Below are 71,102 nucleotides of genomic sequence, written 5' to 3' on the forward strand. Positions count from 1 at the left end.
TTGATAGCCAGTGGGCTTGCAAAGTGCCTTCGTCTTAGAGAAATCAATTTGGTGTGAGCCCACCGCATTAAAACAATGATCAGCCACGGCCGAGGCATTGATCCTACCGTGTTCTGCCTTGTGTTCACGAACACGGTCCGAGACATGTCGCTTAGTTTCCCCAATGTAACTACTGCCGCAGACACAGCTTAGTTTGTAGACGCCGGGGTACTGCATGTCAGGGATCACATCCTTCACAGATGTGATCAGATCACGAATTTTATGTACTGTATTAAATCAAACCTGGATCTTGTGCAGACGGTGCGTGTGAACCAGGCGTTCCTGCACACCGTGTCGGCAATCCGGCGCACGCAGGGCCTCACGGTTCTGCATTCGGGGGTCGGGGGGCCTCTGGCGAGGAAACCCAAACCCCGGACGGACCCCATGAAGCTCATTCAGGCACGACGGGGCGCACACACACGGTTCCCCTCACGTCGCCAGCTTTACATCGTGGTCACCGTCATCGTCAGCAGCCGTGATCGAACAACGGATAATCCCAGCTCTAGATATTATTACTGTAATATAAATCATTGATCAAGGGCTCATCAATTTGAGAGATGAAGCAAAAGGAGATGGAAGTTCACCTGCTGATGCTTATCATTTAAGTGTTAAAATATCGCAACCCTTAATCTATTGCTGGATGAAGTCCTCCCTTAAGTTGTTACCGTCTCACGCGGTATTGTGATTCAACGGCCCATCTGTCTTCTGCGTACGAACTGATTTCATCGCTGTATCTCCTCTCAAGTGCTTTACCTGCCTTGGCTGCTGCTCTGCTCGTCGTCTTTACCACCGATCATCATTCCTTCGATTTGCATGGCTTTCCCCAAGCTCCACTTAAATGAATACGATGTCTCTGATCCATATGTTCTCAGTTCCATGTGCTCCTATTCCGTTCTCTCAGTGTAATTTCAAGCACGCACCTCTCCTTGCTTTGTTGCGCACTTTTCATCTTCTGTTCCATTAGATTTACAGCAGCATTGCAGGCTGCAATGACAGTTACATTGTGGTTGCGATTCGTTACTTAATTGGGAAAGACCACAACGTAATATCGCCGCCTACCAGCAGACTAATACCCACGTGCAGCCTGGTGCTGCATACACCTTTTGCCACACAGAGACAGCTGCCACTGGGGGGTCCCCCTTGGCTTGACTGCAGCAGGGTATTGGAATGGTTGAAATAAGATGCGACGTTAAGGCGCTTTGGGTACGCCATCTAAATCCTGATAATTGGTTCTTAACCCTTCTATCTGGCAACAAAACTGACACCTTTTTTTTTGTGTCAGTTTTGTTGCCAGATAGAAGGGTAAAGAACCAATTATCATATTTTTACTGGCAAATGAGGTTCCCATAGTGTACATCTAAATCCTGTTCCGTAATTACAAATTGGGACGATTACTGCTGTAACAGACCCCACGCCCCCCAGGTCTATCCCAAACTCGCAGAGTGAAGTCCGTCCCCTTGCCGCAATGACTTGCAGGATTACCTGGTGGAGCACAAACTGCGGCTCTGGGATTTCTTTCGCTCCGCCGACAAGGAGGGCACCATGAAGATTTCCAGCGACGACTTCCGCAGAGCCGTGCAGGTGTGCGTGAGCGTGCGTGAGCGTGCCCTGCCACCACCTTGGAGAGACGATGCCGAATACCAGAATTTAAGTACAGTATATACAATACAAAGTCGCATATCTGTCACATATAATATATTCAGCGATATAATATATATACTGGACCATATATATAGTCACGTAGAAGGGAAGTAATAAAATAATAAAACATAATAAAATAATTCTTACGTTTCGGCCACAACGCAAGCAGCCGTCCTCAGGTGAAAACCAGGTCTGTCGAGGCAACAGCGTCTGAATGAAACAGCACCATGCTTGGAGAATTATATTATTATGTTTTATTTTTATTATTTTATTATTTCCCTTCGACGTGACTTTACCGAAAGAACCAAGAAGATGAATCCCTGCAGTCACGAAAGCTTTAAATCGAAACATATATATAGTGTATAGTACATTCGTTAAAACGAATTGCCTTTCTGGCCATACTTTGGCAGCTCCTGCCACACAGTGCACACCCTAACCCTATTCTGGCCATGTCACTGCCCACACCCACATTAGTGTTTGTGCGTGGTCTATTATATATATGTATATATTATAAATGTTCACAAAGCTGTCTGTTTTGTGTGCAGCAATGTACAGGTATTCCACCGTGCATAAAACAGGTGTTGTAGTTTTCATAACAAAATACTTGGATGAAACAACCATAAACATCTTTTGTTTAAAAAAAAAAAGGTGACCACGGGGTTGACCTCTGACCTTGCAGCACCTGAGCATCCCCCTGGACAAGCACCATCTGGACGAGCTCATGCTGAAGCTGGAGAGGGACAAGGATGGCCGCATCGACTACAGGTGAGACCCGCGGCTTCCACCAAACGCGTGGAGAGACACGCGCGTGCCGCTGCAAATGCCCCGACGAAGAATTAACCACCAGTGGTTTTTTGGAGGCCGAATGTGAAATGCCAGATTAAGTCTCCCCCTTCCCCGCCCCCCACCTTTGTCCTTTCAGAGGCCCGGCGCAGACATGCCCCACCTGCACAACCTCCCCTCCCACTTTACGACCTCAAAAATTGGCATCTTCTCCAACGGCTATTTTTATTGCCATGGTTCCACCGTTTCCTGGGCGAGTTCCAAGCAAAGATTTCTCAATCTCATGGCAAGACTCCATCAAGGGCAGTTGATATACAATGAACATAATAACCCTGTCCTGACTTTTGGGCCACCCCATATATAGCTGTTAAGAAAAGCACAAACATTTTTCAGCATTTATAATGTAAAAATAAATGTTCTATTGCATCCAGCAGTTTAAGCTTAAGTCAACTGGCAGGTTACATGTGGTGGGGTAAAGTGTGGGGGGCTCCCACCTCTTCCATGACGTCGGTGCAGTGAGGAAGAGTAGGCCAAAATATATAATAACGGGATTCTCTAGAGATCCTATGAGTAGATGCCCTTCCGCCAACAATGGCATGAGCAAGCACTTGCAGGAGCCGCACATTTTCCCGTGAACTTTAAAAATTTGAAAAATCTTTTTAGTTGCAATCTGTATACACGTTCATCCACTGTCGTGACACCCATGCCCACCCCCCTCCACCACCGGTCCCTTCAGAAGCCTCGTGGACACTCGTAAGAAGCTGGTGCACGACACGCGCACACTCATCCGGAAGGAGGAGCGGCAGCAACGCAGCGAGCGCCAGCGCACCGACCGCGTGCTGCACACATTCCGCACCACCGTGGGCGTCCTTACTCCCGTCGGCTCGGCCTTCATGGGCTCCGACTCGTCCCAGTCGCAGCACGGCCACGCTGACACAGTCTCCCGCCGCTCAACGCCGGACGGAAAATTCTCCCGAGCCACGTCCGGCGTTTCTGCAAAATCGGTCTCCGCCGGGCGGTCGGCCGGGGCGACGAGCAGTGCCATCGTCAACCGCAAGGGAGCTCCAGTAGTGGTGACTGTCAAAGAAAAGGTGCCCTCTACCGAGAAACCAAGCCACCGCGCGATGCTACCGGCACAGCCGGCTGCGGCGGCGCTTAAAACCACCGAAGACAGAGACTGTTCAATCCCACGCTCGGCCCACTTGTCGGTCGGCAGCCAGAAAACCTCGGCTGGGACCGACACGGGCACAGCCGGAACGGCGACGCCGCGGTCGTCGAGGAAGAGCGGCTCGACGTCGGCGCGCTCGGTCACGTTCAGCGACGCGACGGCCGCGAGCGAGCAGCCCGGGTCGCGCTGCTCTCCCTCCTGGCCGCTGCTCGGGCCCACACCGCCGGCCTCCGCCAAAGCGGCAGCTTCTCAGCTGCCAAGGGCCCCCACGCGGTCCCAGACGCCAGGGCGGAACCCACCGTGATGACTGCGGTCGTGGCCGAAGCTTGAGCAGACAACTGCGCGTCATTACGGCGTAGGCGCATTAATCATTCTCGTCCCTCGTGCGTTGCTTTTCTTTGAAAGCTGCCGTGTTGAAAATGGGTGTGCGGCGTGCATTGACAAAAGCTCAAATGTACGTGTATGTATGTTACACTTCTTTCGCGCCGCACGTAGCCAAGCGTGCTAATCAGAGGTGCGGGAATGAAATGGAGTTTGTGAAACCACCTTACTTGACGACGTTTATTTATAAGTTATGAGCCCGTTGCAGTGGCCAGTAAATGGGCTTACAATGAAATTTTTACTATTTGAAGATTGGAGCGTGTTAACCATCATGTGCGTGTTTTCCCACGTGATAGCAAACTATCATTGATTGAATTGGACAAAGTTTCCAATGCAAGATCCTCCTGAAAAATTATTGAGTCTCAACGAGGCACCAGGCAAGTAAACCATTCGCCTCACTTGATTGGATGAAATTCGCCAAGTTGGGGTCATGACGTTCAAGAACTCTCATTTTCCTCCGTTACAGTGAGTGTAAAAATATTGGGTGCTGGTTTTACGTGAAACAATTGCGTACAATATATAAAATCAACAGTATAGCCTTAATGCATGGATCAACACGTTACAAAACTGTTTAATTGTATTTTGTGATTTTGCCGTGAAAAAAAGAGCCCATACATAAGCAAACCTTATTACGTCTTTTATTTAAGCAGCGCAAAACAAAATTAGTTATTTCAAAAAATGTAGGTAAAGCAAAACATTTTCAGCAATTTCACTATTCGGTAATCCAGCTTACAAACACTGAAAATCCTAAATTAATTTACTAGGGTTTGGTGGTTTGTGCAATTAACACATATTTACCGTATATAAACAAACAAAAAGCCTATGACCAAATCACCAGGACTCCAACCAAACTCGTCAGATCTCAAACTAAGCAGGGTTGATCCTGGATAATGCAGAGTGGAGTGCAGCAGAATTAATTGCGGTTTTGTATTTGTACTCTCCCACACCCACGCTGCCCGTCTTCTCCAACCCGCACCGACCAACGCGGTGAAATTTTAGTCAAATAGCCTCCACGGAGTGCGCAGGATCTCATCCAGTAGTGCGATTGAAAACAAAAAGGGATGTACGTATACACATACAAAATCGGGCAAAAAGTGCACTTTTCAGTTCGTGTTCAACGTCCCGATTCCACACCGCATCCATGACCACAGCGCAGAGCGACTGCTTGTGACCTCGCCTCCAGGTGACGCCTTTCCCGGGGAGCTCGGTTCACTGGACTCGCACTTGGCCCCGCCACCATACCACACGTCCACCATGCCAGCGTCGATGCCGATCTCTCCGCGAGCGCCGCCTGCGGCTACTCCTTAGTAAAGATGCGGCTTGAGATGTCATCGAGAATCCAGTCAATCCCCATGAGGAGGTTCTCTCCCGTTACCGCACTGCAGCCCAGGATGCACCAGTGGTGGGTCTTTATGGCCTCCAAATCCAGCGCCTAGCAGACAGATAACACTGGTCAACACACTTTTTCTGGCATAAGGTATTCCAACGGTTTTAATGTAATTTTGGGGTGCCGATTCCAAATCTGGCATCAGTTTTTGTCTATCACATGAGGTTTTTGAGATATCAAATATTGCATTTTCAATCAAAACTGCAGAAGAAGAATATTAAATAAATGTGGATATCTACATAAAATTATATTATAAACACACTATCCTAAAAATACAGCACCATATTTTAACACTAAAGCAGTCACTGACTCGCAACAACTTGCAATCATAAGTGACAGTTAATTTCGGGTAAAATCAATGAAAATGGGGTATGCCGATACAATAAAATGAGATGTGATAGAGCAAATCTGAGATCAGATTTGGAATCAGCACCCTGAAATTAGTCTAAAACGGCTGCAAAAGTCCAGGCCAGAAAAAAAATGTATTTTTTTTGTTGACCAGTGTAATCATTGGGATGCGTTAAATTTGTAAACCGCTGCGAATGAGAAAAAACACATTTGTAGAGGCGGTAGAAGTAGGTGGGTGGTTCAGGCGATCGGAGCATTGAGCCACTACTCCTGAGCTCCTCTGTAAGAATTTGGGTTATCACCTGTGGTTCAACTGGATTCGTACGTGTTCTGAGTTGGTGTGCTTATCCCCGTCACCAATTTTATTTTACATAAGAAAACCATGATAGCACAACTGGTATAAAGATGAGAAAAGGACCAAAAAAGCCTTAAACCCGAGAAAAATTTTTGTAGAAATAAATTAACAGTATAGTCATAAAATACATATGTTAAGATAACTTAATTCTTGGTTCTTTTGGTCAAGTCACGTAGAAGGGAAATAATACAATAATAAAAATAAAACATAATAAAATAAAATTCTCACAACGTTTCGGCCACAACGCAAGCAGCCGTCCGTCCTCAGGTGAAGAAACAGAGCTGTTGGAAAGACAGCGTCCTGACAGCTGTTACTTCACCTGAGGATGCCTGCTTGCGTTGTGGCTGAAACGTCGTGAGAATTTAATTTTATGTTTATTATGTAATTATTTCCCTTTTACATGACTTTACCGAAAGAACCAAGAATATTAATCCTTGAAGTCACGAAAGCTTTAAATCGAAAGATAACTTAACTTAACGTTAAGCACGTTAAGATAACTGAACGTGCTTTAGACACCTTGGAATAATACACAGCAATTTTGCAGAGTCCAAACCAAAGTCAAGATTAATTATCAAGAGACTTAGATTTGGCCTTGGAACTTTATTTCACCTCTTTGATATTGTCCGCCGTAAGGGCACCAGCAAGGTCTTGCTTGTTGGCAAACACGAGCAGCGTCGCCCCCGTCAGTCGCTGCCAACAAAAGTCAAAACCACACAACTGTTAGATGCCTCCCCTGCACACGAGTGTAATCAAGAGGGCGGTAAGTGAGACGGAAATAATTAGGTGTCGAGCGAGCATGTGGGCAAGTGTGTGGAAGTGTGTTCACAAGTGTGTTCACAAGTGTGTTCACGAGTGTGTGGACACGAGTGTGTGGATGAGCTTGTGGGGGAGCTTGTGGGTGAGCTTGTGGGTGAGCTTGTGGGTGAGCTTGTGGGTGAGCTTGTGGGTGAGTGTGGGGTCCAGTGTGTGGACGAGTGTGTGGGTGAGTGTGTGGACGAGCGTGTGGTTGAGTGCGTGGGTGAGTGGATGAACTTGTGGGTGAGCTTGTGTGTGAGTGTGTGGACGAGCGTGTGGGTGAGTGTGTGGACGAGCATGTGAGTGAGCATGCAGATCGACCACCTCCTCCTGCAGCAGCGAGGCGAGCTCCTTCCCACAGTCCTCGAGGCGGCGCCGGTCAGCGCTGTCCACCACCCACACGAGGCCATCCGTGCTCTCAAAGTAGTTCCTCCAGTAGGAGCGTAGTGACTTCTGCCCGCCCACATCCCAGATGTTCAACTTGAACCTGCGAACCCGAGATGTGGGTTTGAGTGAAAGCATCGCTAATTATGATTTTTGGCAGGTATCACAACTTACACAAATATGTCAGTCCACTGCTGGATGACGACATCCCCATGGTTGTGAGGATGAGTTACATATGACCATGCTTTACCATGCTGGTTACTGCGTATTGGTGAAGACAAGAAGCATAGACGTGGTGCAATACAGCAATAGATTGTTTTGCATTGCCCTCCTTCTGACAAAGTATACCCGCAGATGCTCAAAAACCTGTTTTATGCATGGTGGGCGCATAGCCATGCACCATCCAAGCTCAAATCTGCTTAGTTTCCATATGGTCGTTTCGGCGATGAGCTACATCTATTTATAAAACAAATTATGAGCAGACTATCTGCTTCATATACCTGTCTCTACACATATACAGTAAAGTTAATGTTTACACAACCCATTGGCCCAGCATTTTTCTGGAAAGTATATAATTTCAACAGCATTGATTCAGTACAAGCAAACTCTGAACTGCTTTGACATTGTCTGATCAGCAGTTAGGGTTGCTTGAAACAATGCTGGTGAACTGCCAGATGTTATAGACAAGGACTCAGTTTTTATAGACAATGAGACGAATCGTCTGCTTATCTATATTGCTATTAATATCCTGAACGATGCTAATGAAGATTCCATTACAATGCTGGGTTAATTATGTAGGTGGTGAGCTGTATTGATGATGGGTGATCGCTTTGCAGACGAGTAGGTCGTACCCTCGGTGCTCCAGTGTTTTGATGTTGAAGCCCAGAGTCGGGGAGATGGTGTCAATGTCCTCGCCGTTGAACTTTTTCAGAATTGTGGTCTTACCCGCATTGTCCAGACCCCTGCACTGATGTCAAGGATTGTGTCTGTGACAGTGAAAACTCTCAAAGTTGCAAATCAAGTCAGCCATCAAAATCGATGTTTACCCTTGAATCGGGTCAGATTATAAATACAGTCATACCTCGGTATACGACCGCTTTGGAGTACGTCGAATTTGGTAAACGTCGTGTTTTTACGAGCAAAAATGTCTTGGGATACGACGTCTTGCTTGGGATACGACACGCTTGCTATAACTTGTATGGGTCGGGATGAGTCACCACGTACCCGCGTATACCCCGTTCACGACTGAAACAAAGTGCCGCTCCTCAGTATGCCTGTGCAGTAGATCTTGTTCAGTGCACAACCCTTGCTATAACTGTCTGTGAATTTTCACGTGTTTTTTCGTCATTTTAACTCCTCTCAGCAAGGTAAAGTGATGTTAAATTTTATTCTAATTTATTTATGCATTTATTTTAATTTATGTATGCATTTTAGTAATTAGTGTCTAAATTATTTGATACAACCCCATTAATGTATAATATGCCATATAAAATATCATTTCTTATACTCTGGAACGGATTATTTCCTTTCCCTTTATTTCTTATGGGCAAAAATTCGTTTGGTATACGTCATTTTCGGTATAAGTCCTACCTTCTGGAACGAATTAACGACGTATACCGAGGTACCACTGTACTGTCGTACAAATAACACAGAAAAACAAGGCAGCAGTAGAATATTCACAATCACTGACAAGGGAGCGATTACACGCCGAACACGTGTTACAGCCCTCTTGTTAACTCACTGCCGGATGAGAGCTTCCCCACGCTGTGTCGTTCATGGGGGTTGTTGGCCCATAGTTCACGCTGGCCAGTGCAGGTGAAAACGGTGAGAGCAGCATAATCATTGGAAGAGCACCGCTGTACGAGAGATTTTGCTATACCGCACCTCAGTTGCCCTCTGCCGTTCACCGCCTAGCCCCGGGGAGTCACTTGCCGTGTCATTTTCGAACGTGGCAAATTTCCTCCGACGCAGTCACGCACGCACACCGGCTGGCCTACTCCTTGCTTATGAGGTAATGAGATATTTAGACGGCGTGTAGTGTTACCGTGCTTATTAGATGCAGCAGTGTTATTTATCAGGGCGGCCGCGGGATTGCGACTGTTGAACCTCCGAAAACTAAGAGGCGAACGAGCTACCGCTAGGCCACGTCAACGCCCTACTTCACCACCTACCACCCCCCATCAATCAGCATGAGCTATGCGGTCAATCGATCGACACGACGTGGGTGAGAGGCCTTCGTCCTGCGGTGTGATTGACAAAGGGCGGCACGTTACATGCACCTGAATATCGTTCCAGATGAACGCTGGCGAACAGAGTGAAGAAGCAAAGCCTCCCCCGCCCCATTCGAGACCCCAAACATCGCATCCGCCTCCTGGCTTTGACGGTCGTCCCCCCACCAAGACACCGGTGGGACATCAAACCGCATGAGAGAATATCAAGGGGCCGATGAGCGCGACCTCCTTCCTGAATGGGGACATTACACGCGGCCACAGCGCAGTGCAGTGCGATTGTGGCCCATGCAGCCCAAAAAACTACAATGAGGAAATGTAAAGTCATATTCTTGGTTCTTTCGGTAAAGTCACGTAGAAGGAAAATAATAAAATAATAAAAAATCTAACATAATTAAATAAAATTCTCACGATGTTTCAGCCACAACGCAAGCAGCCGTCCTCAGGTGAAGAAACAGAGTTGTCGGAGACAGCATCTTAAAGAACCAAGAATATGAATCCCTGCAGTCACGAAAGCTTTAAATCAAAATGTAAACTCATAGAAACCCAGAGAGACACAAATATAGACAGACACACCGGGATGCGTATACAGACTGATCGAGACACATCGTGACACCCCCCTTGCCAGTAGCAAAATATAATAGGTTTCACCCTTTCTCTTCTTGGTTCTTTCGGTAAAGTCACGTAGAAGGGAAATAATAAAATAATAAAAAATAAAAGAACCAAGAAGATGAATCCCTGCAGTCACGAAAGCTTTAAATCGAAAAATTAACCCTTTCTATCAATAAAACAGGTGTTAAAACACCAAATTGAAGCCTTTTGCAAGGGATCATGTCTGCATTGACTAGCATCTAAAGAAAGCTGTGGACCAATCAGTTTAAAAAAACAATGCACGTACAGTACTACCAGAGCATGTGTCTTTTTATCTGCACGTTAACCACAAGTACCGGTATATGTGGGTAATGCAGACATTATTCCTTGCAAAATGTTTCTGTTTTATTGACAAACAGTAAAACCTATTCTTATACGACCCGACACACAGTTACTGTTAAATGATGCGACAATCCGACTGCAATCTACGCTCTTGCAACGGGGGAGGGATAACAAAAATTACGATTTAAAGCTTTCGTGACTGCAGGGATTCATATTCTTGGTTCTTTCGGTAAAGTCACGTAGAAGGGAAACAATAAAAGAATAAAAATAAAACATAATAAAATAAAATTCTCACGTTTCATTAGGACGCTGTCTTTCCGACAGCCCTGTTCTTCACCTGACGGCTGCTTGCGTTGTGGCCGAAATGTCGTGATAATTTTATCTTGTTTCATTTTTATTATTATTTCCCTTCTATTCTAGATTTGAAGCTTTCGTGACTGCAATGATTCATACTCTTAGGGTTTTGTCGATAGTCACGTTGGTAAAAAAATTATTAAAATAACTAAATTAAATCACGACGTTTCGGAAGCAACACAAGCCTCCGTCATCAGGTGTAACTGCTCCAGTGAAACTACTGTAGCGTGAAGAAAGCTATGCAAGACACGTGTTTATTATCATTCTACGTGGACTTTACCGAAAGAACCAAGAATAGAAAACTACGCCGTCTCCCGAAGCCCTCACCGTGGCTAGCAAACCTCGATATCGCAACCGAGCGTTGCCGCCGTCATAGCAAGTGTAAGAATACACAAAAATAACAATAATAACCATCAACAAACATCGTTTATCATCCTTATCAATTCCACATCTTCACTGACGCAGAGAGGATACAGCATGAGCAGGCGGACCTCCCTCTCCTTTTGTTTCATCTTCTTCAGGATCGTCATCAAGCCCATCTTTAACGGGGAAGTTATGCTAACGTGTTAATGTATATGTGTGTGTGTATAAATTGTATTATGATCGCGAAAACTCGAAGTCAAATGGAAACGACAGAAACCGCCGGGATTGGAACTCCACTCTGCGCTATGAATCTTTTACCGTAAAGCCGATTGACGCGTGGGTTCGGGCCACGTGACTGTCGTAAAACTAACGGAAGGGTCGCGAAGCTAGCGTCGATTCCTACCGAATGCGATTCGAGGCACGCCAAGTTATGATTCCGAATCGCCTTTAAAATGGAGGTTAAACTCCAAACCCAACGCAGAATTTAAATGCACTCCTCACTACGAACGACGTAACCCGCGCGTAAATCGGAAACCGGGTCTGATTTTACGTGCGAGATTTGTATTCGCTGCAGACGAGTGTAGAAATCGATTGCGAATATCGATAACCAACTTTTATACAGTTCAGAATCGATCCAGGCCCCGCGCGCTTGGGCGGGAGAGCGCGATGATCGTAAAGGAGTTCCTGAGACGTCGTAAAACTTTGCGCGCGTTCGCTTCCGCGAATGAATCATTTAATCTTAAAGCTTTCGTGACCGCACGAATTCATATTCTTTGGGTCCTTCGGTAAAGTCACGTAGATAGTATAAAATAAATATTTTAGTTAGTATAAGTTAAAATTATTTTATAACTACGTGGCTTTACCGAAAGAAACAAAGAGTATGGATCACTGCAGTCACGAAAACTTCAAATCGAGATTCACGTAGATAGGTTGAAAGAAAATAACAAAAAACGACGACGTTTCGATCACAACGCAAATCGATCGTCATCAGAAGGATAAAAGAGGGGGGGAAAGCTGCTGAAGCAGACTGTTATTAAAGGTTGACCCTTGGACTTACACCCAATTTAAACCTGTGTTGTGATCGAAACATAATTTTTTGTTATTTTTTATTTTCTTTGAACCTAACATTGGTTAAGGTGGCGGCGATATTGATGATTATGCTGAGGGGAAGAATCTTTTATTTAGACTGGAGGGAGAAATCCGATGAGCTGTAAAGCTCTTTTGTGTGTGCCACAGATGCCCTCAATATTGGGCGGGTTAAGCGAGTTACTACAGCAAACCGATAGGAGTGTAAAATAGAGAAAATGGTAGTAAGCAAGTCACTATAGATTTGTAATACGTGAAATCTATACATGGCTTATTAACACATTCCTGCGGAGGGAGCTGGTAGGAACGTTGGGTTGCTCGGTCAATGGCCAGGGTCAACGGCGGCGTGGTGTATTCCGCACATATGCCCGACTGTGAGGGCGGGCACAAGCCGGCGTGAGTAGGTTAAACGTTGAGTTTTATAAGGGCACCACGGGGTGACCAGCCCCTCCCCACCCAGCCCCACCCCCCACCCAGCCCCACCCTCCCCACCCAACCCCTCCCCACCCTCCCACCCCCCACCCAGCCCCTCCCCACCCTCCCCACTCAATTTGTTTAGGCTGAGTAGACCTCGGGGAGGCCTAGGACCGGTTCAGATGAATCGTCACCGGTGTTGGTGGCCCGTGAGCGGGAATCTAACTCGAATCGCCGGGTTCAGAGCGCAGCGCGTCGACCCCCCCGCCCCTCCCCTCCACCCCCCACTCCCCCGCCCCGCCCTACCACTCCCCCCGCCCCTCCACCACCCCCCTTCTCACCACCACCCGGTCTTAGAGGTTTCTCCTCCACATTCTGGCATGGACCCCCACTCCCCTCCCTCGACCCTCCCCCTTCACCACCACCTCCACCCCCCCGGGCTTAGAGGTTTCTCCTCCACATTCTGGCATCGACCCCCACTCCTCTCCTACCCCCCCCCCCTTCTCACCACCCCCCGCCCCTTCACCACCACCCCCCGCCCCTCCACCCGGGCTAGAGGTTTCTCCTCCACATTCTGGCATGGACCCCCACTCCCCTCCCTCGACCCTCCCCCTTCACCACCACCTCCACCCCCCCGGGCTTAGAGGTTTCTCCTCCACATTCTGGCATCGACCCCCACCACGTTGTCGGCGGCGTGATGGGGATGGCGGGCGACTGGGGCAGCCTGGAGCTCGCCCGCTTCTACACCGTCTCCGACAAGGGCCGCTCGCTCTTCGCCGTCACCGCTCACGTATTTACCCACGACAGCTAACCACCACCACCCTCATCCCTACACCGCGCGCATCTTTTACACGTAATTGTTGGTTAGGTTTGTTTTTAGTTCGCCTTTTTGTAATCACAACAGGCGACAACAACAACAACGGCAACAACAGCAACAACAAATCCCCGCGTCCCCTGTGATGTTGTTGGTGGTGGTGGCCCCACGAACCCGGCCACCCGAGTTCCATTCCCGCTCACTGCCACCAATACCGGTCCTGGGCCTCCCCTAGGTCGACTCGGCCTCAAATCAGTTGCCTGCTGCGGTGTGCGGCGTGTGTGTAAATATCGATAGAGATACAAAGGCGGCCGGGCGTGGTGCTGGCCCACCACCCCCTCGTGTGCCGTGCCGGTGCTACTCGCGAACGGCACTTGCCCCTAACAGTCGGACCAGGCTGTACGGGGGACCTTTGTTGTTGTTATGAAGTGCGCTCGTGGCCCGGCTTGGCCACGTAGCACCACGCGTTGTTGTTGTTATTGTCGCTGTGTACAATACAGACATTACGAGTTGTTATTTACTTCTCTACCCCACTGAGTGCTGTGTTAGTTGTTGTGCCCGTCGACTAGAAACCCCGCGTCTTTGTTTTGTATTCGCCTCGACGTCGTCGTGCCGCTCGATTCGCGTGACGTCACGCGCGGCCATCTTGGTGGTCAGATCCCTTGGAGGAGATCACCAAGGTGGCCACCACTTGGTGTTAGTTTAAAAGGAGGGAAATAAAAGACAAACGAAGCAGCTATTGAGTTGGAAATGCCCCACAACCTACTTGCACTACTTGCAGTGTTTCAGTTTAGGCATTTAAAGTTCATGTGACAAAACGCGCGGCCATCTTGGTGGTCAGTTACTCGTAGTCGTAGGATAGATCACCAAGATGGCCGCCACTTGGTGTTTATTTAAAAGGGGGGAAATAAACGACAAACCAAGCAGATCTTGAGTTGGGAATGCCCCACAACCTACTTGCAGTGTTGCAGTTTCGGCACTCAAAGTTCACGTGACAAAACGTGCGGCCATCTTGGTGGTCAGTGACCCGCAGGAGGAGATCACCAAAGTGGCCACCACTTGGTGTTAGTTTAGGAAGTTAAAAAGAAACGACAAACCAAGCAGATCTTGAGTTGGGAATGCCCTACAGCCTACTTGCACTACTTGCAGTTTCGGCACGCAAAGTTCACGTGACAAAACGCGCAGCCATCTTGGTGGTCAGTTCCCTTGGAGGAGATCACCAAGGTGGCCGCCACTTGGTGTTAGTTTAAAAGGAGGGAAAGAAACGATAAACCAAGCAGATCTTGAGTTGGGAATGCCCCACAACCTACTTGCATTGTTGCAGTTTCGGCATTCAAAGTTCATGTAACAAAACGCGCGGCCATCTTGGTGGTCAGTTACTCGTAGGGTAGGTCACCAAGGTGGCCGCCACTTGGTGTTAGTTTAGGAAGTTAAAAAGAAACAACAAACCAAGCAGATCTTGAGTTGGGAATGCCCTACAACCTACTTGCACTACTTGCAGTGTTGCAGTTTCGGCACTCAAAGTTAATGTGACAAAACGCGCGGCCATCTTGGTGGTCAGTTACTCGTAGGGTAGATCACCAAGGTGACTGCCACTTGGTGTTTATTTAAAAGGAGGAAAATAAACGACAAAGCAAGCAGCTCTTGAGTTGGGAATGCCCCACAACCTACTTGCAGTGTTGCAGTTTCGGCACCGCAACCTTCGCGTGACGTCACGTGCGGCCATCTTGGTGGTCAGTTACCCGCAGGGGTAGATCACCAAAGTGGCCGCCACTTGGTGTGAATTTGGGAAGTGATAACGAAACCACAAAGCAAGCAGATCTTGAGTTGGGAATGCCCCACAACCTACTTGCAGTTTTTCAGTTTCGGCACTCAAAGTTCACGTGACAACGCGCGGGCATCTTGGTGGTCAGTGACCTCGGGGGAGATCACTAAATTGGCCGCCACTTGTTAATTTAGAAGTGAAAAGGAAACGACAAACCAAGCAGCTCTTAAATTGGGAATGCCCTGCATCCTACTTGCAGTGTTGCAGTTTTGGCACCTCAAAGTTTGCGTGACAAAACGCGGTGGTCAATGGCCATGGGAGACCAAGATGACCACCACTGTGTTTACAAGAGGAAAAGGCAAAAATACAAACAGCTCCTGGCTCTTTTAAGCTTCGTGAATGAGCAAACAAAAATGCGTCAGTTATTGTAAATTGTGTCTTTATTGCACTGCTCCTGACCTTTTGAAAGGAAGAAATGTCCATGTGAAACTCTCGCAATGGGCAGTGCGCCACCTTAGAGAATTTCCCCGAAAGTTGTTATCATTTCGGTAAACTTCTTTGGCAGCACGAGGAGCAACAACGTTACATTTTTATCTTTTGACTACTGAAAATAGAAAGTTGTCATATCTGCAAATGTTTTCACATTTGAAGCCACCACATTCCATTGCAGAATTTATATTACAGCAATCTTACCCTGATAGTGATGGAGGGATAGATCCACCCAAGGTTATTTTTCTACTTCTAAATCTATTTAATAATATTTCTACAGTGACAATTTCCCCCAATTCCCGGTCTTTATAACCGAAACGTGTTGGAGATATTTCAATTAAGTTGTTTAACGCAACCGGCGACCAGAGTCAAGCCTGGTATCTGTGAACAGGGAGGCAAGCGGGCTTAACCTCCACATGGCTGCTGATCTGAAAGTGTCACAGCAAGTACAGTGTGCAAACACTGCAGCCTTCAGCTGTTGTATAAACTTGTGGTTTGCTCTGTATTATGGTCAAATTCACAGATGTGTTTTAATCCACAGATCGTGTCAAGGTCAAATGCCGAAGATGTCTTTAAGGTGTGTGTGTGCACACGTGTGAGAGAGAACGTGTCAGCTTATCACTTTCCATTCAAAGTTTGCTCAAAGTACTGGACTTGCTGCTCATTTATCACTTAGGTCAACAAGTAGACAGCTGAACTATAAAGGCATATTTTTGCAGTTCTCAAGCAGGCAGAAAAATCGTTCTGGGCAGCTCAAATGGTGGTCTTTTTCTGGGTGAAGCACCCTTGAAGCTCACTTTATACGTGTGCACAACGCATACCATACAGCCATATCATGTGTCACGTCAATGGGAACTAAGAGGTTTATACTTACCTTTCTGGTCTCGTCTCTCTGAAGCCATACACACAAAACATGCAGTTTTGTTATTAAACGTTTGAATCGTCGGTAACTCATAAAACAGTGCACGTCTTTCATTCATGCAGTAATCCACTTGTTTGTATTTAACTGCTTAGCGTTGGTAACCATGTCCATAATATTCATATTCAATATATTCTTAATTTTGACTGTGCTGTCACTGCCATCTGTAACCACTGAATTAACACGCATTCTTTACTTTCTGTTTCCTCTTCGTAACCTTTTATTTTGGCCTCCAACCCATGTCCTGTGCTTTTCCTGCTCCCATTGTTCCATTTCCCTGCGACCCCCCCTGCTCCTCACCCTTGTGTGACCACTTAACGAGCCTCCGCCCTCATAGCTAGAGGTGTGCAAGCGCTACCGGGACATCAAGAGGTTACACAAGGCCCTTTATGCTATTTATAGCACTTTGCAGCTGCGTGCCGACGATTTTCCCCCGTTCCCCAAAAACAGGCTTTTTGGTAAGGGCTGGAATGGCTTCGGGTTCTGTGAGAATGCCTTTTGAGGACCTTGTGCCCAATGAGACAAAAAAGTGATTTCTGTGGTAGAAAGATAATATTGCTTGCTTTGCGATGTGTTTTCTAGTTGTTTAACACATAGGCCTTCGCGACGAATATCCACAATAGAGGGGTTTTTTGGGTTCGATTGCGTAAATATTTACAAAAATATATATTTACGTGATCTAATCCAAAAAAATCCTCTTATGTTTTCTAGTTGTATCGCGTGTTGTCCGGCACGATGGTTGACGTTTAGGACATTGTGCCTAGAAGTATATAGTACAACTGGGAAAATTATTGATTAATAGATTGTCATCCATCGGTTTTCTGTTGTTCATACAATGTGATAATAGACAAACTGTTTTAGAGTTATATTGTGTGTAAAAAAAAAACATATTTTGCTCAAAGTAACATCAACCCTCTGTGCACTCTGTTTATGAAGAAGCACAGCCTGTGTATGGACCACCAGCTTATTTCTGGGACCTGGGGGCATGGGGGGGGAGCATGGATCATTATGATATACAGGGCGCAGACAAGCGCGGTGCCCGCCGTGTCTAACGTTGCACTCCCGCTCCGCTGATCCTGCCGTGCAGGGCGGTTTGACCCACGCCTGATTGAGGAGCGACGCCAGCGCGCAGAGGACCTCTTGCAGTTCTCAGTCACCGTCTCCGCGCTTCACCAGAGCCACGAGATCCGTGTGTTTTTCCAAGTAGGTGGAGTTCACACACGGTTACTAATCTGCGCATTCCAACTTGAATATTGTCATGATCATCAACCATGTTCTTTCCGCTGCTGGGCGAAGGCCTTCCCACGTCGTCCCCATGCTTCGCCACCCTGCAACGCCGCAATGTCTCCCTGTTGCACATGCGCTGCTCTTGTCACTACATCTCTGCAGTGGTAATACTTTGGGGACTGTTCCCAACTTTGGTTGCCATTATGTCACTAGTGTTGTCTCACTGCTATCGTCCCTTCTTGTGATGTCATACCGAAGTTCACTTTTCTTCACAGTCAATATGTTATTTTTGTCAGTGTAATTCCAAGAATGCATCTCTACACTTTATCAACTTCACTTTATATTCACTGCTGCATGAAGGTCCCAAGATTATGCTTGTAATTGCCATTTGTTCTCCAATCCATGTGTTCCTCTTTCCGTACCTTAGGGTAATTTACAGCATGCTCCTCTCCGTGCTCCTTGGTGTACTGTTCGGCTCTATTGTTCCATGTTCTTTGTCAGAATTCGTGTTTCCGACCCATATGTTTCAACAGATGATATGCGTTGAACTAACTCTTCTTCAAGTACCTTTGTATCTTGCATTTCATTCTCAGGTACTTCACTCAACTCTTGCTCGTATCTTTGTCATCGTTGTATACTGGTCTGCCTTCAATAATTTCCAAAGATATACCTATGCTCTTTATTTTCCAATTTTTTTTTTTTATATCTTTGAAAAAACAAGATGAGTCTAATCTAGACACTGTCAGTGTTCTGCGTACAGCCAATGATAAGAATAGCATTCCAGAAATGTTTGGGAAAAGCAGAGCATGTTCCATGTGCCATTGGAATCTTTTTGAAGCTTCAGGTCAAATCAATAAGCATGAGTGCCTTGTATAAACAAAGTGAATTGTTATGCCTGATGGTCACCAATATAGATGATAAAAAATATGTTATAAACATCTTTATTCTCGAGTAGACAAGGTAGGGAAGACTAGATTATTTGGGCAGGTGTTGAGAAGAGACGGAGGAAGATAAAATATTAAGGGCCATGGAGACTAAAGATCGATAGGCTCACACAGACTCATAGGTTAGACAGGTTATGCACATGCCAGGGCAGAAGGAGAGGGAGACTGAGGGTGAGATGGAAGGATGCATTGATACAAGATTTGAGGTCAGTGGATGTGATGAGAGAAGAGGCATGGAATAGAAGCTTGTGTAGAAAAAATATATGAGCAGTTGACCTCATGCGATAACTTGACTTTTGGCTGAGAAAAATATGTAAGCCTATGGATCTTGTAGGAGTATGTTAAGTCTATAGATCTCTATGCAAGTGTAATGAGTGGCTTCGACATGGTAGAAACTTGAAGTTGTTCATGAATAAATCTTCGGTACAGACTTGTTCTCGCGCTCTCTCTCTGCGGATGTCCACCCGCTTGGGTGGCTACACTGCCCCGCGCCACGTGGCGCTCACCCGCTCTCTAACACGCTGCTGGCTGACGGCGCGCTAGGGAGCGGCCGGAGGTCGAGCCGCCAGGTGGCAGGTGGAGACGGCAACGGGTAGCTCCTCTTTATCTTCAAACACCGACCCCTAACGTTGCTGTGCCCCCGGCTTATATTCACTCCCCGGAGGCTAAGCCCCGCCTCTGGCCACGCCCCTCCTGGAACCTTCGGGAACGTTCCAGAGGCTTCCCTGGTCGATCCGCCCCATCAACTTTCACCTAGATGTAATGCTCACCTTAGAGACACATAGACTGTATAAAGTAATATACCCCCCACAATAATCCAGGAGATGGCGCTCTCTTATTACATAAGGATGAAGATGATTATATTCTGTGATGCAGCATTGCTTTGCATGGTGTGCCGCACTTGCCTTCCAGGGAGGCGTCGGCCAAACTTGTGCGCCATTGCAGAGGGTGACGACTCGCAACGGCCTGTGGCTGCCCCTGGTGCCACCTCTTGGCCCGGGTCCCAGTCCTGGGACTGACCAGGGCTGGTACTCTGGCCATGGCCTGGAACATGCGTCCAGAGTGACCAGATTATCGGGAAGGACGGCCACAGAGACTCGTGAGAGCCCTCGGCTGCCGCATGATGGAACCGGTGCTCAGACTCCTGGTATGGTCTCTAGGCTACAGCACAATGCCTTAGCATTTCATATCATGTATGTGTCTATGACCAAATCATGTGGAATGCACCTGACCTCATCAAATTACAGAAGCAGGTTTGAGCGTGGATCGTCGATGTTTGGTTAACCACGGTGTTGTATCAGGGTGTTTTTGGCTGTGGGGCCATGTGGTGAGCAGCAGAGGGCAATGTGGCAAAATCCATCCGAGTAATGTATTTTATCCATAAGAGTTTATTTGGGTTAGATTGGTTGCGAAAGCCTCCGTGTTAATGTATTTTAAATGCTCCTACAGATATGTTACCTACCTTCCACCCATACAGAGGGGCTTGGTGAAGTATGGTTAAATAACCCCCATTGAAATTATTTCAGCAGCAATTCTGCATTATCACCTCTTCTGGAGCCGTTCTTTGACACAGGGTCATGCACTGCGAGCTGCAGAGTTCCTATTGGAAATGTTGGCATGACAGATACTTAGGGTGCAAGTGGAATATAGTTTTATCGGAAAAGTAAAATAAATAAAAGGTGAGTTAAGCATGCTTCCGTTTGCTATTTTCTCTTATGTTCACCTGGCATTCGAGAGAGCCATCAATGTCAGGCTTATTGTATTTTGAAGGCAAGAGCTTGCTTCAGGTAATTGCGTTTTATCTGAAATGTGATTGCACTCACGAGAAAACAAGACACTCGATTTCTGCCTCCATTCAGCTAGAAATGATGTCCAATGTTTACTGGTACGTGAACACATATTAATTGAAACGTGAGTTATCCTTGGAATTTGGCAGAATGCTTTTCCTGAGAGTTGATTCTGTATTCCATCTACCATTATATCTCTTGCAAATTAAATTAATGCTTCAATGCCTGTGGAGCAATATATATGTATAAAATACAATTTATTTTGTTTGATGAAAACAAGTAATTTATGCCATCCTACATGGAAACAATAAAACGCACCATTTAATTTTTATTTCGGGCATCAAAACATTGGTCGTTTTGGCGATGCGCAATTTTCATGGTAAATTACAACCAATTGTCTGAAATTGTGTTGTCAGAATTGAGCAAGCCGGGAGCTCCTGCGTGCCTCGACCGTGGGTCACGCAGCCCTCCTACAGGCGCCATGGCCTTCCCAGAAAGCTCACCCCCTGGCGGTGGTAGTGGCGTCAGCAGCGGTACGGGGCCACTGTCCAAGGCGGCGTCATACCTGGACCGCGTGCGCGGCTCACCGTCGCGCAGAGCTGGCTTCGACACCGCCAGCGGAAAGGGCGCCTACCTGCTGCAGGCGGCCGCACAGATCCGGCTGGCGCTGGAGGCGGAGGCAGCTGAGCGCTACGAGGGGGCCTTCAACCACTACCAGAGCAGCGTGGGACTGCTGCTGCGCGGCGTGCAAGGTATGGGCTGGCGACAATCGCCGCTTGCCGTACACACCGATGCTTGTGCCCTTTGTTTTGTACCATCCAGGCATCTGCCATCTGGAAGCTTGAAAAAGGGAAAACGATATACAATTAAGATTAAGATAGCGAAGCGGCCAGATGACTCAATTCTGAGGGCAGAGCTGGCACCGCTGAGACCTGGGTGTCAATCCAGGCAGCTGCCTTTAATTACCAATGGCTGCTCAATATTCGTCACATTTATTTGGCTAATTGCAGCTCTTGAAATACTCTCTTGTTACCATCTTGTTAGGGGCGCCATGGTGGTGAGGAAGTATAAAGTAGGTATTGGGTTCATTCCCGACCCTGCCACCTTCATATTTGATTTTGCATGTTCTCCCTGTGATTGCGTGGATTTTTATTCGGATCCTCCGGTTTTTCACTGCTATAAATTTCCACATTAGCAACTTCGGTGAGCTATCATTTTTGGCCCGGTCACTTCTGCAAAAGAGCTATGTAGCTATGTGGGCCTTACCTGATAAATAATTTGTTTTTATTTTTAATAGTTTATATCAAACAAACTGGCTTAATGAAAATCAAATTGCAGTTCAGATACATAGATGGGGCATAACAAAACGTACATCAGCATACAAGCTCCCTTAATGGCACGAAGTAAACATTTATTTATAATTGATATGACCATTTTGTGGCAAATATTCAATAAGTTAAATTCGCAGTGTATGGGAATTAAGAGCAGCACAGGGTCACAGTAACCCTCATATCTCTCAAGTTCTTTAGAAATTTGTCAAAGCATTATGCACATATTTACATATGTAGATATTGTACTCACTGCAGAGAACTCTCGCGAAACGACTGCACACCATGATAGCTGGCGCCAATCTATGCCACGTGCCCTTCCGCATGGCCTTGTGGGAGCTTTGGTACTGATAAAAAAAAAATTATTTTAGTTTTTCTTCCGGTTCTGTACACGTACGTCATTGGAACTGAATCGAAAGACAAACTGAAGATTTCTATTTATTATTTTTATTTTCTATCTACGTGACTTCACCGAAAGAACCAAGGAACACACAAAAGTAGTTAAAGAGCACCTCCGAGATGACTAGATCAGCATACATACATAGAATACATGTACGTAGCTGCGTAACTTTCAATGCAGTAACAGCAACGCCTTGGAATGTCTCTTCCATCATCTACTTGCAGCGGACCCGGATCCGGTGAGGCGCGAGGCTGTGAGGAGGAAGACGCAGCAATACCTGATGCGAGCGGAGCGTATCTTCACGCAGCACCTGGGGAACGGGCCAGCACACTCCGCAGTATGAGCCGCAACTATACAGGTCTGTCTGCCTTTGTCTCGGTGGCAACTTTGTACGTTCTGTAACCCACGTGTGTGTGTGTGTCGCGCGTGCGTCTTCACCCAGGGATTCAGCAGCCTTGGGCTCAGGCACATGCGGAGTTTGAGTGGCCCACCCGAGGAACTCAAGTACTACAAAGTTCTCAGCATTTTTGACAAGGTGGGGGTGGACTCTTTAACTTTTTTTGATTGGTGTAATTTATAGTAATCAAATGAGTAAGGTTTATTGTAACTCAAGAATGAAGAGCGTTATGAGGATGAGTAATGCACAAGAAATAGGCAGAATACATTCCCTTTTCCAAATTGCAATAATATGTTTTGAGAAGACATGACTTGACCTGGAGAACTGGAAAAAATCATTAAGTGGAGTAATTTTATTTTGTTATATTTGCCAGATACCTATCGATGGGATGTCTGAATTAGAGTTTTTCAAACATCCATCTTACATACTATTGATATATGAAAAGATGTTGTCCATCTTGAGATGTTGAAATAGCTGTTGTCATTCCACTTTTAACTCAAGAACCAAAAGTTTGAATAAGTCCGTGTCTACACAGCAGCTCCGCTGATTATGTGGCTGTGACAGATGGTCCTTGGTACCGATTAGCAAGGTTGGCTTTGTACGGTGTGAAAGAAGTTCAACATACAGCGACTTGATTTTCGTCACTTCGCTCTTTCGGCCGTTTTCAATTATAACCACATTTAAAATTTCATCCACGTGCCTTTCCTCTTTCGTCCAATTTCATCCCAAAACCTTCCATGACGTTCGTGCCACGCGCCATCTTTTTCGTTCAGTCTTTGAATAGAAGTCGTTCAGTGAGCATCTCTTATATTTGTGTTTATTCATATATTATTAAGACTGTACTTATTTCTGTGATTATACTGTAAACAATTCATAGTTATTTTGTGATAACAGTATAATACTACAGTGTTTACTTACGCAAGAATACAACTCTTTCAAGGTATCATTTTGTTTATTTAGTTTTGTTTATTTATTCTTACGTTTATTTTTCTTTTATTTCTGTTTATTTAGGTTTCACACGCGTGTGTTATATAGTTACTATAGTTATTTGCACGTACTTTTTATATTTACTGCAGTTATTTGCAAGTACGTTTTTCACCGGCCAAAATAAATTCGCAAGCTAAATAAAGTCTCTGCTTTGCCATTTGTCCATTTTTGACATTCGTTCATGCTCTGGTCCCTAACCAGACGAAAGTGGAAGGTATTCCTGTGCATATGTTTATTGTTTTGAAAATGTGTGTTGTGTTCTGTTTAGGTTTTACTTGTTAAAGACCAAAATACCGGAGAGAAATACATCCTAAAGGTGAGTTATCCTACCTTGGCAGATTTATTTTTTATTCAGAACCAAAATTAAAAATATATATAATCCATTCATAATTGAGGCTGTGGAAACATGCAATACAAAATGAGAAACGTGCAGTTGGGCATCTGTAAAATAAAACAATAACCACACTCCCTCTTCTCGATTTCCGATGTAATTTGCTAAAATGTCAACGTGCGCGGATGACCTAGGTGTGGGCGTCTATTTGAAAATGTGTTCGCGCTGTTGATATGCTCGACTGTGTTTTGACTCAAATAAAAATTTGCATTCTGTAATAAGCGCCGCGCAATACATATTAACACGTCTTATAAGCAAACCTCTTCACATTTCAGAAAAGAAAAATGTTAACATAAATGTCATTTATTTTCTTTCTATTTCCCGTGGTGCGAGGGCTTGCTGTGACCCACTGGTGTGGTATGATCGTTGTTTTTACATGTTTTCTTTTTTCCATTTGGACATTTATATTCAATCTTTGCTCATCTTTGCCATATCACAGAAATAAAGCATTTCCATTTGGGTCTCTAGCAAAAATAAATACATCTTCTTCAGGGTGTTCTCTGGAAGATTATATCACAAAACTACTTTTGACAACCTTCCAGTTACCTCTTCCCGAGAGTCTATTTGGATATTCTGCACTTGATAACTTGCCCTGCTAGAGAGACAGTTGACTTAAGTAAAAACTACGTATGTGCTTGTTTTTGTGTGTGTGCAGTCATTCGTGAATGGGTTGAGTCCATATATTCACTATTTTAGAGAACCCAGTTTAATCATGCACGGCTGAAACCCAGATTCATCTAGGGTTCTAAACAGTACTAGCCTCTCACAGCTGAGCCACCTCAAGATACTGTATATAATTTTTTTTATGATTTTGTCTTTTTCCCTCATTGTATACGGATTTTGCTTTTGGTTGCACATCACAAGACAAAGAATCCATTCTGAAGTCTCGCAGAGAAGTGTGGATATCAAAGAACTACTACCGAGCTCACCTTCAAAATACCTCTAACCCACGCAGTAGCAGGCAGCACTTTCCCACTAGCCCTGCCACAAAAGAGTAAATTGCAGCCAAACCGATATTTAAAATGCTCATAGCAGAACCAAATTGAATGTGATGGTTTTCGTTGTGCAAATGTGGTTCTTAACATCTTACGATAATCAACCGGCCGTGGTCTCTGTGCAGAGCGTGCGCAAGACGAGCGGCGACTCGCCTGGTCGGCGGACGGTGCTGCCCCAGGGTGTCCCCTTCATGGTGCCACTGCTTCGCTACTACATCACCGACGACTCCATATTCTTGCTGCTGCAGCACGTACAAGGCACGCAACGACGATCCAGAGCTGGGGGGCGACAAAAACCATCGAAATCCGGTCGCTTTTTGACACTTGTATTGTATCGCTCATGGCTGCTCTCATGGTTAGCGTTCAAAGGGTATGATGATGTGAGCCCAAGTGAAATGGATTGCCAGTTATTGTTTTCATGCAGAAGTTACTTAAGAATTTACAGATTCATTCAAATTTATATTTGCGTAGCTTTTAATATCTTAATAGCACATACATTGACAGGTAGACATCATTATCCATCTCACGTTAATGCCTCTCTTTATTTCACACCCTTTTCTCATTCTAACAGGCGGGCGCCTGTGGTCACATGTCAAGAAGCAGTTCTCTTCTGAAGTGCCCTTCGAGGGGTTCGTGGGGCAGCGTCCACTCACCTGTAGGGTAACTTGCGGCATGAGGGGCAGCGTGACGAGCCCCAACCTCAAACAGTACGCCGGCGCAACACCCGGGCATTTGAGCAAGTCGACAGGCGTCGCTGACCCTTGCGATAGCGACGATAATGATGACAAAGGCGAAGGTGTCGGCTGCGAAGTGACACGTCGTATGGGGTACACACACCCGGATGAGTCTCAGGCGTGTCTCCCCGACGCTGGCGGGGAGGCACGCCCAGACGTTCCGTCCGCTGGCACGCCGGATTCTCAAGGAAGCGGGCATGTTTGTGGCCTGCTGAGCCACAGCGTAAAGGAATGCCTCTCACACAATAGCATGGCGGCAGGGGACGCCTGCTTAAGTGGCCAAGAAGAGATGACTGACCGATTCCCGCCGTGCCAGGCGCCCATTGGCGGAACCAACGCGTTCAGCGTCACACGCGCCCCCAATGACCGCATACCTACCTCCGACGGCGCAACTGTGCCGCTGCCGACGCCCGCCGCGTGCGGTGCCAGGGCTGCGTCGGACTGCAGCGACTCGCCGTGCCGATCGGCCTCCAGGTCGCCGAGCAAAGCGACGGGTCGTCGCTGCACGCCGGGGCCCAGAGCGTGCAGCCGACTCACTCGTGAAGATTGCGCCGAGAAGCAGAACGGTGCGAGGAGTCCTGTTCGAGCGGCGGACTTGAAGCTAAAGCTGAAGCCCAGCCCGGTGAGGGACCGGTGTGACCACGTGCCTTACACCATCACCGTCAACCCCTTCGAGGTGATTGGCAGACAGGAGTTTGCCGACGATGCCCACTGTAATTCCACAGGCAATTTCAGCGGCTTTGCTTGCAATTACGATCGCGACGGGTCTTACCTGGCCTTAACTCAAAAAGACAGTTCTGAATTGCGGGATGCCTTTGCCAGTTATTCGAGTGCCCTATCCAATGATTTGCCTTTCATTGCCGCTGAAAGGAAGGAGCACCTCTGTAATGGGGTGGCGTTTGAAAGCGATGACTCAAACAGGGCTGGTGAAAGCAGCCACTCTCTGGCAGACCCATTATCAAGCGCACCTGGCTTGGTCAATATCCCCCTAGAGGTGGTCGATATCCTTGCCGTGGACCGGCTGGGACTAGATGAAGCTGGCGATGAGAAATGCGGCTGCAATATAATTGGGGACGTACACAGTGTTGAACTGAACCCAGAGTCCGTACAGTTGTCCTTCGGGGCGACGTACCACATACCAAATGGAAACGGAAAGCACTTTTGCGCATCCTCGCAGGATTCCTCGAGCGATGCTTTTGAACAAATTGCAATTTCGGCCGGAAACGAACACTTGCACCTCGTGACCGACAGTCGAACCGACCCCGGAGCTTCCCGCGATTCCACAGAAAATGGATTTGACGAAAGGGATGGAAATGAACGGTCGCAGGATGAGCCAGGACTCGAACCCGAGGCTGCCAAACTCTCCTATCGACGGCGGGAGAAGAGTTCCACCGCCAGCGACACACCTGACGCCGGTGGGGGCAGCAGCAGCAGCAGAGGCGGCCTCCATCGCCGCGATCGCCTCTTTGTGGCGTCGGCGGCGGCTCCCCCGTCTAGCCGGGGGGGCTGCCCAGTGCGCCAGCCACTGGCCGTGCCCGAGGAGCCGGTGAGGGTGTGGGCGGCACAGCTGGTGCAGGCGCTCGACGGGCTTCACAAGCAGGGCCTGGTGTGCGGAGATCTCAACCCTCGCAACATTCTGCTTGAATCAACAGGTGTGGGCCTACCCGATATTTTTGTTATATTTTATTTTTGGTATCCCTGCGGGAAGGCCCATTGCGCTAGCAAAGCTGATCTTAAGGGGGGGGGACCCTGGGAGAGTTAGGGGTAAAGGAAGTAGGTTGTTATTGTACTTCCAGAAATATAACCTCTCTTACCGAGTTGAAAGTAATTTTCAGGAGGATCCTGTATTGCGATGTTTTCGCAAATACATTTTGAAGGTCTGCACTGTTGGGTTCAAGAAACCACGTGCAGTCTCGTCGTATTGGTGAATGTATGTGTGAATCTCGCAATATTGTTTGATTTCTTACATTTTTGTTATGTATTTTCTTGCTGGCCAAGATTAATATATTTCTGACCACAGGCATGGGTACTTTATCAGTAAAGTGATATAGTAATTATGTTTATTTTTCCCCTGGATTTATAAACTGCTGGATGAACGACTCCCCGTACCATTGCCATCATTTTATAGTCACGATGACAAAAGGTCATTTAGCTCCGACACGGATGCTGATTTCATCACCTTAGCCGACCTCTCCCCCTCAAGCCCACTTTTCTAACATGCATACGTTCTCTCATCTGTGTGTTTCTCATTCTATCAGTATCATTCCAATCATGCATCTAATTCCAAGTAAGCGTGCATGTGTTATTGTAGACAGATACAAATTTTAATTTACACTTGCTGCTTTAAACATTAATGTCCAAAAATTACACGTGGTTTAAGGGTGTGGTTTAAGAGACGCTATTAAACAAAATTGCAAGATTAATTATGTAATTATGGAGGCGCATTTGATTTATAGATTCACTTAATATTTGTTGATGCCTTTATCTTTCCACTTCATGATTGTACATTAATTATGGTTAAAGTGATGCTCTTAAAGTTTGTTTGACCATCATGGTGTGTTTTTTGTTACTTTTAACCCTGCCTTTTCTGTTTTCTTTTTGTCCTTTTACTTCATCACTATGCCGTGTGACTACGACTCAAGGACACATCCGAGTGACGTACTTCAGCCAGTGGAGCGAGGTGGAGAAGGCATTCTCCCAGACAGCCGTGCAGGACATGTACTGTGCACCAGGTAAACTAAACTTACTAAAATTAAACTAAACTATTTTTTTATTTTATCATGTAAGGCCAACTGAGCGAAATACCTTTTTTTCAGAAGCGACCTGGCCACAAATGGTAGCTCATTGAAATGACTTATCACGTGGAAATTTAAAGCAGCCAAATACTCTTAAATGCTCGTTTCTAAACGTGGAGAGAAAAAACGGACGACCCGGAGAAAATCCACACGACCACGGGGAGAAAGACATGCAAACTTCAAATATACTGGCGTCAGGGTTGGGATCAAACCCACGATGTATACCAGGCGAGGTAGTTAACATCTCGGCACTGTGGTGCCCCAACGTGACCTCGCTTCTCCCCATCTTGCATCACTTCTTTTGGTCACGATTGAGTATTCCCGTGCCACACTCCGCTTGCACACGTATGCACTTTTGTCTCTTTTCTATGGGATGAAATTGCGTCAGTGCGTGTGTGTCCTTAGATGGCTTCAGATGACCACATTACGAAAAACAACGCCATTAAAGTAAATTGCAGCTTCTATGCTCACGCCAAGCTGACTTAACACAAGTGTTTTTTTCGTCCCCCCCCCCCCCCATTCAGAAATCGTTGCTGCATACCAGGAAACAAAGGTCTCTGATTGGTGGAGCTTTGGTGTTCTTCTCTATGAACTCCTGACTGGAGAGGTAAAGTGGCAACAATTTGCCCACACAGCTTTGCCAGAATACACTCCTCTGTGTGTGTGGTTTTGCGTTCTTGTCGACTAAGGCGCATGCCGGATTCCTCATTTAATCATCCACACTTGTACGTTGGTTTGAGAGTAAAAAGACAACGGCCTCATTCATCTTATCCCTCTTAGATTTGTAGTGTTTTTTGCAGGACAGTTTTGGAAATGGGATGCAGCTGAAACCATGGGGAAGTACCGGGAGAGTAAGGATTTATCCCCCTCCCCCCCGGTGATTCGATGAATTGCAATTTGTTTTCCAATGTATCACTAACTTGCAAAGAAGACAATTAATAAGTGAGCTCTGGTAAAGTAAAGACAAAAAATTGATTGTCCCGGCTTGTGAAGCACATTTTCAGCTTTCACATAAAGTCAGTTGTTGATTATCCAGTGATATGGTTGGGGGGAGAATTGGTGGTCTGGATAAAACAAAAACATGGATAATTCTAAGCTTCTTCTTGGTTCTTTTGGTAAAGTCACGTAGAAGGGAAATAATAAAATAATAAAAATAAAACTATAAAATAATTCTCACGACGTTTCGGCCACAACGCAAGCAGCCGTCCTCAGGTGAAGACCAGGTCTGTCGGGGAGACGCTGTCTGCAGTCACGAAAGCTTTAAATCGAAAAAAATCCAAGCTTATTTAAAATAGAATATAGAATGTATTGCTTAGCTATGGTGATAACTCAGCCCATCATGCCTCTGGGGTCGAGAAAATAAGTACCACTTTGGGGAAGTCAACAGTGGTTGTCCTGTGGATAGCAGCGTGTAATTTCTGCCACTGGCTCAGTGATTCAAACAGGAGATGAGTACCGCCACCCTCCTTGCTCATCAGAGCAGGGAAACGCTTTGACTTTCACCGTGGAGGTACAGACTTATAGAATGCGTCGTCTGCTTTCATTGCTCCTTACTCAGTTTACATTCCGACGTGAGTGCGGTCTCCTGGGCAATGAGTCGCTGACCCTTAACTAGCGAGAAACACCTCATTCGAGAACCGGTGCTTGTGATGATTATTTTATTTGCAACATGGTTCTTGTTTTCACAACCCGGATAATCCACCCGCAGATAATCCAGAATTACATGTCCACTGAAACAGATGCTGCATATGCGGAGGTCTCTTGCTTTCCAAAAGGGAATTAATTGGAGTGACTTTGGATAATAACAAGTGTTTTGTCTTCTGTTCTGCAGGCCCTATGTCACTGCCATCCAACTGGCATCACTGCCCACACCAAGCTAAGCCTGCCCACTCACTTGTCCGATGAGGCACAGTCTCTTCTCCGGCAGGTAAATGATTGCGTCAGCTGGCCTTGCTGTGCACAATTGTGCACAGCAAGGCCAGCTTTTCATGTCGTCGTGATAAAAATATAATAATGACATTTATTTATCCAGAAAAGTCAACAGACTCTCTTTCAGCATGTTCCTGCATTGAACAATTGCATCTAAAGAAGTATTTTTTTTGTGGTAGAAAATCAATGTGCCCGGAGTAAGATGCGTGCCGCTTATCAGGGGATAACGCTGAACATTCCCAAATGAATACTTTGCTGTCCTGTCGCCTGACCACCTACGAGCCCTTGCCTCCAAACTGCTTAATTGCTCTCATTAGGCCAGCTGGTTGTTTAACCATTGCCACAGCTGGCATTTTTCCACCTGCCCCCACTAGGGTCTATTCCAATAACAGCCATCCTGGTCTGCTGGTTGTATTTTTTTTGTTCAACGTTGAGGCCAACATGGTCCACACCAAAGATGTGTCATGCTGACAACAATGTAGATCACCCTGCAATGTCCTGCAACCGCCACCACCGCCGCTGACCACGGTCTTGGGCTGTGGTCATCTTTGTAAAAGAGCTGTTTAGCTTAATGGGCCTTACCTGTCTTCTTGCCTGTCGTCTTACCTGCTCAAACTCCGGTTTTCCTACAAACTCCGGTCATCTTCGTAGCGACTTTTGACTCCCCATCGAACAAAGACGGTCACTGGATGCGCTTCTGCAGGCATCTAGAACGCTCTTCGTTCCGATATTAGGAAGCCACTGGAGTTATGCACTTTTGAATCTAAATTTCAAACTAATTTGTTTAGAACTGATTTTTGTGTTAGTTTGTTGTCCTTCCCAGTCCACTCCGAATGGCACGCTTGGATACCTATGGTGCGAAAGAAGTTCAACATACAACATATAATGCAACAAAGTTTTGAGTTTGAGATGATGCGACCATGAGAATCTGTTGTCAAACTGGCACCAGAGTTCTGCGGTCACGCACCGAAGTCAAGCAAGCCTGACCCCCACCTCCTGCAGAGTCTGGAACAAGAACATATGAATGAATGTTCTGGCTGGGTTATTTATATTATTTTAGATAACTTTATTTATTCTTTTGTATTTTTGCAGCTGCTGCAGTTCAGCCCCGCCGAGCGGCTGGGTGCGGGACCCAGCGGAGCCGACGAAATCCGATTGCACCACTTTTTCGCCTCCATCGACTGGGATCAACTGCACGGATGACATCAGCACGGACAAGGGAAATCTGCCGATGTTACAACCACGTGGGATTTTATTCGGTTTATAAGAACCGTGAAATTACATGTCAACATGAACACGAGAACAAAATCTACTTATGCGGCAATAAATTAGCTTACGTTCCAAAATAATAAATGTTAATTTTCAGGGTTTCTTTTTTTTTTACCCCACACCCAAGTGTTGGGAAGAGCCATCTTGACCGAGTGACCCTAATTATGAACCAGGGAAGCACCATTTTGCATCATAATTGTATAAAGAGCTTGATCATTTTATAATTTATAAGTTAGAAAATATTTTACATCAGGGTGTTACCATTTACCTTCGATGCAATTTAAAATATTAAGTTTAGTATGCATTTTGCCATGTTAGTATAATTTCAAGTGCATTTTTATAACCGATGCAAGCCAAGTGAATTTGTTTTCTATATTATTTTAGCATTTATACAATCTCTACATAATTGCACGTTTCGGATTGCAATTATGATTAAAATGCCTATCTTTAAAGCCTTTGAGCAAACGTAGATAAATGAAACGAATACAACCACAGTGTAAATCCTGCCTCAACAAGAACAACGCCTTTGCTCCAAGTGCTTCTAAGAGAGGTCAAATAATTGTGTTGACGGTGTAGAGTGGTGTCTGTATTACATAGCCTGCTTGCCGCTTTTCGCTCGGAAAAAGTTGAACTGCAAAGAGACCTTTGACGTATAGCGGCGAGTGTGATTCACAGTCAGAGACTGGCAAATGGATGGTGGGGGATTAATCACTCGGCTGCTTGGGCATGTGCCGGAAGCAACGCCACTTTTAAAGTGAAACGAATGGCGTTTATTCACATTGTTGCTTCGTATCAACCGGTACAAAGTACTGAACAACTTCACCTTCTCTCTGTAATTGACACAATTATGTACGGGCCAAATGTGTTGTGCGTATCATTTTTGGAAAGTCCTGAAATTGATTCTTCCAGAACATATTTTAAACCTCGTTTAGTTGCACACCAACACCATTGCCCGCCTTTTACCATTCGGATGGAAATATTGTTTTTCAAGCTGCTCGGTCATAATTTATCAACTTGCTCTGATCGCTCGCATTAGTACCACGTGGAGGTGCCATGGTTTTTTCTGATCATTCAAAGCCACATGTTGCTTTTTTAGAACACTATATGCAAAGGTGGCTTGGCACTTTGTCACTGCAAATTTACCCCCCCCCCCTTCCCCTATCTGTTGCTCAGTCACCTTAACTCGCTGGCTAGATTACAATATGCACAAATCTTCGCGTTATTTTGACACTTGACATTCGTGAAGTTTTATTTTGTATCTAGTTGCTGCCAATTCTGATGCGTACATTTATATTGAATGTATTTACCAATAATCACACGCATCTAACATTTAATTGACAAATGTCTTAACATATCGGTTATGGATGATAATCATTGCCATGTGTTTAGGGAAATGCAGGTAGTAGTAGTATTAGCCAGGTTCAATGAAGAAAGTTATTTTCATTACAGTATTTTTTTTGTTCACTACCTTAAAGAAGGCTCATAAGTGCTATAGTCTGCAGAAGCATTGCGCTACGGTCATGTTACTTGTGCTAATGGGTTTAGGCATAACACCAAAATTACTGTGTAAGACATTTATTTTATTTGTAATATTTATCCGTGCATTGTTCACCCCTGTGGAGTCCCAAAGCATTGTCAAGTTTTTCAGACGAAGTTTGTTGTGTTTGCGAGCACACACGGGTGACGGTAACGGTTTAACTTCGTAGAGGAGCTGGGCTTGGTGAAGGCCGTGTTTGCATCTGTGATGTATTTAGCATTGTGCTAAGAGTTACTGCCCTTCAACAGACGCTATTCATGGCATCGTTTTCTTTACTTTAACTCAGCTGTATTCTTTACCATGAGGCTCATTCTTCCTCGAATGAATCAGATCTCCAAAAAGCAGCATAATTTCCTGATACAAATCAGAAATCGTTGAGCAAAATAAGCAGTCAATATACACATATATTGTTAAATGGAAACACTTTTCACGTCTTTTTCAAATTAGATATGTAAACAAATCCAAAACTAAATTGGGATCCCATCCAAATATGTACGCATGTGAATGAAATTCACTTTATGATGAAAACAATCCTGTGTTCCTAAATAAATAAAAATGTAAATACTAAATGTATGGTGGGCATGCCTGCCAAACATTGCCCAGAGGGTGATGTTGAAAACTGAGACCAACACCACCGCCTTACCTGAGTGGTCTGATCATTTCAAGCTGGCTTCCCGTGCCGTGATAATACCTGTGGAGTAATTTTTCATTTTTATCTTTTGAAACCAGTGTTAAAATCGTGCGCCTTTTTTCTCTGCACTAGGATTTCTTGCCAGGGATTTTTAGCATTCTATGCATCAATAACGTAAGTGTACGCTGAAGCGCCGTGCCTCCTTGTAATGTACGTATCGAGGGTGTGATCAATTGTTAATAAAATAATAACTCATGCTATTTTTTAAAATAAGTTTTGCTGACTGGACGGAGAGGGACGGACGCACGGATGGCCATTTCCAAAGAACATGCGGGTTGATGTATTACAAAAATAAAATCTTCGGCTAGGTTATTGCTAGTATCTGCGGCGCGTTCCCAAAGTGTTGGCACACACTTTCAAGAAATGTAGTTGTCTTGACAAAAGTGCCCTTAAGAAAATACTCCAATACGCACATGACAGGAATATGTAGTATTATATCCTTCCAAATTGATGTCACACCATTCACAGCACTCCTGGGTTGTGTACCACTACAGGGTGTTTCAAAAAGATGGACACAATTTCAAAGTGTATTTCACGATGGCAACATGTTACAATTACACAAAGTTACAAACGGTTTAATGAGTTATCAAGTTTTACTAACCATTTTATAAATGCCCTGCCCTCCACCTGCTGTACGGACAACATCGAGGCGATAGTTGAATTCGTCCCAAACGCATCTCTTCTCACGTTGTCCTCTGAGGTGCGTGGTCGCCCTGTGCTCTTCCCCTTCCATAAACAGTCTGTTTCCTCAAATTGTCGGTACCAACGAAGAATGATCTGACATTGGCGGATCAATGCCAAAACGCCGTTGAAACGCACGCTGCACCGCAATTACGGATGCAGTCTTGCTGAACTGCAGCTTGCGAATGACTGAGGCTAGGGGCTGTTTGTGCGCTGGGAGAGAAATTCTAGCGGTAATCATTTAAACTCCATGCCCCGCCCTTTCAAGTGGTAAGCGTTTCATTCATGGGCGGTTCGTGGTTGCAGAGATATAGCGATTTCAAATCGGGTCCATCGTTTTGACACACCCTGTATATCGGAATGATTAAAAGAGAATACTTTTGGGGAAGACGTATCGTCCCCAATGATTCCATGAATTTATCACTTCGGGGTAACGATTCCATTTAAGAATCAATAATGTTTGTCTCGTTTTAACCGTCTATTTCGCACATCTATTGTTTGTACCACCCTACACGTACCAGCATTGTATTTGATTATAATTTATCATGAGCGAAATAATCGATTTTAGAATTGTCGAAGTGACTCAAAGGTCAAGAGCGCTGAGATTGCACCACTGAGAGTCTCAAGTTTAAATCACAGGCAGTAGTCACCTGCATACGTGTGTGTATGTTGAACTTCTTTCGCACCGTATGTAGTCAACCGTGCTAATCGAAGGTGATTTAACACTTAGTTCTCAAATGTAGCGAGCTCATGGGATACAGGGGGAAGGGGAAAATTAAAAAAAATGTAAATATAAAAATAATACTGAAAGTACTCTTGTTTTTTTTCGGTAAAGTCACGTAGGTAAAACATTTAAATAAATTAAATCACGACGTTTCGGGTGCAACACAAGCGTCCTTCTTCAGGTGCGGACAACTTAGCGAAAGCACACCACTTAAGTGTGTCGACACACTTTTAAGTTTTTTACCTACGTCACTTTACCAAAAAAAACAAAGAGTATGAATCCTTGGAGTCACGAAAACTTCAAATCTAGAATTAACACTGAAAGTACGTATCTACTTATCTTGGTGCCGTATTAAGACAAACATTCATTCGCAGACTGTGGTCTTTATGAGGTGGTAGCCCACGTCTGTGTTAATACGGTCACATCGTTTACATTCGTGAGTGGGTGAAAGAGTGGGTAAGCGCATTGCACTCTGAATCCGGATACCCAGGTTCGATTTCTGAATGATATTTGAACCATTCCTGGGCTCGCTCTTCACCAATTTGAACTTGACCAGCGTGGGGAAGTATGGTCAAATAACCCCTACGACATGCACGGCGTAGGGAGGCCACCATACAGCAGTGGATTGGATTCGCATGGATATGTCCGTGACTAAATTTCGCGTCGGATAATACGTCGACCAAAGGAGATGGAGCGATGAAATCAGCTCGAGTGCAAATTCTAGGTGGATCATTATTACATCGAAGTTATCGAGAGAAATGGTGGGAGGGGTGGGTGGGGGGCTCTTTGGGGAGAACTTCATCCAGTAATGGATTGATCTTGACTGATGATGAATGTCGCGTCTTGAGCACGACGCAATTCCGAGGGGAGGCTTTAGTGACGTGTGATGCTTGAGACAGCTCTCTGCTATACATATGCATGTCGTGGTGGGGGGGGGGGTGTCCACAGACTGCCTGCGTGCGGAGAGAGTTTCATCTCTAGATCGCGTGAAGTCGCAGTTGACAGTGCCGGGGTTACATTGCACGGCGCTGGTCTCGCTCCACATTCCTGACAGGTACCACGTACGGGACGTTGAGAAAATATGCGTGTGAGGGTTTCCTGAATAACAGCGTTAGCGTTGTGTTTTTCTATTCACCATCGAGGCTCGGTCTGCATGGGAGCTGTGGAAATTCAGTCACCGAAACTAGCACACGCGTACATCACGTGTATTAATTATTATTCTGAATACAGGTTACAGATTGGACCGATACACGCGATGCTGCTACCGTAAGTTATTGTCAAAAAATTGCGCTATCAGCTGAAAAAAGCAAAACACAACAAATATTAGGAGTTACAAATTATAGCCAACCAACGCTTTGTACATCAACGATTCATCCATCCTCGGAGCAACAACAAAAAACAGCAAACGGCAGTTTCGACCTGAACACAGACAGCATGCGTATGCTGTAGGAGTCGCTGAAAGAAGACGACGATGGTTCTCAACGACACCGGGGCCCTACCCGTGGACCCGGGCCCCACGAATTCCACGGTGGGCCCACCACGCCTCCGGTCGTGGGGTCTCTTCGACCCCAGCTCCGTGGCCGTCGTGGCCGTCATTGCCGCGTACGGCCTCGTGTGCCTGGTGGGCCTCTTCGGCAACTCGATGGTCATCTACGTGATCCTGCGCTACACCAAGATGAAGACGGCCACCAACATCTACATCCTCAACCTGGCCGTGGCCGACGAGCTCTTCATGATGAGCGTGCCCTTCCTCGCCACGTCCACCGCTCTGCAGCACTGGCCCTTCGGGTCCTCGCTGTGTCGCCTGGTCCTCAGCGTGGACGGCATCAACATGTTCACGAGCGTCTTCTGTCTCACGGTGTTGACCTTCGACCGCTACGTGGCCGTGGTGCACCCCATCAAGGCGGCGCGCTACCGGCGACCGAGCGTGGCCAAGGCCATCAACGCGGCCGTGTGGGCCCTCTCCATGGTGGTCATCCTGCCCATCGTCGTGTACGCAGACACGCGGGTGAACGCCGACGGCTCCGTGGTGTGCAACCTGCTGTGGCCTCGCCCGGAGTGGTCGGCCGCGTTCGTGGTCTACACCTTCACGGTGGGCTTCCTGCTGCCCGTGGCCGCCATCTGCCTCTGCTACGCGCTCATCGTGGCCAAGATGCGCTCCGTGGCGCTGCGCGCCGGCTGGCAACAGCGCAAGCGCTCAGAGCGCAAGGTGACGCTCATGGTCACCATGGTGGTGGCCGTGTTCGTCGCCTGCTGGATGCCCTTCTACGTGGTGCAGCTCGTGAACGTGTTCGAAGGCCAGCAGGGCGCCACCGTCAACCAGCTGGCGGTCATCCTGGGCTACGCCAACAGCTGCGCCAACCCGATCCTCTACGGGTTCCTCTCGGACAGCTTCAGGCACTCGTTCCAGCGGGTGCTGTGCGTGCGCTGGGCCGAGCGCTACGGCGCGGAGGACCCGGGAGATTACTACGCCACCGCTGTGCGCAGCAGGGCGCTGGGCAGCGCTGCGACCGCGGTGGCGGTGGCAGTGGCGGTAGGGAACCAGCAGCAGCAGCAGCTCGCTCAGGGCAGCGAGGCGTGCGAGGGGCCGTGCGCGCATAACGGGACCTGCGTCTCGCGCACCACGCTCCTATGACCCGCGCCACCTTCACACACCGGGACTGCGACAGCCGCCACCGCCGCCGCCGCTACTGCTGTGCCTGCGGCTGTAAGGCTCGCTGATGAGGTCTCTCGTGCCGTTGAGGAGTGTTCAATTTAACACGTAGGCTTTCGCGACCAATATTATTCATAATCAACGTTTTTGGGTTTAGATCGCGTTATTTTTAAATGTGTCGTAACCCTCCACCACCCGACACGGCCAATCAGTAAAAAAAGTGTCACGTTGACAAAAGACAAATAGTTCACTGCTTTAGCCCACCGGTGTGTTTAAGCGTGAAACCACAACATTTACAATTTGAGTACGACGTTTCGCTGGTAATTGCATCCAGCATCATCGGGCAATTCGCCAGAATGGAGTGTTCAAATGAGTGATTTTACAGCACTCGGGGCTTGCCCTTTGAGGACCGGGCTCGCTGATGAGTCGTGATGCGTTGTGATGATACTTGTGCGATTATGGGTTGTTCTTCGTAGTCTGTCTCGCTGATGATGAGTTCGAATGCGGCGTTACGTGTTGATGAGTGTACATTTACACAACGGACATCTTGACAAGCCGATATGTTTACTGTTTAAAAAATAGTTTAAAATATTGTAATAAACTAAATGTAAAATGTTTTTAATGCGATAACGTTGAAGAGCACTGAGTTATAAGGAGCAATGTAGCGTTGCGGGCTCTCTTTGTAAGCTAGCAGCAACTCACTGGTGAGCACTAATGAGTTTGGGACCAATGTAAAATGTTAAGCTCTCTAAAAGTCTGTAAGTTGTGAATGGCTCACTGATGACCCCTGATAGGGGTGAGAATATGTACAACACTTATCCCTGCGCTAGTCTTTAAACTGGCAATCGGCTTGCTGATGAGCCCGAATGAGTAATGAAGAGCGTTGAAGCCCTGAACTCATTGGCAGTATACTGCTGGGCATGAGTCACTGATGAACCCAAATATAGGAATTTTAAACTCCGCGAACGTAGCTGCTCTGTGGCTTGCCTAGCACGCTGATGAGCCGCCCCTTCCCCCACCACCCCGATAACAGTTCCAATGTATACTCTGAGCTCTCCTTGATCTTCGGTCGTCGTTACGAGCTCTGTTGTTTGAGATGAGCGTTGCGGAACACCCTTACAGAGGGGCCGATCCGGGTTTTCAAATAATCGTTGGCGATGTGACGCGTTACCACAAAGACAAAGGTCCCCCGTATAGCCTTTAACAGACTGTTGGGGCAAGTGCTGTTGGCGAGTACCTATGAAGGCCGGTACGGCACACGAGGGGGTGGGTGGCCAATACCACGCCCGGCCGCCTTTGTCTCCCTAGTGGCAATGTTTACACACTGTCACCAGGCATTCATTTGAGGCTGAGTCGACCTAGGGGAGGCCCAGGCCCTGTTCAAATAATCGTCACCGGTGTTGGCCGTGAGCAGAAATCGAACTCGGGTCGCCGGGTTCGTAGCGCATCACCACACACACAGGCACACACACCTCGGACACTCACATGAAGTGACGGAGGGCGCTACAATCAGACGCACAATGTTGCTGTTGGCAGTTTCGAAAACATTCCCCTCCAATCGCCGGTCAGTGAGGCTAAGATGCTGGAAATAAGGGGCACGTGTCGTGATGCGTGCCCTGTTCGAAGCGGTGCGACATGTGTGTGGTCGTTCTGGAGACCCGGAGATCGAAGATCGATGTTCGGTCGCCGCTTGGATTGCATTCGTGGTGAATTCTCACTTATGGAATGAAAGTCGCGGGTCGTGCACGGCCCACGAGTCGGAGGTTCCTCGCACCTGTTTTGGGTACAGGTTTTACAAGGATGCCTTTCACATACAGTATATATATACTGTATGTATACATATAGGAGACAATTGTGAAGTTATATCGCCATCCTCAAAAGAGCGAAAGGGCAAACGCTCACCTCCGTTGAAGGCCCTGATGCAGTTTAAATTCCACATTGTCAGAGCGATGGCCCATTTATCCACACGATGGCCGCTGTTTACCTTCTACAAAGTTGTACATATTTTATCCACCCAGGAGGAATGATGGTCTCATTCGACGCCCGACTGCGATTTGAACTCGACTGCGGGTATAAAGCGCGGCGCAACACGTGGCACATGGAGCGGTTTTGACTGCCATGCAACGAATACTCTTATAGCAGAGTGATTGGGAAAGTGCGAGATTTCCGAATGTATTCTTCGTCTCGGGCCCTGATGCCTAAGGCACATTTGGACTCATACATACTAGCTTTATATATTTAAAAAAATAATTTGGTGATGTTATGATTCAGATTTTTATCACTGCAGATGTATTTCTGGCGGCGCTCGAGGCTGGGCAAGGATGGACAAAGGAATAACCTCGACTATTGTTTATTGTTCTCTTATTCCGAGACTTTGTCTCCCTGACTCGCTCGGGCTGTTATAACTTGAGCTGAACACAACAACAAAACAATAAATCCAAATATAATATCAACAGTAGCAGCAGCAAAAAAAATATAACCATTTGAAAATAAGATACAAATTATGGCAGGTGAAGGCAGCACCAATACGCTGAATGTGTTGAGCATACATCATACAGACTTGCCAAGGTTATGCGTAATTGAATTACTGCATCATTCACGGGTACAGTCTATTGGAGAGCTAAAAGGAATGTTTTTAATAGATGAAATAGACCCCAGATTTAGGGAAGGCACCGAGACAGCGATGAAAAACAATCTGACATTAAAATCGGTCGGTCAGGATGCAACACCGTGTGGCCAAGTTAGCATTATCGTGCCGCCCACAGTATTCACAATCATAAATTTAGACACAGCGTCTCTTTCACATGTGCGTGGTTATTTTGGAGGGCACCGACGGCCGACTCGTCCTGAAGGGCACCCCGACGGTCGATTCGGTTAAGGGAATAGTAGCCGTGGTAGTTACTGGCTCCGAGGCTGTTAACTATCGAACGCTAGACCAGCGCCCCCACACTTTACGCCACCACGTGTGAGCTTTCTATCGACTGAGTGTGGTAGGGAGGCACGGATGTTGAAGAAAACAAGTGCAATGTGCTCACCATTACCCTATTTAGTTACAGATAGCCCATTCATTCGCGTATTATTATTCTGGAGTTTCGTGACTCTTTGCCAGCAGAGTCCTGTTTACACCCTAGGGGGCGATAATTTATTTGTATCATCTCAACTGAGTTGCGTGTGGTGCACATTTAAAAATTTCCGACACGCAGTGGCTTTACTTTTGCGAATAACGTCACGGGATATTTTAACGTACACTCTGAATCAGACAGCGTGTACAGCGTATGTATGGTTAATACACCCGCTCTATTAACCAGGGTGGCCCGCTGGATTCGAACCCGTGAACTTCTGCAACAAAACGGCGAAAATCTATTTCTAGGCCACTTAACTGCCTTTTATGGTAATTGCATATACATATTGGCAGATTTTAGATTTTTTTAGATATTCACATATAGGTATGCAAAATAGTTAATGTTAACATGTACATTTGTATATACATACTCGTACGGGATATTCGCGTAAATATAAACGATGTAGGGAATTAATTGGTGGGACATGCGCTAGTATTATGTTTGTTAGATCACATTCGTAACGTGTTATGCTCCATCATGTGGAGTGGCACAAACACCACATCAGACGTAAACAGCTCTTACGTGATAGCTTTTGCGCTTTATATTAAAAATAGCCATCAGTGTCGTTGTGGAAACTATATTAACAAGTTAAATGAGAAGACAATGTCTCATGCACATATATTCCGTCTATATCCATGTTATTAGTTGCTGCCTTGCCCAAGCTTGCACTGGGAATGTATGTGTAATGACACCGTCTTGTTCAGTTACAGTATATGTATACTTATTGTGAATAAATTCCGCCGACTCACTGATAATGTAACGAGTAACCGCGAGTGACTATATACGCAGCTGGGTAACTTCTGTGACTCTCCGCGACGCTCCCCATGTGGTTGGCTGGCCGCGCAGGAGCGGACGCGTAGTATTCACGGAGACAATAAAACATTCCTGCGGAGGGAGCTGGTAGGAACGTTGGGTTGCTCGGTCAATTTTCCAGGGTCAACGGCGGCGTGGTGTATTCCGCAAATATGCCCGACTGTGAGGGCGGGCACAAGCCGGCGTGAGTAGGTTAAACGTTGAGTTTTATAAGGGCACCACGGGGTGACCAGCCCCTCCCCACCCAGCCCCACCCCTCCCACCCCTCACCCAGCCCCACCCAGCCCCTCCCCAGCCTCCCCACCATCCCCACCCAGCCCCTCCCCACCCCACCCAGCCCCATCCTCCCCATCATCCCCACCCAGCCCCTCCCTGCACGACGGACGGACGGACACAATAATCCCCTGTGGGCTGGTGTAACCAGGAGGTACCAGTATTAACCCTAGCCTTCCAAGACTACAAGGTGCTCGATCCAAGGTGATGAAGACGACCCGCTCTAAGACGACGACAGCAGCAGCAGCCCAGAGCCCTGTTCCACGCCGGCTTTTATCCACTCCTCGACCCGGCCACGCCCCTTTTCCCGAACACTCTCTCACCTAATTCTAGATTTGAAGCTTTCGTGACTGCAAGGAATCATACTCTTAGTTTTTTTCGGTAAAGTCACGTAGGTAAAAAATAAAATTAAAATTAATAAAAATAATAATAGAAATAAAATAATAAATCACGACGTTTCGGAGGCAATACAAGTCTCCGTCATCAGGTGGGACCGTCACAGCCAGATTTACTGTATCAAGTGAGGCAAACAATTCCAAGATGCAAGTTCTTAAATACAAGGGGGGGAGGAGCTTATCTGAGTGTGGTAGCCAATGAATGGAACGTATTGGGGGGGGGGGGCGGGGTTAAAAGAGAACAGCAGGTGCACATGCTAAGGAACACATGCCAGAAGAGAACGAGACTGTCTGTTCCTGTCTCAATTATTATTTACGACCACTTAGGTCCCGTGCTGTCCTTACGCGACCCTGTCAGTGCCCGTCGCGTCAATAAGTAATCACGGCCACGAGGAGTCGTACTGTCCTTGCATCTGTGTTCGTGCAATTTGTACTTCCAAGCTTGATTTGTATTTATTTGTAGTGACTCGCTTAATTTTTTGTTAACGTAACTTGCTGATCCGGTCTAAATGGGAATCTGAAAAAAAATTAACCCGTAAAAACTATAAATCCTTTATATGCGTGGCGGCTAGAGTCCTCTCGTCCTCTGGCTTGAGATGGCTGCCACCTATGGGTCAGATGATTGCCTGCCACCATTAAGCAATTGGTAATTAAATATTTTAAAAAAATTCCTAAAAAGTGTAAAGTTATGGAAATTCTTTTTTCACGAAAATAAATTGTCACGCACAACGAGTCTGTGTGCAAAATGTCAGCTCGATTGGATCACGGGAAGTGGGTTAAAAAACGACCGAAAGAATTGCACGGTCGTAAGCGCGCAAGCAAGCAAGCAAGTGAACTTAATATAAAGGATTTAAAAAGAGCTTCATAGCTCATCAGATTCTTCCAGTTTAAATAGAGATTTTGAAAATAGAAGTACTTCTTACACAACCGATCAGCCCCCAGGGAGGGCCTTCTGGGAGTGCATAATTTGAGCAGCATTGTTTGAAGACAAGCAACACTTTGGACCCGGATTCAACACGTGGGCGAGATGTTAACTACCTCGCCTGGTATGCAGGAAATTGTGGGTTCAATCCCGACCCTGACGCCTGTATATTTGGAGTTTGCATGATCTCCCGGTGGTCGTGTGGATTTTTCTCCGGGTCCTCCGGTTTTTCCCTCCACATTTAGAATCAACATCACGCGTTTGGAGTATTTGGAAACTATACATTTCCGCGTGGTAAGCCACTTCGTTGGGCTATCATTTGTGGTCAGGTCGCTTCTGAAAAATAGCTATCTGGCTCAGTGAACCCTATCTGGCAAATACAACATTCTTTAGTTATAGTTTAGACACTCAAGAGGCGAATCAGCAGGGTCAGGCTTGCTTGAATCATTGCTGGAAAACTGTCGATCTTACAGGCGAAGACCCTCTTTCTCTTTACGATACGGAGTCCAAGAACGACACTCGATTATAGAGTCATACGTAACTCAAAAAAATAACTCGCGTCGTTGTTGTGAAGAATACGAAACGGATATTTGAAATAGATGTCTGCTTATTTACTCTGCGCGATAAGAACGGATTGAATACCTCGTGTGCTCGCTTCCTAAATGTTTTGCTTTTGTTTTATCAATTCATCGTTTCCCTGCAACAAATGTCAACGCTTACGCGGCTAAGGTAGATGTTTGAACAGACGTTGTGTTTCTGGCCCTGCCAGCAGAAGGGGAAAAAAACTGTGACAATAATTAAAATGTACATACATCATCGCGATGTAACTCTTGATGCTAATATTTTAAATAAAAACAGATACATGCAAAGCCATACCCCGTGTTACGACTAATGATTTGACAATCACATTTTAACCAGTGTCAATACATATATACAAAAAAGCATAATACGTGTTAATAACTCCCCCAGGCTTGCCACAACACCATTCAGACACGTGTTGTCGATGGTGATAATCTGTACATCTTCTTGGTTCTTTCGGTAAAGTCACGTAGAATGGAAATAATAAAAGAATAATAATAAAACATAATAAAATAAACGATATTTTAATTAATACAATCATCAAACTACTTGTTTTTTACATTCATAATATGTAAATATGCCGATGACTTTAATATTACGATCAATGCAAATATGCTATCATTTCAAATACATGTGAAGTTATGATGAATGACACTGGTTACATGTTTTCTTTGAACGTTCAAATCAAATAGTTTTGACGATTTCTCGAACTGTTTGCCAACGGAGACTGACACATTTTCACGCGAAACAACTGGATGAAACTTAACAACAATCAAATTGGCAACGAGATTACAAGGTCAAATCATCGTGAGCCATCATAAAAATGTTTTTAGATTAAAGTGCAGCCCTCATGTGTTATACTGGGAGGAAGCTGCAGAACGTATTTTGGCCTACTCGCCCACGCTGGCCAGACATCTCGCAAGCGATGTGAGTTACCCACGTTTTACCCCACCACACGTATCCCGCCGATCGACAATCTGTGGTGGTAACCCATCTATATTGCTGGGTGGACAGAAGCGCAAGTGGTGGTTGGGGGGGAGGGGGGGGTGAGATCTAAGAATCTTGCACCATTATTTCAACTGCCGCACCGAGAGACCGAATCGAATCGGCGACCCTCTGGACTGCAAATTCGGTGCGCTGCTAACGGGGGAAATCCAGACTACAGTTGCACTCCGATATCCACCACCCGCCGTCCTACGCTGCTTGGAGCGGCCCCAACTGTTGCACCAAAAGCCTAAAGAATTACAGAGCCATTAGCAGGCGTTGAAGTTCACGGTGACGCATGGAAACACTCTCTCTCCTCCGTGACAATGACAACGGAGGTAGAGAAGAAAAAAGAAAATCCGCAGCATTTGGACGAAAGGCAAACAAAGGAGGAATTTGCGGCTCGTGTTGATTTCGATGTTTTATTTTTATTTCCCCCCCCCCGAGTCGAAATTATTCCACGCATTACGCTGCACTCGTCAAATGCAGACAATTGCTTTCAGGGAAAACTCATAACGGTGATCCCCCCCCCCCCCCAAAAAAAACCCCATCGTAGGCAGGGTCCCCTCACCCTGAAGTAATCATCATTGTCCTCTAATCAGTGCAATCAGTCCGTCTGTTTTCAGTCATTTCAAATGCATTTCTCGTTTAAATGGTTGAGAGACTGCAAGCAAGCCTCTGTTGCAGTGCTCTTTATTTTAAGGCCCGCGGGTCACTGGCTGCCCCCGGTGGCCTTTAGTGCGGCCCCTGTTGTGGGTCCCCCGACAAGACACGAATGGTGAAAACAACCCCTGGCAGGCGGTGTGGTGGGAACCCTCGCACCGATGATGTCTCATCGGCAAAAGTGCCCCTTACCCCTTCTTGGTTCTTTCGGTAAAGTCACGTAGAATTGAAATAATAAAATAATACAAATAAAACATATTAAATAATTCTCACGACGTTTCGGCCACAACGCAAGTAGCCGTCCTCAGGTGGAGAACAGGTCTGTCGAGGTCTCCGTTCTGATTGACGGCTGCTTGCGTTGTGGCCGAAACGTCGTGAGAATTATTTTATTATGTTTTATTTTTATTATTTTATTATTTCAATTCTACGTGACTTTACCGAAAGAACCAAGAAGATGAATCCCTGCAGTCACGAAAGCTTTAAATCTAAATTTAACTGCCCCTACCCCCTCTGAAAATGAGCGAAGAACACTGCTCTATATTCAGGGGAGACCTGCTTTACCGAGCCGTACGAGAGTAAAGGGGCTTTTGCGCAAATATTCAACAGCTGAGCAATGCCAAGAAAAATACAGGCATACAGCTATGGTGCTGTGACGGTTCCACCTGAAGACGGAAGCTTGTGTTGCCTCCGAAACGTCGTGATTTTTATTTTATTTTTTATTTTACTTTTATTAATTTAAAATTTTTACCTACGTGACTTTACCGAAAAAAACCTAAGAATAGGCACGTAAGAGTTGCGGCTTGCAGTGTGGTGGGCAAAGTGGTTGGGTGAGTGCGCTGCTGCAACCTGTAATGTGGTGGGTGAGTGCGCGAGTGATTGGGTGAGTGTGTTAATGCGGGCTGCAGTGTGGTGATGGTTGAACACGGTATGGATGAGACGAAACAGTTTGGGAGACCGAGTCCACGACATGCGGAACCTGTTTCCATCATGTTAGCGATAGCAGTGAAGCGATACGGTTACTGACTGGCGGCGAGCGAGATGCTGGCGTGAATCAGTGAGCGAATCTACACGCGATGGCATCTCAGGGCACTGTGCAATCAGACGGAGACCTTTGCATCGTGGAGATTTTTGCCACGCGATCATTACACAAGAGCGTGGACCGGTGGCACAGTGGTTGGCGCACTGCGCTATGCACCAAGCAAAGTGAGTTTGATCCCCAGTCACGGCAAACATCAGTGACGAGTGGTAGCGTCACCTACCCACAGTGACCAATGCGTAGAGAGGCCTCCATCCAGCCATGGGTTGACAAGAGGGCTGTAAATATTAATACCGTATTAAGGATTATTATATTTCGATTTAAAGCGTTCGTGACTGCAGGGATTCATCTTCTTGGTTCTTTCGGTAAAGTCACGTGGAATGGAAATAATAAAATAATACAAATAATACAAATAAAACATAATAAAATAATTCTCACGACGTTTCGGCCACAACGCAAACAGCCGTCCTCAGGTGGAGAACAGGTCTGTCGAAAAGACATTATTTCCATTCTACGTGACTTTACCGAAAGAACCAAGAAGAAGGATTATTATTTGAATGGGAAATGAGACAGGAGGTACAAGGCTACAGTATAATGAAGAATTGAAGGCAACAAGACAGTGAGTCAGAGGCAGAAGTCTTCAGGTTGCTATTGAACAAGGGAAGAATATCCGCAGTGCTGGCAGCCAAGAGAAGAAATTCTAGACAAAGGGGAGCAGCAACAGGGAAGGAGAAAGCTCCCATTGAGTAGAGGTCCACTGACACTTTAATAAAACACAATCTGATAGTATGATTTTGAGAAGATACAAACGAGTAAACGTTACCGCCATGCCTCCCGCGTGCAACCATAATTCGCTTAATTGTACCAGATTATGTTGACCTCTCTTGCGCCTTGGTGCATTCGCGTAGAATAATTGCATACAATCACATTAATTAAGCAGCTATTATCTCCAGCAACAGACACACATTAATGCTTGTTTGAGAAATTAGCTTGTGTTTACTTTGTCTGTGCAAAATATGTTGTCAATTGTACCACATCAATCACAATTCTCAAAAGGCTAGGTTTAAAGTTAGGGTAATAATTGTTTTTTTCTTTCAGTAAAATTGTACATTCGTCACGGTTTTTTTTCAGGTTAGTTCCGTGATCAATTACACGCGCCCGTGCTGATGCCGATGCAAACAGTTCAGTTCCGTTCCCAGGATGAGGGGTGTCGACTTCCCTTTCAAATCCATCGGATGAATTGTCACAATTCGGGGCGTCATTCGATTTAAGAGTCAACCCCTTGGGCTGTTTCATTTTCCACCACTTTATTTTCGTCTCGTTTCTTGTAGACCATTTTCGTTTGTGCAACTCCGCGCCTTCGTGCAATCTCGTTCGCGCCGCAAGCCCAAATGTAACGTGAGCACGGCACCTGCATGCACTTTGCGAATATTTTAAGTAAGCGAATTCTCACTCGCAACAAATCCGACGCATGTTATCATGAGCGTCGTTGTGAAGTGACATTGCGTTCCTTTGATGCATTGTTACACACCTACCGAGAACAATTCGTAAACAACAACAACAATGTCTTGCGGGGTGTTCGAAAACATTCTACGCAAACATTCGACGCTAAGTCAAACAGTTATAATAACAATAATATAATAGATACAATAAAATAATAAGCGGCACCTTTAAACACCCGCTGCTGGATGGAGGCCACCCTCTGCCGTGTCGGTCATGAGGGTGATTTGACCATACTTCACCATGCCGGTTCGTGTCGCTGATGAAGGGGAACGTGAGCAAGGCAAAGCGGTAGTTATGGGTTTGTGTTTCGTTTGTTATCCTTCCACTGCACCTCCGATTAGCGCGATTGGCTACGTAGGGTGCAACAGAAGTTCAACATACGTACATACGTACATTCCAATGCATGTTTTCGGAAACACCTCACCCCGCAGGCAATATGCCTGATAATTTTTTATTTAAAGCTTTCGTGACTGCAGGGATTCATATTCTTGGTTCTTTCGGTAAAGTCACGTAGAAGGGAAATAATAAAATAATATAAATATTAAACAATACAAATTATCACGACGTTTCGACTGCAACACAAGTAATCATCATCAGGTGTGAAATCCACAGCAATAAACTTTTCTTGCTGTGGATTTCACACCTGATGATGATTGCTTGTGTTGCAGTCGAAACGTCGTGATCATTTTTATTGTTTTATATTTATATTATTTTATTATTTCCCTTATACGTGACTTTACCGAAAGAACCAAGAATATAATGTGCCTGATACTTTACTTTCAAATGGCATTTACAAATATTGTGCATAGTTCGAATAGAGTGCTGTTAGTTATTTCGGTTATTTACATATTTTATTTGCAGGCCACCATCATAGCACAGTGAACATTTAATTACGGGCATTGTTATTGTGACTAAGTTAATTAGAAATGTCCAACGATTTATAGACGAGTGCTACATTTTAAGTGCAAAAAGGGCATATTTTAAATAAATACAATTATGCGCTCCCGTTAATTTCGAGCACCTGCCATAGTGCATGTGTGGGAAGGCATTTGTTGCCACTGAAGTGGGATGGATATTTAATTAGCTTTCCCGTCACAAATGAAGCTGGCTGACCATTCATTAGCCCAGTGTTACCGATGTAGTTTAACACGTAGGCTTTCGCAACCAATATCATCCATAATACAGGTTTTTTTGGTTAGATCGCTTAAATATAAATATGTCGTTAAACCCGCCACCACCTAACGCAGCCAATTCGTAAGGCTTGTCACGTGAACAGAACATGCCAATTCGTGACTAGTGTTGTAGAGTAGTGGATGACGTCATGTCACCCTGGGGGGTAGAATGGATGACGGCTTGTCATATATAAGCTGAGACGGGTGGCGTGAGGGGGTCGTCGTGGGAACAGAGAGGTTAGACGTGGGGACCAAGGGTACGGGGAAAGAGCCCTTACCAGAAGAGACGTCTCCGTGTCGATTCTTCCACGCAACACTAGTACAGCACACTCGTGTGTTGGAGAGAAAATCCACAACATTTACAATCTGAGTACGACGTTTCGCCAGTAATTACAACTGGCATCATCAGGCGACAGCCAGATTTGTGGAGAAATCCTCCTGTTTCGTTCCTTAAATAGAGGCGTAGATGTGATGACGTCACTTGTGAGCCCTTAACGTGCGAAGTGGTCTCCAACACACCGGTGTGCTGTACTAGTGACGAATTGGCACGTTCTGTTTACGTGACAAACCTTACTAATTGGCTGTGTCGGGTGGTGGCGGGTTTAACGACACATTAATGCGATCTAACTCCAAAAAAAAATCTGTATTATATTACCGATGCAATTTGAGAATTATAGCTCCTATTCGCAATAATGTAAATATTTAAAAAAACAACACCTGCCTTTATTATCAGAGGGACGCGACTCAAAAACACAGCAGGATACTGGATATTGTGGGCGCTTATAGAAGACGTTCAGAAATCAAAATGATTAAATAAATAGGCAGACGAGAGTAGCATAAGTGATTTTGGTAAAGCTGGGCTTGGTCACGAAGAGGTAACGTACCACCTCGCCCAACAGAAGATGGCTTTCAATTGTTGGGCCCGCGGCTTGTAATCCAGCACTGTGGTGGAGGCAGCGGTGGTTTTTGGTGGATCTACGAATGTTGTGCAAGCTCCCCTTTCCCGTGGGCGTCGAGGAGGTGCCATAACCCTGGCTTGCCAGGAGAGGGCGGTACAGCAAAGTGTGGACTCAACCTGTTTCATCTGGAGGGCATAGACCCAATTATAATATATATTCTTTGGTTCTTTCGGTAAAGTCACATCTGATGATGATTGCTTGTGTTGCAATCGAAACGTCGTAGTATGCTATTATTTAATTTATTATTTTATCTTTATACGTGACTTTATCGAAAGAACCAAAGAATAATTCCTGCAGTCACGAAAGCTCCAAAATAAAGATATAATATATTGTAAATAAAAACAACAATTTGCTAAACCTTGGCCACAATATCTGGACTTGTCTTCATATTAATCAATGCATAGATTTATGTTTATATGATTGTGGTTATGGTTCTACTTTATTAATCCCTAATCTCTGCCATTACATACAATGAAACAAGAAATGGTAAAAAAGTAAAAACAGAGCAATGTAATACAATACACTATTAGACATTATTGTAAAAAAAAATCATCCCATGTGTTAGTGAATTTTTAAATATTTTAGGCAGGAAATGAGTTTTCAAATTTAGATTTTTTTTTCTGGGTTGGGACCCCCAGACCCCCTGGAAGATTTGGTCCCCCCCCCAATGTTGACTCCATGGCTACGGCCTTGCATAGACCGAGAGAATAGTGTGCCCTCTCAAGTGTCTGTTTTCTCCGGGTGTTCCGGATTCCTCCCAGATGCAAGCACTCCTTACTCGGCTGATACACCTTAATAAATAGAGGATCACAGAGCTTGGGAAATTGTTGGTAGCACCCGCTCACCGCCTGGCTGATGCCTTCCCGCCTGTTTGTGGCTCCCCCTTGCGCCACCTTGAGAGTGAGCGATGACTGCGCGGCAGTACATTGCAAGTTTAAATCGTTCTTGTTATAATGACACATGGTTCAGAAACGTGGCACATATTTCCGACTAGTCCTCACTCCAACAAGGGACCTTCAACCGATAATTTCAACCTGGGACAAGACTTCAAGCTGAAACGTGAAACACTCAACCGGAGAAGCAGAACTACATGAAGGGGAATGCTGTTTCGCTGCCAAACAAAAAGGGAATAAACTGTCGCGCATTTTCATCGGCGGGCAATTACAGTGATCGCCTGTCATTACGCCTTTTAACACTACCATTACAGATAGTGCTTTCAGGGAAATGTGTGTGTGTGTGCATCAGAGACGCCGCCACTGCATCTGCCCAGCACTTGACTTTGTGCACAATTCAAGTGTACTTAACACTGCAGGCCAATATCGGAAAAGAACCTACAATTTGCCGTCTTAATTTGAGCAATTATTCTAAATACAGTACGCGGTAACTTTTCACAAACACTTGCATAATAATGTTTGGTTTCATGGACATTTTATTAAGTTTTTTTTAGAAAACATATTTTACAGACTTCTTGGTTCTTTCGGTAAAGTCACTTAGAAGGGAAATAATAAAATAATAAAAATACAACATAGTAAAAATACAAAATATTATTATTTTTATTGTGTTTAAAGTTAATTATTTTATTATTTCTCTTCTACGTGACTTTACCGAAAGAACCAAGAAGATGAATCCCTGCAGTCACGAAAGTTTTAAATCGAAATATATTACAGTCGTCAAACATATTATTCTGCTTGCACCTGGTGAAAACCCATCAACCTGGGTAAAGAAAATTCGGGCGGAGTTGGCGTTGCACGTGGCCTGCAATCTAGCACTGTGGAAGCAGCGAGGGTTAATGGATCGCACATTCATGTTGTGAAACTTTCTTCCCATGGGCGTGGAGGAGCTGCCATACCCTTGCTTACCAGGAAGAAGGTAAATACAGCAAATGTAGACTTCACATGTTCCATATGTATGGGATCAAGTGCTGCCCTCTGACACGCGTGAGTTTTATCTGGGTGCGCCGGTTTCTTCCTACGTCTAAACACTCGCTAATGAGCCGATAACATCTTAATATATAGAGGACCCCAGAAACTGGACAATTGTAGGCGCCAGCTCACTGCTTGGCTGCTGCCTTCCCGATTGTCTGCGGTTCCCCGCACCTCTGAGTCGTTCTCTTTCGTTGAGAGTTTGCGAATACTGCGCGGCCTCGTTACAAGTGGAAATTATTATTGATGTCGGCGAATAACCAGGGAAAGCACAAACAAGCATGGAAATTGAGCCTGTCAGACAGACAGATGGAGCGAGTGTCGGTGTGAATGGGAAACGCAAAGGAACCAAGGGAAATAATGAGTTCATGGACAAGCCACGCAATGAAATGATGAATGCGCTTGAGTGGAGAGAAAACACGTAAATAACACATTTCCATTGGCGACCTTTCTTTTAAATACGGGAGCGCAGGCAATCCAGTGCAGTTGGCGATCTTACTGCTGGATTCAATAAATCCTTCAGTGTTCTAGAGAAAAATCCGTGTCCTTTCTGTAGGAAAGTTTAGGGTGAAAGTACAGCCCTGCATTGCCTTGCCCACACCACTTGTATTACTGGAGGACATCCTCCCAAACAAGGCATTCCAGACAGCCCCTCGAGAACGTTTTGTTGGCCTACTCTTTCACGCTGGTCCGACTGTCGGGAGAGGTGGGTATATCAACACTTTACCCTCACTATACGTGGCCTGTCAATCAACTGACTGTGATGCACCCATTTACACTATACTGCTGGGTGGACAGATGCAGGGGATTTTTAAAAAACGTGTTCATTGTTTCATACTGCCACTCCAGGAGATTGAACCGGTGCTCTCTAGCTTGCAAGTCCATTTATACCATGGCATCATCCACGCTCTTTCTTTCATTCGTATAAACTAAAATGAATACAACTTTTACAACTCTTGTCCAATCCACTGCTAGATGAAGGCCTCACCAATCCTTTCAGTCATAGAGTTTTTTTTGTTACCATACTTCAGTGTGAGTAGGTGAGGTGGAGGCCCAGGACAAGCTAAAATGTCACTTGTCGCTGATATTAGCCAGTGGCCAGATATCAACCTCAGGATACTGGGTTAATTGTGCGCTGTGCTAACTCCTGCGCAGCCGCTCCACCACAAATTGAATTTCATTGAAATGAAAATGAAAACCGCATGTTAATTGGAAGCAAAATAATCATCAGGTGAATCCACCACAATGTCCTCACGTCAACAATATTTGGTGAAAGGTAATTAAAATTAATTACTGGAACGGCCCTTTAAATTATGCAAATTAAATCTACTGCATAAATTAAATTAGTTGGATGTTCCTCCTGCTTGTTGATCAGATGTGAATAATTGTGGGACACTTGAGATCCAAGTAGTTGTGTGCGTAGCGGTAGCACGACCATGCCTGTAAATGATTCGCCATGGCCAATTTAGCCGAGCGGAGAGAGCAATGACCAATCTGGGGCCCAATTGAGCCATCTTACTAAAAAGCCCATGTAGTTCAGATAATAGGAATGCGGACAAAATACACAGCGAATTTAACGGAATTGAGTCACTCTTAAAACAAATAAATAAATGCAATTTTGTAATGTAACGTCACACATCTGACTGGGTGGGAACTCATGTGTCGGTGGATATGTCAAAAGGTCGGATATATGAACATCTTTAGAAAATGTTACAGGATGACAATACTGTATAGCGTGCATTGCTTTAAGCGTGGGGAAAATAAAAAAATTTTTGAACTTTATACGTAAGCGAATGTGCGCGAGATTAAGAATGCGTTTCTATGTTGTGAAAAGGTCGAATTTGTAAACGTCAAGAGAAATTGACGGTTTGACACGGCGCACACAAAACTGCACTGCGTGCTGGCAGTGGACTTGGTGGATATGCGACTGTCAGATATACAAAGTCGAACTGCATTTTATTAGATTTAAACGGCTTGATACTCTTAGTTTTTTTCCGGTAAAGTCACGTAGGTAAAAAATTAACCCGTAAAAACAACGTTTTTCACTATAAATCCTTTATATGCGTGTTCAATGGGCCACAACCCAGCCCACATTGGTCTTTGAAACGGGCGGCTAGAGTCCTCTCGTCCTCTGGCTTGAGATGGCTGCCACCTATGGGTCAGATGATTGCCTGCCACCATTAAGCAATTGGTAATTAAATTAAAAAAAATGTTACCTAAAAAGTGGAAAATTTTGGAAAACATTTTTCACGAAAAGAAATTGTCACGCACAACGAGTCTGTGTGCAAAATGTCAGCTCGATTGGATCACGGGAAGTGGGTTAAAAAACGACCGAAAGATTTGCACGGTCGTAAGCGCGCAAGCAAGCAAGCAAGTGAACTTAATATAAAGGATTTAAAAAATCAAATAAAAATGAATAAAAGTAATAATAGGAATACAACACTGAAGGATTTATTGATTAAAATAACCTTCTTTCGCACCGTACATAGCCAATCGTGCTAATCGGAGGTGCAGGAAACTTATCCCGAGCTCCCTTCAAGTGACTATTTTTTAAATCCTCTGCTATGAAGAGGGGCATTGCTGAAACATCGCATGTTAGATATTTGCTGTTTAGGCCACAGTAATATTCATGATTGTGTTGAGTTGTGTTGTTAATTGTGCTTGTGCACCACTACCAACGCAGCATCACCAAGTATGTATTTTATTTTTTCCGAGGTGTACTTTCATACACGTCTTGCTGCAGACAAGTGTTTGTTGCATGCTGTCCAGCTGAATTATTGTTTAATTTTCAGAGATTGAATATATGCAAAGTAAGTGATAAACCGTATTTATTATTGGAAAAAACCCAACACATTGGTCAATGACACTACCTTAAAAGTATATAAAAAAACATTTTGGCAGGCAATTGCCTATTACATATTATTGTTTTTTAAGGCAATATTATTGACAAATGTGTTGCGTTATTGTTATATGTGCTTGTGCACCAATACCAATGCAGTACCACCAAATATTTTGTATAATTCGAACAAAGATAATATATAATTTGTCATATGCAAGATTGTGGATTTTTTTGCAGTTACCAATGGCCACCATCAACTCACTCTACTTGAAATCCCGGTCGAATTGCGAGTGACTAAAACCCACGATTTATACCCAGGATGGCAATGCTTCTGGCTCATTGTCTCTAAGCCTTGAGCTGCCTGGCACACATGCTAAGAAACCTCCATTTCATGCTTTACAGATGATAGCTCAATGTAAGTGGGAGAATGCGCACCGCCATCTCGCTCTTTATAATCCTCCCTGACCGCACGCGGAATGGAACAAAACAAAAAACTGTGAATGGACCGAGTGGGGATGTTAATGGCATGACAGGCGATCGCGAAGAAGAATAAATTAACTCTCGGTCTGGGGAAACGGAAAGCCATTTGTCTATCGGACATTTTACGTACGAAATGATGAATGTATTTTCTTCAGGACAAGCCGAGATGAGGCGCAAAATCCCATTATGAGCACCATCACGTGGGCAGGAAGGGTCGTGTATCTCGTGTATATTTAGGATGAAAGACACGATGAATAATACCACATTCAAATTGGTGGTGAATTAATTATTTTTGGTGGGTTTTTTTACTTGCAAGGCGCCTTTCACAAATATCTCAAAGCGCCAAATTTCATGTTTTTTTGTGAGGGGAAAAATACATAACAGTTCAGGAAAACATTGAACCGCTGAGCCAACGTGGGGCGAACTTTGGTTCAATGGTTTCAAACGTAACGCAACGTTGCATGTTTATACTGGGAGGCAAATTCAATTCGCAAAAATGCTGAGGAAGGTGTGATTTTTTGTGTGTAAATGTTATTTCATACCGTTTCCATGGTGTGGTTGCATTTAGACGCTACATCAATACACATTGTACTGCATTTATATATTTTAGGTGAACTCTGTTTTACTTTCCACACTGTAAGGTAATGTGAATGTTTTAATGTATTAAACAGGCCTTTATGTTTATATATTTAGATTGCTGCTCATGCTAAGTTCTATATATATACGTGTGTCAGTGGCTTCCCATTCAAATGAGTGTAATACCAGCGACAATCTCCTGTTCACAGCACGAAGGCAGTGGTGGAGATCCCACGTGCCTTTAGCAAGGGCGAGTCCACGTGTCATAGGGGGAAGCAAGGTTGACTTCCTCCATAAATCGGCACCTCTTTTATCAATCACCCTGAGCAGTGGGGGTGGAAATTCACCGCTCTGTTGTGTTTTATATGCTGTATTTAAATTGCTGTGTCAAACATCATAACCGTGATCAATAACAACTTATCATCATACATAATAAATAGTCGTTCACAAATGTATCACGTTTTACCTCCATTAAGTTTTCGTGTCACTCAGAATTATCATGATGGTCGTAATAATTTTCATCAGCATCGATACAAAAAAAATGTAGAATTACGAATTAATTATCATTTTTCAAATATTCTTAGTTCTTTCGGTACAGTCACGTAGATATAAAATAAAATAGAATATAATAAAATAAAATTATTTTTTTTATAAAAAATAAGAGCAGAAAACTCACGACGTTTCGATCGCAATACAAGCGGTCGTCATCAGGCGGAGAGAAAAGAGGGCAAGCCTCCAAATGCAACTGCTTAGGAGGGTTTCCAAAGTGAGTGGGCGGGGGACCAGAGTTGGGGGGAGGAGAGCTTCTGCAGCGTGAACAGCATGGGCGGGGCAGCCAGTCAGACAATGGGGGGTAGAGATAGGGGGAGAGAGAGGGGGGGTAGAGATAGGGGGAGAGAGAGGGGGGTAGAGATAGGGGAGAGAGTGGGGGGTAGAGATAGGGGGAGAGAGAGGGGGGTATAGATAGGGGAGAGAGAGGGGGGGTAGAGATAAGGGGAGAGAGAGGGGGGTAAAGATAGGGGAGAGAGAGGGGGGGGTAGAGATAGGGGGAGTGAGAGGGGGGGGTAGAGATAGGGGAGAGAGTGGGGGGTAGAGATAGGGGGAGAGAGAGGGGGGTAGAGATAGGGGGAGAGAGAGGGGGTAGAGATAGGGGAGAGATAGGGGGGTAGAGATAGGGGGAGAGAGAGGGGGGTAGAGATATGGGGAGAGAGAGGGGGTAGAGATAGGGGGAGAGAGAGGGGGGGTAGAGATAGGGGGAGAGAGAGGGGGGTAGAGATAGGGGGAGAGAGAGGGGGTAGAGATAGGGGGAGAGAGAGGGGGGTAGAGATAGGGGGAGAGAGTGGGGGGGGATAGAGATAGGGGGGAGAGAGAGGGGGGGTATAGATAGGGGAGAGAGTGGGGGTAGAGGAGACAATGGGGGAGTTGGGAGGAGGACTGTGCGTACCCAGCATGGGCAGGGAGACATTGGGGGGGAGGAAGAGGGTAGAGATAGGGGGAGAGAGTGGGAGGGGTAGAGATAGGGGGAGGGGGGTAGAAATAGAGGTGTAGCTGTAGGCGAGGGAGCAGTCCAAGTGTGTTAGACAATGGGGGGAGGAAGAGGGTAGAGATAGGGGGAGAGAGAGGGGGGGGGTAGAGATGGGGGGGGGGGGGCATTGCACCTCGCTACACACATCGACACTGCTGACGGCAGAGGTTGACAACACGACGAATCAAGTCATGACCCAAAATGGTTGATGACATCTTTCCAATGATTGCTGAGTTTAAAACCGTCGTCTCGGTTTAAATTGTGTATGTGTCGGTATATATGGATGGCTTCGTGAACGAATCTTTGTTGATAGCCAGTCGGCTTGCAAAGTACCATCGTCTTAGAGAAATCGATTTCATGTGAGCAAGCCGCATTAAAGTAATGATCAGCCACGGCAGAAGTATTGGTCCTGGCGTGTTTCAGATCTGCCTTGTGTTCACGAACACGGTCCGAGACATGTCGCTTAGTTTCCCCGATGTAACTGCTGCTGCAGACACAGCTTAGTTTGTAGACGCCGGGGTACTGCATGTCAGGAATCTTGTCCTTCACAGATGGGATCAGGTCACGAATTCTATGCACTGTGTTAAATCGGACCTGGATCTTGTGTTTGTTCAAGATTTTGCAAATATTTTTTATTATCCCTGCGCTGTAAGGCAATGTGATGGTTTTGATCTTCAGATGGCTCCTTCCTCGCGGTTGGGGTGATGGCTTTGCTGATTGTGAAGTCCGAATATCCATTCGCCCTGAGAGCTTGGTGGACGTGTTTGAGTTAACTGGTTAGGTGTTCATGGTCGGAGATACATTGAGCTCTATGGTGTAGCGTTTTGATGAGGGAATTCTCATTGTTCAAATTATCTGCTGCTGCGTTGGCAGTGGTGCGCAAAGCCCAGATGACAATAAAACTCAGAATCAAGAGATACATTTATCTCTTACCCCTCCAACCCAGCTTAAATATACGCTGCCAAGCCTGGTGGTGTTTCATTCAGACGCTGTCTTTCCGACAGCCCTGTTCTTCACCTGATGACGTCTGCTTGCGTTGTGGCCGAAACGTCGTGAGAATTATTTTATTATGTTTTATTTTTATTATTTTATTATTTTCCTTCTACGTGACTTTACCGAAAGAACCAAGAAGATCTGTAAAGCTATTTTTACGAGACGTCCAGTTCGCTTAACACGTTCGTCAATAATAGTATAGCCTTAACAATATATAATAAGAGATGTTTCGGACAAAGGCCCTTCTTTATAGAACGTAAATGATCGATGTGCAATCACGCTGCCTTGTTATTGATAAACATGTTGTTGTTATTGTTTTTTGTATTAGGGGCCTCCATAAATGACGTCACGCGATTTTGGACGATTTTTGACCCCCCCCCCCTCGTCACACGTCAGACCCCCCCCCCTCAAATATGACGTCACAAAGCTCTGCCCCCCCCCAAAAATAAAACATGCTTCAAATCGCTTTAAACTATTGTCATTGTAGTGCGTATTTAATGTGGCGCTGCACTCTGATGTTGTAGGACAAAACATTTATTAAAAAGTCTATTTAATTAAGTAGAACGTGCTATATTTATTTAAAGTTTTGCATTTTTATGTGACGTCACATTTCTCAAACCTCCCCCCCCCCTTGTCACACATCGTCACAAATGTCTGACCCCCCCCCCCCCCCCATGTGCATGACGTCATTTAAGGATGGCCCCTTAACCCTCATGAATTCACTGCCATCAAGCCATGTTTGTTTGTTGTAGTACGGAGTTAGACTGATTGCCTTAATCTAAGTTGTCTTGTGGTTGTTGTTGTTTGACTTGCATCCCACTGGGATTTTTGCACACAGCGTTGGTGTGTAACGGTGCTTTCTCTGCAATATTTTGCTGTCTTTTCTTGGATTTTCTGTTTGCACTTAGTCACATATTCACTTTAAGATGTTTTTTTGTTCATGTTTTTGTTTTTTGTTTGTTGCGGTTGCACCCGATTCAAGAGCCGAATGGCTCACAGGGCTAGATACCTAATAAATGAACTTGAACTTGAAGCGCAGAGCCGGAACCAATATCTGAGAGCCGGTACTTTTCCTACCACATCGCTCTGTCGTTTCCACGGGGAGGGTGTGGACACAGCGCGGCGATCTTGACGACACGTGTTGTCGCGGCCTGGCACGTTTCGCTGCGAGAGAAGAATCATCACCCGCAGCTCATTCATAGTTCTAACAACTATCGCAGCAACGACTCCGCACAAAACATGAAGCTGTTGACGCACAACATGCTCACCTCGCACGTCAAGGGCGTCACCAAGGGATTTCCTCTCAAGATTACGGTGAGGCGTCTGGTCCCGTAATCTTGGGCCTTGCCAACTTGCCCGTGACTCTATCGGTATTTGTGCGTCGCTAAAACTCACGATCATTTTGACGACTAACTAAATGTAGCTCAATGTACGGATAACATGGTGAGATATCTCTGTTGAGCTGGCATTGACTCGGCGATGGGGGCGCGGGGAGCTTGCTTGAACCATATAAGAATAGGTTTTACCCTTTCTGCCAATAAAACTGTTGTGTTAAGATGTTAAAACGCCAAACTGAAACCTTTTGCAAGCAATCATGTCTGCATTAGCCACACAAACTTGTGGTGGACATGCAAATAAACATGCTCTGGTAGTATATGCATTGTCTTAACACCTGTTTTTATTGCCATATAAAGGGTAAAAGTCCCATGATGTTTTAACCATGCTTCACCTATCCGGTCGGTGCGGGTTGAAGGCTGAAGTCATTGCTGTATGTACTGTATTGTAACGCATTGATAACCGTATGCATGTGTATACTTGTGCCGTCTTATAGTGCTCTATACCGGCATAAGCGGAGTTTGACTTCTATATTTGGGGGGGGGCAGGGGTCCGCTTTGTCCCTCAAATGAGGAACCGCGGGTGTATTTACGTTTTTTTTTATCTTAATTGTAAACTATTGAAAATGTTTACGGATATCGATCACTCGGAATGTATCCAGTCTTGAAAGCAAAGCGGCGTTAGTCCGTGGACCAAGGTAGGCATTGGTGCCAGATAAGTTAGAGAATCATCTTTTAGTGGGTATTTCGGTAAAGCCACGTAGATAATAAAAAAATATTTATTATCATTTTAATAATATATATATATATTTTTATCATTTTCTATCTACGTGGCTTTACCGAAATACCCAAATAATATTAATTCCTGTAGTCACGAAGCTTTAAGTCAAGATTTGTACCAATTTATTTACACAGCTCATGCGAGTGAATTACTTGATAACCCACTCCGTACGAATGTGTATCCTATCATTCACTATTATTGGCCACAAAGAAATTTGAATCGCTAGATGTATGCCACCTCAGGTGGTACTGACAAGTGATACTGTATCTGGTTTTAATCTCATGGACTACGTTGAGACTGCCCAGTGTTTGGATGGGCGACCATCTGCACAGCGCGTTCTTATAGGTAGGGGGCTACTTAGTGCAGCAGGGGGCAGTTATGCAGAGTTCACCGTTGTACTGTACTCCTGTGCCCACACGTGTATGCCCCCGCCCTCACCAACCTGCACTGCCCAGCTAAGTATGGTTAAGCTATCCCTATCACCTACATGGTGTGGGGGGGGGGGTCCCTCATCCAGCGGTGGATTGAACGATGTATGAACATGTATGAGTTGTGATTTAAAATCTAACAGTGCATTGCTATTGTTGCAGCTAATTAAATACACTGTTTTGTCATCATTCTGAAGGCTTTGCAAATACTGTTGAAGCCCCACCTTTTTCTATCACCTTGCTTGATGGGCCATCATCAGCCATTATCAATCTACTGCTGGATAAAGCCGCCTGTGTCTCTCGCGGTCCTGCGTTTTGGAATGAGGCAAACTGTGTAAAACTCAGTTAAACACGTTGGCTTTCGCGACCAATATTATCCATAATAGAGGTTTTCGGGTTAGATCACGTAAATGTAATTGTGTCGTTTTGGATTTACTATCCTAACACACCGATTTGCTATACCCGTAACGAATTGGCATGTTCCGTTTACGTGACAGACCTTATTAATTTGCTGTGGTAAACTTTGTGCTGTGTCCCTTATCATCCCTGCCCCTCTTCTGCTCTTCCTAGGCCACGGAAGTGAAGGTCATGAATGTCGACTTCAACCCGGAGTTTGTGGCGCGCATGATCCCCAAGTTGGAGTGGCCCGCGCTCTGCCAGGCTGCTGACAGTGTGCGTGGATGTTCATTACTTTCAGATTTTCTTTCGCTTTCGTATTTTTTAGCTTTGTTTCATTTTGCAGGTTTATATCTGTAAATGTCATTGCGACCACAGTTCATGGTCGTGCAATCGTGCCAATAACAATCGTCATTACGGTGTGTGTTGTTTGCAGTTGTGCCTCCGCTAGCTTACGTTGTTGCACTTTCGTTGTTGGTTTTATCCCTGTTCTCTCTTGGCTTTTTATCATGTTTCTTATTTGCTGTGGCTCTTCTGATGTGGTCATTTCAGCAAAACACATCACATGCTTTTGATGCTCGCATCATTCATTCAAAGCGCTTTCTCGTGCTATTATGTGGAATGTAGCCGCTCCGTGTGTAGCTGTGCGATGTGTTTTTTCAGGTTGCGCCGCGTGTCGCTTAGCATAATGTCTTGACGACAAATAGACGTTGAATGAATTATGGGTTGAATTGAATTCTTACGCTCAAGATGATGTATGCGTTTGACCGTCCTTGTAAGAATTAATACCAAGGGGCACTGAATTGGCTCTGCTGAGATCCTGGGTTTAAATCCGGGTCCATCACTTATTAACAAGGCTTACAACTGTCGTATGACACATAACTGCAAGAGAAAGCATCGTGTTAAATATCTTTCATTTATTTCAATGAACACTCTTTCCTGGGCAAAAGATTGTGCCTTTCGGGTGGATAAAGAGGTTGATAGTAATGACATCAGAAGTAGTTAATTGATCTCTTTTAGTGCCGTTATCTTATCCACTGTTAGCCGTGGGTTTAAAATGTATATCTTTGTCTCGTTTCACGATAGTGATAGTGCAGTTGAACTATAATTGGGGTTGGGGAAGTGTAGAAAAAACTAAACCTTTCACATCTAAATGCTAATATTTTGTCTGGATTCTACACGCATCGCCTGGACAAAGGAATGATCAAATTGTGACCACGAATCGCTGAGATGAAAAAAATTCTGGAGTAGATACATTTTTGCATCTCAAATTAATAAGCCTCCCGGTTTGTGTTATGTGGTGGCCAGCTGAGGACCATGCTGTAAAGGACATTGCATTGTACTGTGCTTCATTGGTTCCACGTTTTTATTCCCTGCCTTCCATCAACCCTCACTGACTAGCTTGGTGAAGTATGGCCAAACCGCCACGCTCCTCGTGGTATGCTGAGGCCCTCATGCAGCAGTGGAATGATAGCACTGTACGTGGACATGCACATCAAACACATTCCTGCGGAGGGAGCTGGTAGGAACGTTGGGTTGCTCGGTCAATGGCCAGGGTCAACGGCGGCGTGGTGTATTCCGCAAATATGCCCGACTGTGAGGGCGGGCACAAGCCGGCGTGAGTAGGTTAAACGTTGAGCTTTATAAGGGCACCACGGGGTGACCAGCCCCTCCCCACCCAGCCCCTCCCATCCCTCCCCACCCAGCCCCACCCTCCCCACCCAGCCCCTCACCACCCTCCCCACCCAGCCCCTCCCTCCCCACCCAGCCCCTTCCTGCACGACGGACGGACGGACACAATAATCCCCTGTGGGCTGGTGTAACCAGGAGGTTCCTACCAGTATAACGATCTTGTGTATGTGTGTGCTTCCTATGCAGATCGGCCACCTGAATAACCTGCCCCTGGAGCTGGATCCCAACTACCAGGGCAATGAGGACTTCCTGAAGAAAGTTCATCACGTGCTAATGGAGGTGGGGCCCTCGATCCAGCTGCCACTGACAAAGAATCCCCCTTGTAGCCTCAGCAGACCGTTGGCGCTAGTGCTGTTAGCAAGCCCCTATTATGGCTGGCACGATGCGCAGTGAAGGGGTTGTATGGTTAGAACCATGCACCCTGGCCGCCTTTGTCTCTTCCCAGTATTCTACTTTCGTATGGCGGATGTAAATGCAGAGCAACAACTCCAATTTCGCATTCAGGTGGTCAAGCCAGATAACCGCGTCAGGAGCAGCGCAGAGTGTATCGCTGTGACGTCTCCTTCATATTCCCAGTATTGATGTTTGCACAATGCACCGTGCACTCATTTAAGGCTAAGTCAACCTGTACCCGAGAGGGCTGATGCTGAAACGGATCGGATGTGCCAGTGAAAAATTAACCCGTAAAAACAAAGTTTTTCACTATAAATCCTTTATATGCCTGGCATCGGTTTTTATTATTCATTTCTGTTTTTCTTGAGTAAGAGTTTTATTTTTATCACATTGGTATTTTAAATTAAATATTAAAAAAAAAAATTCATAAAAAGTGGAAAATTTTGGAAAAAAATTTTCACGAAAATAAATTGTCACGCACAACGAGTCTGTGTGCAAAATGTCAGCTCGATTGGATCACGGGAAGTGGGTTAAAAAACGACCGAAAGATTTGCACGGTCGTAAGCGCTCAAGCATGCAAGCAAGTGAACTTAATACAAAGGATTTAAAAAGGGCATGAGTGACGGCGGATAGCTGGTTGTGTGGGTTTGATTTGAGTGGCGGCGGATAGCTGGTTGTGTGGGTTTGATTTGAGTGGCGGCGGATAGCTGGTTGTGTGGGTTTGATTTGAGTGACGGCGGATAGCTGGTTGTGTGGGTTTGATTTGAGTGGCGGCGGATAGCTGGTTGTGTGGGTTTGATTTGAGTGGCGGCGGATAGCTGGTTGTGTGGGTTTGATTTGAGTGACGGCGGATAGCTGGTTGTGTGGGTTTGATTTGAGTGACGGCGGATAGCTGGTTGTGTGGGTTTGATTTGAGTGACGGCGGATAGCTGGTTGTGTGGGTTTGATTTGAGTGACGGCGGATAGCTGGTTGTGTGGGTTTGATTTGAGTGACGGCGGATAGCTGGTTGTGTGGGTTTGATTTGAGTGACGGCGGATAGCTGGTTGTGTGGGTTTGATTTGAGTGACGGCGGATAGCTGGTTGTGTGGGTTTGATTTGAGTGGCGGCGGATAGCTGGTTGTGTGGGTTTGATTTGAGTGACGGCGGATAGCTGGTTGTGTGGGTTTGATTTGAGTGACGGCGGATAGCTGGTTGTGTGGGTTTGATTTGAGTGGCGGCGGATAGCTGGTTGTGTGGGTTTGATTTGAGTGGCGGCGGATAGCTGGTTGTGTGGGTTTGATTTGAGTGACGGCGGATAGCTGGTTGTGTGGGTTTGATTTGAGTGGCGGCGGATAGCTGGTTGTGTGGGTTTGATTTGAGTGGCGGCGGATAGCTGGTTGTGTGGGTTTGATTTGAGTGGCGGCGGATAGCTGGTTGTGTGGGTTTGATTTGAGTGGCGGCGGATAGCTGGTTGTGTGGGTTTGATTTGAGTGACGGCGGATAGCTGGTTGTGTGGGTTTGATTTGAGTGACGGCGGATAGCTGGTTGTGTGGGTTTGACTCTCGGCTGTGCCCACAGGTGGAAGTGGTGGAGGGCAGCCTGCAGTGCCCGGAGTCAGGGCGCCAGTTTCCGATCACCAAGGGCATCCCCAACATGCTGCTCAACGAGGAAGAAGTTTGATCTCCTCTTTCATACAAACCTGCACATCCCTCCCCCGCCCCCAAGTACCCACAGCTCCCTTACGTCTGCCTCTAATGCGTCATCACATTGTGAAAACAGGGCCCCTTGTATACATGCTGGGTGTTGTTAACTCATCGACCACGTGTATAGTTTTTGGTAATAAAATGCTGAGGAATAAAAGTCACTGCCACTTGATTAAGATCTACACTTGTTACGTTCCCGTGACCATTTAGTTCCGAGTAAGGCAGCCTTTCCAGGACAAGCCAGCTTCAACTGGGTTGTGTCGTCCACTTGTAGTGGTCCGTGGGGCTCGCTTTGCGAAGGGAGATGCACGTTTCACTTGGGCCTCCCTCGGAAACGGTCGTGATGACGCAGGGTCAGGGCGGAAGAGAGATGTGTGGCCAACAGCAGGCTCTTGCTTTGGTCACTTTGAGGGTCTTTCATTTGTTTAAAAATACAATAACAGGAAAGCATAACCAACCCAACCATACGTTAAACGGCGTTCAAGAAAACTACAATCACTTGTGTATGTATGTTGAACTTGTTTCGCACCGTACGTAGCCAGCCGTACTAATCGGAGGTGCGGTTAATCGGAGATGCCGTGGAGGGAGCGGGAGGGGTCTGGGGATTATGGAGCAGGGTGTGTTGAGCCCACAGAGCCACACAACTCTTAAAGCGTTAGGACGAGAAACGAGCAGTGCTGGGCCTTACCAAGAGGCCCAGCACGGCTTGTGGTTGTGGGTACGTCCAATTTGGGTTACCTTGCCAAGTTCTCAAGTGTTATGGGTACCCACTGGAAAAACAAAGTGGCATTTCTCCATGTTCTATTTACAGGCAGACTACAAATTCTGGTAAATATTGTGAATGAAAAGTAGCATGCTACTTACACATGAGACCCAACACTTGAATTGCAGGACTTTTATAAGCAGCTGTAAACATGGCTCTCATGCTGCATGCATGGCAGAGGCCGAGGTGGCCAATGACAGTAACCAACGTCCTAAAGTGTGTGACCAATTTCGTTTTTGTTATTCACTTTGTTATTAACTTGATAAAGTTGTGCTACATTCACTCTACGCTAAAGTGAGAGTAGTATTGTGAAACCGGCTGGATTTTCCAAGTGCTTCTCTCGTGCTTGCACGGTTGGTTCATGTACTCTTGTGTCATGAAAACTTCTACAAACATTGTTTTGGACTCCAACAGATCGATCCTCTGTAATTATAATTTAACGTTTATGTACTGTTAAAGATTTGTAATAAAATAACCATGTATGGTATTGGAGTATTGTGGGTTACATTACTTGTTTGAATTCAAAGCTACACAAACTACACTGCAGTAAATTCAAGTCATTTAGTGGGAAATGTCACTGTGGCCATTGACTAAAATTGCGAAAAAATGCACCTAATCCCATCAGTTCCCAGGAGCTAAGCAGGGTTGAGACTGGGTCGTGTTTGGATGGGTGACTACCATAGAGAGTGGGTTATCGGCAGCTGCTGGGCTACATGGTGAGCAGCTCAGAGCGGTGTAGTATACTCCACTGTTGTACTCTACTGTGTACTCTCGCATGTGCTACCAACCTGCACTGACCAGCATGGTGACCTGTAGTCATATTCGCCCCCCACCCACAATACGCACGGTGAAGGGAGATTCATCCAGCAGTGGATTGTCAGAGCCAGTACTTGTCCACTTTGCGGTCACTGTCCTGCAGCGTCGACAGATGGCACTGTAACGCAAACGAATGGCACGCAAGCGTAATGCTGGCACGCGCCGCCTGGATAGTGGCCGTGGGTAGAGCGGGGCTGTGTGTTGATGTGGACGTTGCACTTGGAGCAGACACTTTGCTCTCGCAGTGCATCTGTTGCAGAAGAAAAGCCTATTTTTGTCCGCTTTCACGTGAAATTGCCAAAAAAAATTCTAATCCAGATTGAAAACATTTCTTGAGAACTGATTTTTTTGTGTTTAGTTTGTTGGCCTTCACCCCCCCCAACACCTCCGATTAGCAAGTTTAGCTACGTAAGGTGCGAAAGAAGTTCAACATCCGTACATACAAGTACGGCAGCACATAGTGCTGCTCGCTGGATTTAACAGGATTTTATACTGGTAGGAACCTCCTGGTTACACCAGCCCACAGGGGATTATTGTGTCCGTCCGTCATGCAGGGAGGGGCTGGGTGGAGAGGGGAGGGTGGGGCTGGGTGGGGAGGGTGGGGCTGGGTGGGGAGGGTGGGGCTGGGTGGGGGGTGGGGCTGGGTGGGGAGGGGCTGGTCACCCCGTGGTGCCCTTATAAAACTCAACGTTTAACCTACTCACGCCGGCTTGTGCCCGCCCTCACAGTCGGGCATATTTGCGGAATACACCACGCCGCCGTTGACCCTGGCCATTGACCGAGCAACCCAACGTTCCGACCAGCTCCCTCCGCAGGAATGTGTTGCAGTTTTGCAACCTGCAATCTGCAGCTTATTGGATGAGTTAGATTTTAAGATTTTTTTAAGGACAATGTATCTTTTTCAGAGTTTTTCGGAGGCCCTCATCCTTCAGTGGATTGACAAAGGACTGCACATATACATGCAAAATGCTTTCTTCCAAAAATTAAAGAGTGGTCTCGTATTGCAGAGCGATGGCAGATAACTTACGGTGGGGCAAAGTGTGGGTACTCCCACTGTGTACAGCATGCCTGGCGAGAATTCAAAGAGGAGGATAAATAACAAACAAGTCAAAGATCGCTTGTGTAGCCTGCATACACTGTTGGGGCAATTGCTGTTAGCGAACACCTATGAAGGGCGAAATGGCACGTGCGGTGTGTGGTCAACACCATGCCCAACTGCTTTTGTCCCCCCGCGGCTGATGTTTAAACATTGCTGAATCAATCTAGGAGAAACCCAGGACTGGCTTAGATAATCACCAGTGAGGTTAGCGGTGGCTGGGAATGGAACTGGTTGCTGGGCTTACAGTGAGTGCGTTAACCGCTACACAAGCACTTATGCACACGTTACACGCACACACACACACAAACCCCTATCGGCAAATAGAAGTCGCGCTGGTGTTCCCCCTCTTGCGTGACTTTGCCACTTCCACACGTGGGGTATCGCTTCGCTTGGCCCGCGGCGGCAGAAAGCCGGTGCCGGTTGGCCAAAGGGGCGGAAGGATTAGGGCAAAGCAGGATTGACTTTTAAGGTGCTTCACAACGCAGGGTGACAGATGAGAGGGGCGACCGGGAGCACTGAAGATTTATTAAGCGAGAGCCTACTCCCAATCACTTGGCTTAAGGCTGTGAGTAAATGATCCAGCATGCCAGCGCATTTTAATTGAATCGCTGCGCTGCACAGACTTTAGTGAAGACCCAATTTCACGTGAGGTTGATTAAGCATATATTTCTTAGTTTTTTTTCCATCTATGACGTGGGGCTGACCAGGTAAACGAGTGCAACCCACAAGAATAATAAAAAAGGGGAGGTTGCGGAGAAGAGGGGGGGAGGTGGGGGAGGGGTGCTGCGTGTAATCAGCGCTGGTTTGGGGTTGGGAGCAGCACAGGTAGGAAGGGAGCAGCAGTTGCATAGCAGTAGCAAGCCTGGGCACTACGAACACTGGCACAGTGCTTCACATGAGAAGGTAGGAGGATTACCAATGTGGAAAAGGCGTTCTAAATCCATCAGTCATTGCTGTTTGTAGCTCATAAAATTCAACCGTTGTAAAAAAAACAGGAATAATATTTCCCCAGATTAAATTTTCCCTACCGTCCGTTAATTTCACAAATCTGTCGGGGGGGGGGGGGAAGGGGGGGGGAAGCATGTCTGCCCTGCAGTGGAATTGGGTGGGCCTGTACGCTTACGGCACGCTGCTGCTGCTCACCAGCGTCTCCGCCGTGGCCTCCAACGCCGCCTACCTGGTGCTCGTCGCCGCCTTCAAGCCGCTGCGCGCCCAGAGCTCCGCGTTCTCCGTCAACCTCGCCACGTGCGATCTACTCATGGGGCTCCTCTGGGCACCGGTCGCGGCCGTCGGCAGCCTACAGGCCGCGTCCGACTGGCAGCGGCCCTCCATCAACGCGAGCGCCGCGACGTCGGAGTCGAACGGCACCCTGTGCCAAGTCCAGGCGTTCACCTTCCAGCTGCTGCAGGTGGCGTGCGTGCTCTCGCTGACGCTGATCAGCGCGGCGCGCTTCGTCGAGATCCGCTTCTCGCTGCAGTCGGCCGGGCGGGGGCTGTCGGGCGGTCGCGGCGCACGTGCGGTGGCCGGCGTGTGGGCGTACGCGCTGCTCACGGCGTGCCTGCCCTTCGCCGGCGTGGGTAGCTACGGCCTGGTGGCGGGCGGCGCGCAGGGCTCGTGCGGGCCCGTGTTTGGCGTGGCGCGCCCGGCGCTGCAGTGCGCACTGGTGCTGGGCGCCGGCGCGGTGCTGCCCATTCTGGCGCTGTGCGGCATGTACACCTACATTGTGCACGCGGCACGCCGGCAGGCCAAGAAGGGCACCTTCATCTGCAACGACGAGCACTGCTACTACGTGCCGGCCAACCGCTACATCAAGTGCACCATCCCACTGATCACCGCTGTCGGTGAGTGCTCGCGGGTTTGTTCGGCCGCTAGGCTTTGGGGGAAAGAAAAAAATATAGAGTCGAGGAAAATGCGAGGCGGCGTTTTTATTGAGTGCTCTGATGTGTTTTCGGTTGTACTGCACCTCCGATTTGCACGGTTGGCTACGTGCGAAACAAGTTCAACATACACATGAGTGGCGATGTTTACATATCGCACCAGGTATTCATTTGAGGCCAAGTCAACCAAGGTGAGGCCCGGGGCCATTTCAGATAATTGTCACTGGCATTGGCCATGAACAGGAATCGAACTCGGGTCGCCGAGTTTGTAGCACAGTGCACTACAAACTACGTACGTTCGTAAATAATCTCCCGGCACGTGGAGCGAAACGTCGGACATCATGCCGAATGGCGCGCTGCTCAAACCTGACCAACCCCTCGGAGAGCCGCGAAAACCCACGTGCTCGTGTTTTGATTTGTTTAGCTGCAGAGGCGCCGTGGTAAGGCGGCGGGTGTCCTTTTCATACGTGTTTATGCTTCTCTAATTAAAAGCTGCCAAAATAATCCAGCTCATTGAAATTAAAATTTGCTCAGTCGCGCTGATTAAACAGTTGCCAAACCCTGCCTCGGCCACCTTTGTTCAGCCTTGACCCGGCCGCTTTGTCGATTTCAAAAGCGCGCGGCGATGCAGCACAAAGGGTTCCGGTGCCGCCGTGCTTGTGCTCTTTATTAAAAGGGACACACCGTGCATTCTGTCCGCCCGTGTGTTCTCTGCGTCGATTGCGCCGCGTCGTTTTGCGAGACCCTGCGCCGCCGTGTGAATTAGCGATGCATTTCGGATGTGGGGGGGGGGGGGGTCCTGCGATCTCCCATTGCCGGGCACTGGAGCGCGTGAAACAACAACAACAACAACAGCAGCAGCTGCAGCACCTGTTGCCAAACCAGCCCCCTCCCCGCCCCACAATATTTATACGTGTCTGCACCTGCTACATTGTGTCACGCTGCATACATTCGCGTATAAAGCCAAGC

General features: G+C 46.1%; 5 protein-coding genes across 5 annotated transcripts in view; 4 read left to right on the forward strand and 1 right to left on the reverse strand.

Annotated features, from left to right (window-relative positions):
* The window catches only part of LOC144728741 (uncharacterized), a 14,098-nt gene extending 9,481 nt beyond the window's left edge, over window positions 1-4,617 (forward strand). Inside the window, exons 10-13 of the mRNA XM_078608348.1 lie at window positions 298-438; window positions 1,516-1,620; window positions 2,360-2,445; window positions 3,200-4,617. Of these exons, the coding sequence (XP_078464474.1) occupies window positions 298-438; window positions 1,516-1,620; window positions 2,360-2,445; window positions 3,200-3,935 (1,068 nt within the window). The 3' untranslated portion in view covers window positions 3,936-4,617. The remainder of the gene's footprint in view (window positions 1-297; window positions 439-1,515; window positions 1,621-2,359; window positions 2,446-3,199) is intronic.
* Window positions 4,618-4,634: 17 nt separating this feature from the next.
* ARL2 (ARF like GTPase 2) lies at window positions 4,635-11,515 on the reverse strand. The gene is made up of 5 exons (XM_078608519.1): window positions 11,271-11,515; window positions 8,133-8,243; window positions 7,222-7,384; window positions 6,712-6,792; window positions 4,635-5,444 (listed from the first exon to the last, which is right to left on the reverse strand). The coding sequence occupies exons 1-5, from the start codon at window positions 11,333-11,335 to the stop codon at window positions 5,310-5,312; spliced, it is 555 nt and encodes a 184-aa protein (XP_078464645.1). The 5' UTR covers window positions 11,336-11,515; the 3' UTR covers window positions 4,635-5,309.
* Window positions 11,516-13,315: 1,800 nt separating this feature from the next.
* Window positions 13,316-32,069, forward strand: LOC144728836 (ribosomal protein S6 kinase delta-1-like). Its single transcript, XM_078608520.1, has 13 exons — window positions 13,316-13,449; window positions 16,269-16,304; window positions 19,730-19,964; window positions 21,021-21,356; window positions 22,557-22,669; window positions 22,775-22,867; window positions 23,985-24,032; window positions 25,228-25,360; window positions 25,674-27,488; window positions 28,479-28,568; window positions 29,156-29,238; window positions 30,463-30,558; window positions 31,653-32,069. The coding sequence occupies exons 1-13, from the start codon at window positions 13,357-13,359 to the stop codon at window positions 31,761-31,763; spliced, it is 3,282 nt and encodes a 1,093-aa protein (XP_078464646.1). The 5' UTR covers window positions 13,316-13,356; the 3' UTR covers window positions 31,764-32,069.
* A 4,864-nt stretch (window positions 32,070-36,933) lies between these two features.
* Window positions 36,934-38,097, forward strand: LOC144728714 (somatostatin receptor type 1-like). The gene has a single exon (XM_078608323.1). The coding sequence runs from the start codon at window positions 36,934-36,936 to the stop codon at window positions 38,095-38,097; it is 1,164 nt and encodes a 387-aa protein (XP_078464449.1).
* A 21,858-nt stretch (window positions 38,098-59,955) lies between these two features.
* TRMT112 (tRNA methyltransferase activator subunit 11-2) lies at window positions 59,956-66,828 on the forward strand. The gene is made up of 4 exons (XM_078608521.1): window positions 59,956-60,185; window positions 61,985-62,086; window positions 63,689-63,781; window positions 65,454-66,828. Exons 1-4 carry the CDS (start codon window positions 60,111-60,113, stop codon window positions 65,553-65,555), a joined length of 372 nt encoding a protein of 123 aa, XP_078464647.1. The 5' UTR covers window positions 59,956-60,110; the 3' UTR covers window positions 65,556-66,828.
* Window positions 66,829-71,102: the final 4,274 nt, after the last annotated feature.

The sequence above is a fragment of the Lampetra planeri genome, chromosome 30, assembly GCF_965212315.1.
Source record: "Lampetra planeri chromosome 30, kcLamPlan1.2.h2, whole genome shotgun sequence".
NCBI classification, from domain to species: Eukaryota; Metazoa; Chordata; class Hyperoartia; order Petromyzontiformes; family Petromyzontidae; genus Lampetra; species Lampetra planeri.

What these genes read in the sequence shown, in the direction of transcription:
- LOC144728836 (XM_078608520.1), top strand. Translation starts at nt 13,357, where the DNA reads ATGGGGATGGCGGGCGACTGGGGCAGCCTGGAGCTCGCCCGCTTCTAC. An exon ending in ATGAACTCCTGACTGGAGAG is followed by an intron (nt 29,239 to 30,462) that starts GTAAAGTGGCAA and finishes TCTGTTCTGCAG; the next exon opens with GCCCTATGTCACTGCCATCC. An exon ending in CACAGTCTCTTCTCCGGCAG is followed by an intron (nt 30,559 to 31,652) that starts GTAAATGATTGC and finishes GTATTTTTGCAG; the next exon opens with CTGCTGCAGTTCAGCCCCGC.
- ARL2 (XM_078608519.1), bottom strand. Translation starts at nt 11,335, where the DNA reads ATGGGCTTGATGACGATCCTGAAGAAGATGAAACAAAAGGAGAGGGAG. An exon ending in AAAACACTGGAGCACCGAGG is followed by an intron (nt 7,385 to 8,132) that starts GTACGACCTACT and finishes TCGGGTTCGCAG; the next exon opens with GTTCAAGTTGAACATCTGGG. An exon ending in CGGCGGACAATATCAAAGAG is followed by an intron (nt 5,445 to 6,711) that starts GTGAAATAAAGT and finishes TCTGTCTGCTAG; the next exon opens with GCGCTGGATTTGGAGGCCAT.
- TRMT112 (XM_078608521.1), top strand. Translation starts at nt 60,111, where the DNA reads ATGAAGCTGTTGACGCACAACATGCTCACCTCGCACGTCAAGGGCGTC. An exon ending in GATTTCCTCTCAAGATTACG is followed by an intron (nt 60,186 to 61,984) that starts GTGAGGCGTCTG and finishes TGCTCTTCCTAG; the next exon opens with GCCACGGAAGTGAAGGTCAT. An exon ending in TTCATCACGTGCTAATGGAG is followed by an intron (nt 63,782 to 65,453) that starts GTGGGGCCCTCG and finishes CTGTGCCCACAG; the next exon opens with GTGGAAGTGGTGGAGGGCAG.
- LOC144728714 (XM_078608323.1), top strand. Translation starts at nt 36,934, where the DNA reads ATGGTTCTCAACGACACCGGGGCCCTACCCGTGGACCCGGGCCCCACG.